Source organism: Ascaphus truei, chromosome 13, assembly GCF_040206685.1.
Source record: "Ascaphus truei isolate aAscTru1 chromosome 13, aAscTru1.hap1, whole genome shotgun sequence".
Lineage (NCBI taxonomy): Eukaryota > Metazoa > Chordata > Amphibia > Anura > Ascaphidae > Ascaphus > Ascaphus truei.
The window spans coordinates 18,122,527-18,194,615 of record NC_134495.1 but is presented as its reverse complement, the minus strand read 5'-3'; the positions used below and the strand labels follow the sequence as shown (position 1 = coordinate 18,194,615).

The window sequence follows — 72,089 nt, the reverse complement described above, 5'->3', positions numbered from 1 at the left end:
GGTTTTCACTAAAAACTTATCTCTCTCTGATTTCTCCATTTCCCCTTTTCCTCTCTCTGACCATCACCTCAACTCATTCTCTCTATCTCGCTTCTCCCCTTCTCCACCTCATCTACCCCCCGGTTCTGCAGAAACCTGCACTCTATTCACTTACTTGACATTGAGTCCACTTTGCGCTCCTCCCTCTCCTCTCTCAGCTCTGCTATAGACCCTGACAACCTGGTCAGGAACTACAACTCTGCCTTGTCCTCCTCTCTTGATCTACATGCCCCGCTTTCTCTCTGCCGCACTCGCCCTTCTAACCCTAGACCCTGGTTAAATTCCCACACGCGCATGCTGCATTCCTCCACTCGTTCCTCTGAACGCCTCTGGAGGAAATCTCATACTCTCGCAGGCTTCCTTCACTACAAAGTTATGCTATCCTGTTTCAACTCTGCCCTCTCGCAAGCTAAACAAGCCTACTTTTCTGCACTAATCAACATGCACAAGTCTAACCCATGCTGACTGTTCTCTGTCTTTGATACTCTACTCAAACCACCCTCAGCTGCCTCTCCTTCCTCCATCTCCGCTCAGGACTTTGCTGACTATTTTAAGGAAAAGGTGGAATCCATACGTCAGAACATCCCCTCTGTCTCTTCCTCCCATCCTACACCTCTTCCTAACTCTCCTCCTGCCTTCCTTGACTCCTTTTCCACTGTCTCAGAGGAGGATGTGTCGCTGTTGATCGCCTCTTCTCCCTCTACCACTTGCCCTCTTGACCCCATTCCCTCCCATCTCCTAAAACCTTTTGCTCCTACTATAATCCCTACGCTCACACACATTTTTAACTCCTCCCTCTGCTCTGGAACCTTTCCATCCTCCTTCAAACATGCAACAGTCATACCATTACTCAAAAACAGCAAGCTTGACCCTACCTGTCTTTCTATCTATCGACCTGTCTCCCTCCTGCCTTTTGCCTCTAAACTCCTTGAACGTCTTTTATTCTCTCGCTTGCTCCATTTTCTCAACACCTATTCCCTCCTCGACCCTCTACAATCTGGCTTCCACACTGCTCACTCCACGGAAACAGCCCTCACTAAAATAACTGACGACCTCCATGCTGCCAAAGACAGAGGTCATTACACCCTGCTGATATTACTCGACCTCTCTGCAGCATTTGACACCGTGGACCACCCTCTTCTCCTTCACATTCTCCATACTCTTGGTATTCGGAACAAAGCTCTATCCTGGATCTCATCCTACCTCTCCCATCGTACTTTCAGTGTCTCTTCTGCTAACACCTCCTCCTCCTCTATTTATATCTCTGTGGGGGTACCCCAGGGCTCTGTCCTGGGACCTCTTCTCTTTTCTCTGTACACACTCTCTCTAGGTGACTGTAGGAGGACATGTGCAGAGGTACACAATGGAGACTGTTGTAAGGTGAAATTATAACAAGGCTTTATTGTGTCTGTCACTTTAAACAGCAAAAAAAATCAACATAAGCGAAATAGTGAGCCAAACAAAAACCCCTATCTCTGCATGTAGCTCAGCTCTCTCTGACTGGGTTGGTGAGCTAAGCTATTTACCAGCCCCAAATCATGGAGACATTTATCAATACACAGACATAGATAATAGTCTTATACAAAAAAGTCTTATCTGTTAGCTGGGCTGCTGTAGGGGAAGCTTCTCTGCTCTCCTGGAACCGCACCCTTGTGTGCACAGAAAATGTCAGGCTCCAAGTTTAGAATCTTGTCCCCTTTGTCTTGTGGTCAGCTTGTCGCTCAAGACATCTGCCCTTCCTTGGTTCAGCCCCGTTGTGGACTAAGGAATCTCTGCTCTGTCTCCAAAGTTCAGCTCAGGTGTGAGCTAAGGAGTCTCACTTCCTGTCTCAAAAGACAGGCTTTTCTAAGCAATCTAATCAGGCAGTGCTAGTTAATTGCCTACCAGCAGTTAACCACCACACTGCTCCATTAGAGGCACATTTGTGAACAGGGATAAGTCCCCTGTTACATACCTCCCCTGTTTGTGGGAAGCTCAGGCTTACCACGGCCAAAGCCCATCCTTCTACTCTCATTCGAGATCTTTCTGTTACTTGAAGGAGAGGGGATGGAGGAAGAGAACCCTCTGTCCTGCTGGGATTGGAGCCCTTTCTCCAGTTTATTTTTATCTCCTCCTGAAGGTGCTTGAGATCAGCACTGCTCAGTCGCTCGAGGAGGACTTTTTCCAAGTAAAGTCTTTTTACAGAGTGCGCGGTCATGAGATTTCCGTTGCGTCGGGCACTCCTCTTTTTGTAGACAAACTGTATGGCAACAGTTGTAGAGCAGTTAGGACTAGCCCTTTGAGTTTTCCGCTCCTGAAGCGGTCTTTCTGCACCACCCCCACACAATGGAGTCGCCAGTTCAGCTTCTTTGGGACTGAGTTGCACCTCCACCTCGCTTTACAGAGAACGTCCTATTTTTTCAGCTTCCTCAGCTAAGGATTCTTCTGGCTTTGATTCTGCACTCCTACCTCTGTTTGTTGCCTGTTGGGCAGCTGTAGGTTTGGCTAGTGCTTTCTTAGGTGGCTCAAACTTCGTAATCTTGTTTTGAAGTTGCGTGGAGTCCCCAACTCTCACTGTACCCTTGTCCTCACGGGCATTAGTTACTGTGGGATACCGGTTGTTGAGCAGAGCCAATACCTTTTTCCGTATTGGAGGAATCTGTAAGTTACTGGTCTGCAGAGTCTCAACTTGTTTGAGTGCGTCTTGCAAATCTCTTCTCAGGGAATTTATCTGCGCACTTTGCTTTCTCTGAGTCTGTATCAGTGTCTCCTTCCTATTCTGGAGCTATGTAATTTTTGTCGTTAAGGTTGCCGCTGCATCTGTTTTCTCCTTGGTGTACTGACTCAAGGGAATGGAACAGTCTCTCTGTCTCTCCAGCTCTTGCTCCAGTTTCTGAGCCTTCTCACGCTCCCTCTCATACAGTCACCTGGTATCGATGCTCCGCCTCCAATGATGCTCTGAAGACATGCAGCGTGGCATTCTTTCCCTTGGCATGTTCTGTCAACTCAGAATTTTCCTTTTTTAATCTTAAATTTTCTCTTTTTTCAGTCTCTGTACTATTCAGGGCCTCCTTGCAGTCCCCCTTCCATTTTTGCACATCTGCTTGGAGGCGAGCTGTCTCCTGGTGTGAGACTTCCATCTCCAGGTTTAGGTTCTGAAGCTCCTTCTGAGAGACTTTGAGATCTAAGTTAAGATGTAGGATAGTTTTCCTTGAAATGTCCAGCTCCTCAGTGAGACTGTGAAGTTCCTTTCTGGAGACTTCCAGTTCTGTGCGGCAGCTGTTGATCTCATGATGTGAGGCATCCAGTGCTCTGCGGAGTGAATGAACCTCCTTCTGAGATACGTCTACCTCTGTCCGGACACTGTTGACCTCCTGTTGTGAGGCATTCAGCTCTATGCGAAGAGTGTGCATCTCTTTCTGGAAGACTGTCATCTGCTTCAGGGCCTCCTCATACTTCCGCTTCAGCTAATCCATCATTTTATCAGATTGGCTCTGCTTTTCATCCATGGCGGTAATAGTAGAGTTTGCAGTATCTAGCTCAGTCTTGAGATCGTCCAATTCTGTCCTGGCCAAAGAGTACATTGTGAGCACATCTTTCTGTAGCTTCATGTTATTTTCCCGTAGCCGATCACAGTCACGCTTGGCAACCTTCAGGGCATCCCCAGGGCTGGTCAAGGGATCGTCACTCACCGGTTCCGGCTCCGCTTCCCTGGGATGGTTGGTTGAGGTTTTTTCACTATTAGCACCGGACAGACACTTCTTTGGGGTACACGACTTCTGCCTTGGGCCCTCTGGATATTCGGTCATCCGTGGGATGACTTCTCCATTTTCTCTAGGCTGCAGGGCATTTCGGACCCCCTTTTCCTCCGCAAGATCTGCAGATGTGTCTGTTCCTTCCACGGTAAGTGAAGAACCGCTTTTCTTTTTCTTTTTTCGCCTTTTTGTTTTGGATGACACCGTCCCCTCAGGGATACTGGGGTCTCCATCTTCATTTGAAATTTTAGCAGCATCACTGGATCCACCTGGCTTTTCTTGCAACTGTAATAGCTGACGGAAATATTCGGTGAGCCACTGCTCTCGCTCTTTCTCCTGCCGATCATATTCGTCAAATAGGGAGCGGTCTTTTCGGTTTGTACCGAGTTCAGGTACCCCCATCATTCTTGGGGTGTTTTGTGGGTGTGACTCGGTTTGGGTTCCCCATAAGAGATGTCTTCCTCCTCATCGGACTGGAAGGGCCACTCTTCTGTGGGGTAGGGTTCATTACAGGAATGCTGTATTTTGTCCTCCATTTTGGGGCTATCAGGTATATTTTCCTTCCTGACCTCAGGAGGCGCTATTGCAGCTGTTGTCACTGTATTTGCTAGAACCCCCAACAGTTCTAGTCCTACAGGTGGGCATATTTTGCTTGTAGAGGTCGTAGCTCTCACAGGCATCTCTGTAGACTTTTTCTTTCCTTTAGTAAGTTTTACAACATTAGCATTTCTGTGCATGCATTCACTCTTATCGTCTGAATAAGGCCTGAAGGGACACTGCTCCGTCTGGTGGGGTTCTTTACACCAGGAACACATTTTCTTCCCTATTTTTACAGAGTCTGTATTTGACTTCAGCTGGGTGGCCGTTTTAAATTCCCAAGGTTCTATTTCTTTAAATACAATGCTTGCTAGCTGCCCATTTTCTGGCTTCACCAAAGGCATTTGCTTTAAACCATTTACTTGCTATGTGCAATCCCTCCACTTCAGCAACAGAATTTGGTTTTCTGCTTGAGTTCAGTCATTTTCAGTCTCATCTTTGGGTATTATGGCATTCACTCTCCCAAGATACATAGGCAGACTTTTTTTTTTTTTACTTGCAGAAAAAAAAAACATTCTTTGCAGTGGAATATTTCTTTCACTCCCGGCAGGGTAACTCAACACTCAGCAATTGGCTTTGGAATACCTTTTACACAGTTCAGAAATCCCTTTTTCCCCTGTAGGGCAATTTTACACTCAGCATTTGTTTGCTAAAAATTCCTCTGCTTCAGCACAGTCTTACATCAATTTTCACACTTTTCTGCATATACTCCATTCACAGCTGGTAGTCCTATGCGGTGTGGCAACCTTTATTTGCAAAATCAGTACCACTCGTGGGTCACCATCTGTATTCACTGCTTCAGCGAAACTTTTGAAAACAAAAAACACCTATCTCTTTTAAGGGCTGACTCACTTCTTGAACCCTGACCATGGCTGGAAGGCAAAACCCCTATTTCAATGACCATATTACACTTTGTGATAGGCAAATAAGGTTTACCTGCTTCAGCAGTCTCTCTCTCTCCTCTTGGGATTGGGGAAAAGAGTCCATCTGTGGTTTGTAGGTTTCAGTGCAGTGTAAGTTTCCTGCCTGGGTGTGTATCCCTTTAATTCTGATCTCTGCTGCAGGTGAATCTTTGTTTTTGTTGCTCAGGTTTGTTTGCAAGACTGTATGCAGGCAAAAGCCCACAAAAAAAAATTCCACAGGCAATCTCCGGCCCTTTAAACTTCAAAGGCCACCTCTCATCCCAAATTTCTGACACTATATGTAGGAGGACATGTGCAGAGGTACACAATGGAGACTGTTGTAAGGTGAAATTATAACAAGGCTTTATTGTGCCTGTCGCTTTAAACAGCAAAAAAATCAACATAAGCGAAATAGTGAGCCAACCAAAAACCCCTATCTCTGTATGTAGCTCAGCTCTCTCTGATTGGGGTTGGTTAGCTAAGCTATTTACCAGCCCCAAATCATGGAGACATTTATCAATACACAGACATAGATAATAGTCTTATACGAAAAAGTCTTATCTGTTAGCTGGGCTGCTTTAGGGGAAGTTTCTCTGCTCTCCTGGAACCGCACCCTTGTGTGCACAGAAAATGTCAAGCTCCAAGTTTAGAATCTTGTCCCCTTTGTATTGTGGTCAGCTTGTCGCTCAAGACATCTGCCCTTCCTTGGTTCAGCCCCGTTGTGGACTAAGGAATCTCTGCTCTGTCTCCAAAGTTCAGCTCAGGTGTGATCTAAGGAGTCTCACTTCCTGTCTCAAAAGACAGGCTTTTCTCAGCAATCTAATCAGGCAGTGTTAATTAATTGCCTACCAGCAGTTAACCACCACTATGCTGGATTAGAGGCACATTTGTGAACAGGGATAAGTCCCCTGTTACAGTGACCTAATAACATCTTTTGGGTTTAATTATCACCTCTATGCTGACGACACACAAATATACTTTTCAACACCTGACCTTACACCTGCTGTACAAACCAAAGTTTCTGAATGTCTCTCTGCTATATCATCCTGGATGGCCCTCCGCCGCCTTAAACTCAACATGGCTAAAACAGAGCTCCTCATACTTACTCCCAAACCTGGCCCTACTATCTCCTTCCACATTACTGATGGAACTACGATCATTCAACCAGTAGCCCAAGCACACTGCCTAGGGGTCACACTCGACTCCTCTCTCACATTTGCCCCTCACATTCAAAACATTTCTAAAACCTGTCGCTTTTTCCTCCACAATATAACAAAGATACGCCCTTTCCTCTGTTGCTCGACTGCTAAAACTCTGACTCAGGCCCTCATTCTCTCCCGTGTTGATTACTCTAACCTCCTGCTGTCCAGCCTTTCTGCCTCTCACCTGTCTCCCCTACAATCTATCCTAAACGCTGCTGCCAGAATCACGCTACTCTTTCCTAGATCTGTCTCAGCATCTCCCCTCATGAAATCCCTCTTCTGGCTTCCGATCAAATCCCGCATCTCACACTCCATTCTTCTCCTCACTTTTAAAGCTTTACACTCTTCTGCCCCTCCTTACATCTCAGCCCTAATTTCTCGTTATGCACCATCCCGACTCTTGCGTTCTTCTCAAGGATGTTTTCTTTCTACCCCCTTTGTATCTAAAGCCCTCTCCTGCCTTAAACCTTTTTCACTGACTGCCCCACACCTCTGGAATGCCCTTCCCCTCAGTACCCGACTAGCACCCTCTCTATTCACCTTTAAGATCCAACTTAAGACACACTTGCTTTAAGAAGCATATGAATAGCACTGTGGATATTCTGAACACATGATACATAAAGCTTGGCCCCCTGCAGACGCACTTACCAGAACTCCCTCCTACTGTCTCTGTACGTTCTCCCTACCTACCAATTAGACTGTAAGCTCCTCGGGGCAGGGACTCCTCTTCCGAAATGTTACTTTTATGTCTGAAGCACTTATTCCCATAATCTGTTATTTATATTATCTGTTATTTATTTGATTACCCCGTGTATTACTACTGTGAAGCGCTATGTACATTAATGGCGCTATATAAATAAAGACATACAATACAATACAATCTAGTCTTGGACTATTTCCCTATAAACAACTGGGGACTTTACTCTGATCGCGGGGTTCTGGGTAGCAGAGCCCGACACTCTGCGTGTGTCATGAACATTTAGATCATTGTGATCAAACTTTATATGTAGTGTCATTTGTCTTTTATTTTTAACATATAAAGATTCTATGTACTAATTTCATTTTTTTGCTTCTTTTCATGCGCTCCTATTTTTGTGTTAGATGTTTATTGTGCCATTTTTTTTCACTTGTGGTGATCTTTTTAGTCACCATTATGCACTATTCTTCCCACAAGACAATTACTCTATTTGCACAACATACATTTTTTTGAAAGGAGGTTCTGGACATTATGTTATCCATTCATACGTTTCACATATAGCTTTTTGTTGTTTCTGAGCATGAGATTATCTTGGACATTGTTCCGGGTTGGACGGCTGGGGCGGGCTCCAACCCCTCGGCCGCGGCAGCCGCCATTTTCTAACCATGTGTATGACACATGAAAGGGGAGTGCATGGAAAATGGTGTGACACATGGAAGGAGGAAAGTGTGTGACACATGGAGATGGGAGGGAGGAAGTGTGTGACACATGGAGGGGAGAGTCTCTGACTGAGGGGAAAGGGGGAGTGTGTGACACATGGAGGCGCGAGTGTGGGATTGAGGGGCAAGGGGGTGTGTGTGACACATGGAGGGGACAGTGTGTGACTGCGGGTAAAGGGGGGGTGTGACACAAAGAGGGGAGAGTGTGTGACTGCGGGGAAAGGGGGTGTGTGACACAAGGAGGGGAGAGTGTGTGACTGAGGTGAAATGTGTGACACATGGAGGGGAGAGTGTGGGACAGAGGGGAAATGGGAAATGTGTGACACATGGAGGGGAGAGTGTGTGACTGAGAGGAAAGGGGGAGACACATGGAGGGGAGAGTGTGGGACAGAGGGGAAAGCGGAAATGTGTGACACATGGAGGGGAGAGTGTGGGACAGAGGGGAAAGGGGTGTGTGACACATGGAGGGGGAGAGTGTGTGACTGAGGGGAAAGGGGGAGTGTGTGACACATGGAGGAGTGTGGGACCGAGGGGAAAAGGGGTGTGTGTGACACATGGAGGAGGTTAAGGGTGAACAAATGTATGACTCATGAATGGGGGGAAATTGTGTGACATGTGGAGATGGGAGGGGGAAGTGTGTAAAACATGGAAGGAGGAAGTGTATGACATTGCAGTGGGATGGGGTACCGTGTATGACAGAATGAGGAGGGGAGTAGGGTGAAAGTGTGTGATACAGGGGTGGAAGAAATGTGTGACACATTGTTGGGGGAGGGGGGAAGTGTGTGACACATGGATGGGGAGAAAAAGTGTTTGACACATGGAGGGGGTAGTGTGTGAGAAATTAATATTTATGATGGGTGTTGAACCTTTGAGTGTAGTTATCCATAGAAGTGTCAAAAATTGTACAGTCATATTGTCATCATCCAATATAACAACTGATTTCTTACCTAACCACACACTGATTGCTGTCACCATTTAACATTACAAAATAGCTACAGGTAACATTGATAGCATTAATAAGTAGGAATACAGAAGTACAATAATACGTGTATTAACAGGTACTGTAGGTGAAAACTACAAATTAACAATAGTGATTTAATGGCCATAAGACTGAATTATATGATTTGCAAACATTTTAAATACAGAAATAATGGAAACATTGCATGTAACAAAAACTGACTACAGTAATAAGTATCAAGGTTTACATGATAGAGCTGTTCTTCAAGATAATGAATCTTTCTATCATTACATAGTGGTATGAGCAGAGGTCTGAATACCTTAAGACAGAATTGCATAAATAAAACCATGTGGTCACTGGCTTCTAACAACCAGTGGTTTGATGTATAGATGTAGCACCACTCAGTGGGGGCTATGCACTAAGCAGCGCACTTTTGCGCCTGATTGGGAATCTTTGACTCGCCTGTTACAAATGGATGCCAAATGCGGGATTCACAAAAAAGTGAAGCGCATTGTGGTCCGTGCGGCCAAAAATATGCCCGATCACGCAAGCTATTTTTCACCCCCTGCTATCGCGCTTCCATTTGTAAAGCGCGATAGCTGTTAGGAAAAAAAGCAGCGTCTCCAAGCACGGCTCTTACAGGCGATCGGACTGTAAAAATATACAATTTAATAATAGTGTACATGTGCAGGGGGTCTCCTGAGCTTAACCGCATTGGTTTCAGCCTCGGGGACCCCTTACTTCATGAGATACAAGCCCCGTTATTGGGTGCCGGTATCCCCTGTGCTTTTAAAGCTCCCACGTGACCGGGGGATTTAAATTCTGCAGGGAGTTTAAAATAAATACACCCCCCTCCCTCCCCCGCCCCCTAACACATACAGTACAATAATGGCCAAAAATACTATTATCCACATATGGATAATAGTGCATTTGGCCATTTAAAATACAACATTAAGCAGCATAAATAAAGTAAATACATCTTGCGCTCACCCCTGCCAAGCTGCCACGATGAAGGCCGTCCTCATCTTCATCACCGTCCATGTCCTCCGTTGCCATAAACAATACAGTACATCTAATGTCCACTAACCCCTTAATCACCTTAGCGGTTAGTAACCACTATAGTAATTAAGGGGTTAATCCACCCTCTACCACTACCCACCCAGGAGGCCTAACAACACTCCCCAGGCAACTACCCCCACCCTTCACCCATTCATTGTTACAGTGGATACATATAATTTGGGCATCATTTACCACTATAGCAACAAATGGTGAAGGAATAAAAAAAATAGGCCCAAATAAAAAACATTACATAGTAAAATAAAACACAGCACATAGCAAAATAAAATACATCACATAGCCAATTAAATAGATAACAAATGCCAATAAAACAATTGAATGGCACAGTGGGTACATCATGGCCATAAAATATGAGCATCATTTAACACTATGCCAGTCAATGGTGAAACTAAACTAAGCAATCACAAACAAGGTCCAATGCAATCAAAACAATGAGAAACTAAAAACAAATAAAGAAGTAAACAGAACTAAATTACCACCAATCAATTAATCCAATCCAAAATGAATAACACAATTAATAATTAAAACACCAAAACCAAACCATGAATAAATAAATGAAAGCTCAAAGTAAACACCATCAGACAAAATCTAACTACCAAAAAGAAGCCACTATTAAAAAGCAAGCACCCCCTGAAATAAACCATTTAAAACCCCACAAAAAAGGACATCTTACTAAATAAAACTAAAACTTAAATTGCCCAAACATTTCTAAACAAAGAAGCAAAATACATTTAAAATACATAAAAACAAGCATTTGCAAAAACAACCATTGCTTGTCCCATGTATGTATGTATATCCATAAAGAGACATACATAAATAAAGTGGCAATGAATAAACATCAAAATAAAATGCAATCACAATAAAAAAAAAACCTGTAAGAGAAAAATAACACACATTCTATGTTTTTCCTTACCTTTACCTTCATCCTTCGATTCCTGGGGACACTGCAAGCTCTCGAACCAATCCACGAACCCAAACAGCAACGGACCAGAGGTAAAAAAAATCCAAAGTCCTATTCTTCTTCCTTTTTCTTCATCTGTAATTTGTAATCCAATTTCGGGGTCTTCGGGGGTCTTATTCTTCGTCTGTGTCTTCTTCCATCTTCCGCAGGCACGCCCTTGTAGTCCTATTGGAGGAGGAGGGCCTCCCTCCTCGGCTTCTTGCCGTCAAATGAGGCTGCATAGGCTTTTATAGGCCTATGATGTCACATTTTCGACAAATTGTTCACACGGCTCTGATTGGCCAGTGAAAACCATGTGCCTTGTATTTTTATTTTTTTTGGTGACGTCATGTAAAGGAAATTAAGCCAGGCGATCAGAATGGCTGTGCTTCCTTTCCCTTTAACAAGACGTCATCAAAAGCAATATGGCTGCCGTCACATGGTATTTGAGCCAATCAGATTGTGGGAACTATATCCCCAATCTGACTGGTTGTTGTAGACAACCTATGTAGCCTCATTTGCTGAGTTCTTCATTCTTTTCTTCTTTCTTTTCTTCTTGGGGCGGATGTTCTCCCGTCAGCTTCTTAAGCTCAAATGAGACGGGACAGGCCTTATATAAGGCCTGTGACATCACATTTGAGTGTCAAATGGTACACCCACAATCCGACAGGCTGGCGTACCATGTGACAGGGATCTTTTTTTTATAAAAGGATGTAACGTCATCTTAAAGGGAGGTACGTCCCATTCTTTAAAAAATGGCTGCCATCACATGGTACTACAACCAAGTTGCGGAACTTTTAGCATAGGAAAATCCTGTACTTTATGTTGCTGAATAAAAGCCAACGTCATTTTCCCCAAAACAAGTCTCCTGTCTTCACCTCGGCATGCATCGCCTAAAGCAGCGGTGCGCAAACTCCCCGCACCTGCCCCCCCTACCTGCTCCCTCCTAGGTCGAGCCCCCCCTCGTGTCTAACGATGCATCAAATGATGCTGCGGGGTCATGTGATGTCACGTGATGTGTCCCGCGCCGTCAATTAATGTCACATCTCCATGGCAACGGGTGTCATTTGATGCCGCGTTGTCATAAAGACGCGTGACCAGAGCCTAGTAAGTACGTTTATAGAGGCCTCACACTCTCATCGCGGGGCCTTTGTAAACGCCGCCCCCCCCCCCCCCCGAAAGTTCTCAGGGCCCCCTCGGGTGAGCGCCCCCCCCAGTTTGCGCACCGCTGGCCTACAGCCAGCCAAGAGCAGATGATAATCCCGTTTCAATAAACATGAACTTAATGTCTGGCCGATAATACAAAAAAAAAAGCGGTATTAGGACTATTTTTGACCGGATCTGATATTTTTAATGCATCTGATACAAAAAAGTGCGATACTTTTGGCTGTGCAATGTTTATGTATTGCACAATAAAAAATAACACACTATTTTGGGACGATTATACCACATTTTTAGGTTAATGCAGTTTAATGTATCTGGGCCGTAGTGTGGTTGGTCCTTATAGTTACTAAGGAATGAATGAAATCATGAATCTTTCTCTTTGTTAGTACAGTAGTTGTCCAAAGGCTATGTCAAATAATTAGCCCCAGGGAGAAAAATATCCCCAAGGTATCCAATTACTAAAAGCTTAACACGGTTTCCATCTGAATTCCCATAAGAGGAGCCCAAAATGTTTGAGAGTATTAAAGAGCAGCAGCAGATAGTTGCCACCTGATTCTGCTTATTCTTCTGCAAAACAGCAGCGATCCACATCCATCATGCAGATAAGCAGCTGTCTCTGGCAAATGAATAGAACCATATTCTAAGTCACATGTGTGTCTACATTTCATTACCGACAGCTAAATAATCTCCTTCTTTCTACAGGACCAGAACATTTCCTTTGCTGCTCTTGATTTTGCTGGAGTTCTTAGCTCAGAGGTATGTTTTCATGATAAGCATTGCTTGACTTTACACAAAGACATCTTAATCCTGTATACTGCACCTCTACCACTGAGACGAAGGTTGTAAGAATTTGGGGCAGACATTTATAACACATGTTTTGTTCTAACATATTTCATAGGAGTCGGAGTAGTGCAGATTTTTAGTACACATTTTTGTATGGGAGAAATGCAGGTTTGTTGCAGGTTCAATAGAGCAATGCTAAGAGATCTTCAAAAGGGTAACATTACAAACGTCAAGACCTCCCATCTATTCTTTATATGTGCTGTCAATCTGAGCTGAACAGAACGTCTGAAGAAGAGACATGCAAGGTCTCCAATGCTCATGTACAACATTTGTGAAGACCAAGAAGTGGGAAACAAGGGAATTCCAATAGAAATCTACCTAAATAGAAGAACAGTCCCGCTACGTTCAGTTTCAATTCAAACATAAGCCAACTTTATTTAAAGGCATAATAAAAATAACTGTACAAAAATCTGAGCAAAGACATAAATGTAAATATATCCCAACTGGTGATTGCAGTAGTAAGGACTAGTACTTTACCAAGAGAGCCCAAGACGCTTGTTCTTACTACAGCAATCACCACTTGGTATTGGTATATTTCCATTTATTTCTTTGCTCGAATTATGTGGTGGAGTTATTTTTATTATGATTTAAAATAAAGTAAGCTTCTGTTTTAACTGAAACTGGAAATGCCAGGACCATTATTCTATTTATTTATCCTCCTGGATCGCTAAGGTGGTGAGCGGCTGGTCCACGTGTGCCCAAGCCATGCAGATTACACTGGTGAGTGCTGTCCACCTCTGCCAACAGAGACAATATAAATCTACCTGAAATATAACAAAAGGAAACACATACGGAGATATAAATATATTTTTAGCACCATCCAGGTTCCCAGTGTTTTGAGCATTTGTTATAGAAAAGTACAGCAATACACACATTAAAGACCATAAACTAGAATCCTTACCCAGAACAGTTTATAATCTGAATATTCCTTTCAGCTCTTGTTCAACCTTGTTTGTATGGGCCAATCCAGATTAAGACCTGAAGAAGACCTAAAACCAAAACTTTCCTGTTAAATACAGAACTCCCCCAAAGACAGAACCTTGCATGCAGCTGTACATCACCTCAAGGTAAAACAATCACACACTTCTGCTTCCATTCCATATTTTCGCTGTTTATATTAAATCATGGAGTGAAATTCTTTCAAATTGGGTCCTGGATGCAGGAAAACAAGAAAAAAAAAACTCCAATGGAGGTGAGTTTGGCAGAAGGGATTGTTGTGTGTGGAGTTTGCATTGGCAGGGTTACCTTGTGGCTCTTAAACTAGTTGTAATTGGAAACATTGACAAGTATAGGGGAACCCTTCCCTTAGAGAGGAATGGGAGACCCAACAGTTTCTCACATCATGCAGTTGACAATACTCCTTTAAGGAAGCCAATGGCTCTAAAATGGAATGCCTGTGAGTTCGAACCATTATATTTCCCCATAACTCTCCACTTTGTCCCATGTTCAAAAAGGGAGATGGAAAACATTAAGTAGCACTTCATGTCTCTTGGCTATCTCACTAAAAGGTGAGTGTCATTCTGTTTAAAGAATAAAAATGATATTTGGACAGAGCACATTATTGAATAATTTTTATTTCTTGCTCCTGCCACTCTTATTGACCATAAACTTTGAAATGGACTAAAACCTAGTAAAATGCATGCTCCTCTAACATTGCTGCTGTTAATAATGGATGTGTGTCTTTGCAGATGAAATGAACCAATATATAATGCGTGTGAATCAGACCAGATTCACAGACTTCATCATTTTGGGGTTGTCTGATTCAGCTGATCTCAAGGCTTTCCTGTTTTGCACCCTCCTTCTAATCTATGCATTGACTCTGGCCGGAAATGTCGCCATCATCTTGGTGTCACGAATGGATCAATGTCTTCACAAACCAATGTACTTCTTTCTGAGCAATCTATCCTTCCTGGACATCTGCTACACCTCGACCACCATGCCCAAAATGTTGCAAACCCTTCTAGTGGCGAGAAAATCCATCTCATTTACTGGTTGTGTAACCCAGATGTATTTCTTCTTGGCCTTTGTGGGTACCGAGTGTGTTCTTCTTGGTATTATGTCCTATGACCGCTTTGTAGCCATATGCAACCCCCTCAGATATTCTGTCATTATGAGCCGTAAGGTTTGCATTAACCTGGCAGCTGTGTCCTGGTTCAGTGGACTTATCAATTCTGTGGTCCATACAGTCTTCACTTTCCGCCTACACTTTTGTGGATCAAACAATATAAATTACTTTTATTGTGATATACCCCCACTCCTCTCCCTCTCCTGTGATGATACATTCATTAATGAAGTTCTGCTGCTGTCCATTGGTGTTTTCATTGGTTGGACACCCTTTGTATGCATTATTGTATCTTACATATATATTATTGTGACTATAATGAAAATTCGATCCACTGAAGGAAGGCAGAAAGCTTTCTCTACTTGCGCCTCCCACCTTACAGTGGTGGTATTGTACTATGGTAGTACCATATTCAATTATGTAAGACCTATTTCTACCTACTCTTTGGGCAAGGATAGGCTTATCTCGGTCTTGTATAGCGTTGTAACTCCAATGTTGAACCCACTGATATACACCTTAAAGAATGAGGATGTAAAAAGGGCCATGGGTAGGCAATTCAGTAATAGACAACTTAGAAGTGGTTTCTTGCAGTAGATGACACTGTTGCTAGAAATATTCATGTGTACAGTTGGCACAAAGTGACCGTGTGCTGTGGGTCCCTCCAGGTGCTTGGGAAGGCCACACTTAAGCAGAAAAAGTGCCATGTTTTGTAATCTTCCAATGGTACCTACATTGGAGACCATTCATTCATGTGATGCTGATACAGAAGTGGGATGTGCAGTGATATATTGAATATTAAAGGGCTTCATGTCTGCCCTTTATTGCTTCTCAGGTACTATATGTCAAATGTCACCCAACAGTGGTAATATTAAATGCTCATATCCAGCACATGATTCTAACAGTGACATGCAGGCTTTACACAAATTGCATCAGCTTTCTTTTCTCTTGTATATAGTTGGCACAAGTCACAATAGGTTTTGTATGCAACTGTATCAGCCTTTATACTGACTAGGCATGTATGCTACTTACAGTAACATCAATTTAGTGCTCAGTCTGAACCTTGATTCAAAGCCCTCTTATTGTAAACCAATGCAGTAAGCTTGCACAATGGTGATATTGTCGAGTCTATTTGGCTCTTTTGGGTGATTTCAGTTTTTATTGCTGTTCTTCCCCTGCTACTTTCAGCAAAGTTAAACTTCTCCTAAAAAAAGTTCTGTGTTGATAAAATAGTTGGCAGTGGAATTATCTCATGTCATCAGTAGGTTATTATATCTGAGAATGTGCTGGGTAATATGTGCTAAATGATGACCCTGTATTTCAGATGTAGAGTCAAAAAGCGTCCCACAGAGGTTAATCACAGGACATATCTCTGTTATTTGGACCGACACTTATTCTGCAAGTAGAAAGGTTTGGTCACCTATGAAAACATGGAAAGAGATAAGAACCATTTTGCCAATGTAACTGTATTCCCATACTATATAAGCTTTGCCTTTCATTGCTGCCCATTATTTCCTACTTTTTCTCTTCTAAGGGCTTCTAAGAAAGTCTTTTATAAAGGTGTCATAATAAAGCCTTTAACAAATGATCCCGTGCTTATTACAGATGTACAGGTGTGATTTGTGCCATTAACCCAAGAGCCCTAAATATTACAGTATATAATGTACTGTACAATAAAAACAAGTATGACCTTTATTTAGTAAGCAGCATAACTCCAAACGATACCTTCTGGCCAGGGCCGCCAACAAAATTATTTTTTTACGAGCCCAGGACCAATTTGAATAATGGGGTCCACACAAATGTGACCACATGATTATACCTCATTTTACTTTGCCTGGTCATGTCTTTGTTCCTCCCTACCCCTCATGCTGTTCTCTCTCCTTATCCCCCTAATGCCTCACACCCGTTGTCATTCCATCTATTCCTCATCTCCATGTTCTTCGCAACTCTCATGTTTTCAATTACTTCCTTTCTGTATTCTCAATTATCTCCCTTTACCCCCAGCATCTCTTCCTCTCTTCTCTTCCCCAGCATGTCTGTCCTCTCCTCTTCCCCAGCATGTCTCTCTCTCCTCTTCCCCAGCATGTATTTCTCCTCTTCCCCAGCATGTCTACAGTATCTCTCTCCTCTTCCCCAGCATGTCTATCTCTCTCCTCTTCCCCAGCATGTCTTTCTCATCTTCCTCAACATGTCTTTCTTCTTTTCCCCAGCATGTCTGTCTCTCTCCTCTTCCCCAGCATGTCTTTCTCATCTTCCTCAGCATGTCTTTCTTCTCTTCCCCAGCATGTCTGTCTCTCTCCTCTTCCCCAGCACGTCTTTCTTATCTTCCTCAGCATGTCTTTCTTCTCTTCCCCACCATGTTTGTCTCTCCTCTTCCCCAGCATGTATTTATCCTGTTCACCAGCATATCTTTCTCTTCTTCACCAGCATGTCTGTCTCTCTCCTCTTCCCCAACATGTCTGTCTCTCTCCTCCCCCCTAGCATGTCTCTCTCCTCTTCCCCAGCATGTCTGCCTCTCTCCCCCCCCCAGCATGTCTTTCTCTCTCCTCTTCCCCAGCATGTCTTTCTCCTCTTCCCCAGTATGTCTTTCTCTCCCCCCCCCCAGCATGCCTGTCTCTCTCTTCATCCCCAGCATGCCTGTCTCTCTCCTTCCCCCTCCAGCATATCTTTCTGTCTCCTCTTTCCCAGCATGTCTGTCTTTCTTCTCTTCCCCAGCATGTCTTTCTCTCTCATTTTCCCCAGCATATCTTTCTCTCTCCTCCCCCCCCTACATGTCTTTCTCTCTCCTTACCCCCAGAATGTATTTCTCTCTCCACTTCCCTAGCATGTCTTTCTTCTCTTCCCCAGCATGTCTGTCTCTCTCCTCTTCCCCAGCACGTCTTTCTTATCTTCCTCAGCATGTCTTTCTTCTCTTCCCCACCATGTTTGTCTCTCCTCTTCCCCAGCATGTATTTATCCTCTTCACCAGCATATCTTTCTCTTCTTCACCAGCATGTCTGTCTCTCTCCTCTTCCCCAACATGTCTGTCTCTCTCCTCCCCCCTAGCATGTCTCTCTCCTCTTCCCCAGCATGTCTGCCTCTCTCCCCCCCCAGCATGTCTTTCTCTCTCCTCTTCCCCAGCATGTCTTTCTCCTCTTCCCCAGTATGTCTTTCTCTCCCCCCCCCAGCATGCCTGTCTCTCTCTTCATCCCCAGCATGCCTGTCTCTCTCCTTCCCCCTCCAGCATATCTTTCTGTCTCCTCTTTCCCAGCATGTCTGTCTTTCTTCTCTTCCCCAGCATGTCTTTCTCTCTCATTTTCCCCAGCATATCTTTCTCTCTCCTCCCCCCCCTACATGTCTTTCTCTCTCCTTACCCCCAGAATGTATTTCTCTCTCCACTTCCCTAGCATGTCTTTCTCTCTCCTTCCCCCCAGCATGTCTTTCTAGCTCCCCTTCCCCAGCATGTCTGTCTCTCTCCTCTTCCCCAGCAAGTCTTTCTCTCTCCTCCTCCCCCCGCATGTTTGTCTCACCCCTCTTCCCCAGCATGTCTTTATATCTCCTTCCCTCCCCCAGCAAGTCTTCCTCTCCTCTCCCCCAGCATGTTTGTATCTCTCCTTCCCTCCCCCTAGCATGTCTTTCGCTCCTCTTCCCCAGCATGTCTGTCTCTCTGCACTTCCCCAGCATGTTTGTCTCTCTTCTCCTCCCCCAGCATGTTTGTCTCTCTCCTCCTCCCCCAACATGTCTGTCTCTCTCCTCTTCCCCAGCATCTGTCTCTCTCCTCTTCCCCAGCATGTCTGTCTCTCTCCTTCCCACCCAGCATGTTTTTCTCTCTCCTTCCCCTCCAACATGTCTGTCTCTCTCCTTCCCCCCAGCATGTCTTTCTCTCTCCTCTTCACCAGCATGTCTGTCTCTCCCCTTCCACCCCAGCATGTCTTTCTCTCTCCTTTACCCCAGCATGTCTTTCTCTCTCCTCTTCCCCACAATGTCTGTCTCTCTCCTCCTACCCCAGCATGTCTGTCTCTCTCCTCATCCCCCAGCATGTCTGTCTCTCTCCTCCTCCCCCAGCATGTCTGTCTCTCTCCTCCTCCCCCAGCATGTCTGTCTCTCTCCTCCTCCCCCAGCATGTCTATCCCTCTCCTCTTCCCCAGCATCTGTCTCTCTCTCCTCTTCCCCCACCATCAACTCTCTCTTCTGCTCCCCCCCCCACCACCCAGCATGTCTCTAAACGCTCCCCCAGCATGTCTCACTTCTCCTCTAGCATGTCTTTATCTCTCCTTTCCCCCAGCATGTATTCCCCCCAGTGTTTCTGTCTCTCTCCTCCTCTGAGTGTAACGAAGAGTTGGGGAGTGCAGGTATCGCCATAAAAATAAAACATAAAAACACTACATAGTGCAATATGCTTCAACTGGGTCTGAATAATTTGGAAGGTTCTGTGGAATGGGAACTCACATTTTCCTAGAACAAATACAGCATTTCCCAAATCTATTGTGGCTGAAATTCAGGATAGGTCACTTGCTGCCTGGATTCACTGCTGGTATATGTGTCTAGGTATTTATTCAGTGTTATGATGATGTAGTGATCTCAATATAAACAGAATACAACCACAGTGCGGACTGTATGGACTAATGTTTTATAAAGGTGTAGGCAAAATACACACTTACGTTACAACATCTAAAACAGGCATGTAAAACTATAGATGTGTAGCCTCCAGGACTCTCACTGCTCCGCCTGGAACCGGCGTCTCCTCATCCTCTGCACTTCCGGTATCGGGAGTCGTCACTTCCGGGGTAGTAAGCTTGTACGGATGGGGATGTGATACGGTCCGGATTCTATGGTTGAGGTGTGACCTCAACAGATGCTTACAGACAACCGTCTCACCTCTCGCCCATATCTCTCTCCTTCCCTCATTCTCTCGCCCATCTCTCTATCATTCTCCCCCCTTTCTCTCTGTCACTCCCCCTCTCTCTCTGTCATTCTCCCCCCCCCTTCTCTGTTATTCTCTTTCTCACTGACACACACACACCAGGGCAGAGCAGAACACACAGTGGCATGTACACACACATCTGGACAGAGCAGAACACACACACACACACACACACACACACACACACACACACACACACACACACACACACACACACACACACACACACAGTGACACACAGTGACACACACACACACACACACACACACACACACACACACACACAGTGACACACAGTGACACACACACAGCCTCACCTCTCTCTGCTCCATGCTCTTTCCTCTTCTACTTGGCCCCACCCCCAGGCTCCTTACACCTTCTCCTGATTGGCTGCACATGGCCTTGACCAGGGTAAATGTACGCTTGCTCACTCTCGAGCGCGGTGATGTCACACGCTGAGCAAGTTGGAGCGATTCCTGGGCGTTTGAAAATGGGCGTTTGCGCACATTGGGCGTGTCGGGGGGCGTGGTCGCCCTCATTGGGCGAACCGCTCACGTGACTCGGCCATCACACGACAAATACAAATTGATTTGTCTCCTCAATCAGCGCTCCTCTGACCTCTCACGTGCGCACGTGCGCTCACAGCTGCTCTCATTGCCTCACACTGACTCAACACGTCGCGCACGAGCACGCAAGTGAGCAAGCCTACACCCTGGATGAGGCCTTACTCAAGTGATCATCACTCATTGGTTCCGCCACCACTTCCCTGGTATATATTGAGGGTTTCTCACTATCAGCACAAGACAGACACTTCATTGGGGTACCCGACTTCTGCCTTGGGCCCTCTGGATATTCTGTCATCCGCGGGATGAATTCTCCATTTCCTTTTCCTCTAGGCTGCAAGGTATTTCGACCCCCTTTTTCCTCCACGGTATCTGCGGACGTGTCCGATCCTTCCATGGTAATTGGAAACCCTCTTTTCTTTTCCCCGCCTTTTTGCTTTGAACGACTCAGTTCCATCAGGAGTACCGGGGTCTCCTATGTTTGAAACGTCAGCAGTTTCATTCACAGCAGCCGCCAGGTTTTTCTTGCAGTTGCATTAGCTGGCAGGAATATCCGGGGTCATAGAGACCTGTTTGTTCGGTGCGTACCGTGTTTAGGTATCTCCACCATCCTGCCTGGGTGTTTTGAGGGTGTGTCTCATTTCGGGCCCCACATAAGAGGGTTTTTACTCACCTTTTCACCCACAATAACCTAAATAATGTGTGGTGAAGACCTACCCAAAGTCTGAAATTGCAAAGCCAGTACAACCAACCTCACACTGATGAGACCCAAAAGGTCGAAACAGTCTGTCTGTGAGTGGGTTTACTGGCTTTGCATCTCATCCAAGGCTATGTTTAAAAGCTGTGTTTAAAACAGCGAGCATTGGTTTAAGGGCTCCAGAGGGGGAGGGGAGGAGGGGGGGGGGGAGAAAGGGGGGAGAGGGAGGGGGGAGAGGGAGGGGGGAGAGGAGGAAGAGGAGGGGGGGAGAGGAATCCATGGGTTTACAAACGTAGCAATCAATGAATACAACAATGTAATGAGTTTCTCAAGAGAAGCTTACAATTCAGTAAAACGTCTTCAATACCAATACTTTTATTTGTCTGTAACAACAACATACCACAGTAGGTAAAACAATAGGGTCCCGCTGAATAACAGAATACACAATCACACGATCGAATGATGTGCTGGGGGTGTCCAAAGATAATCAGTTTCATGCCCGGGTCATATAACATACATCTCTTTCATCCATTGGACCATTTCACTCATCCCACTTAACCTTCAGTAAATACACACATTATTTGTATAATTTTCCACATAATAAAACTTTGGGTTAATGAACTGTATCAAGACAGAAGTGAAGTAATTCTGGGGCAAAAAAAAAAACTGCACAAGATGAATCAAAGAATAAAATCCTATTGATTTCAATTGAATTTTTTTCTTTACATAGTTACATAGTTACATAGTAGATGAGGTTGAAAAAAGACATACGTCCATCAAGTTCAACCTACAGTATGCTAGATTTAGAAGACAGATACTTTATCCTACTGTATATCCATACTTACAGTATATTGATCCAGAGGAAGGCAAAAAGAAAACCCCGGTGACATATCATCCAATGATATCTCATAAAAGGAAAAATAAATTCCTTAAAGACTCCAAGAATTGGCAATCGGATTAATCCCTGGATCAACATCCTTACCATGTATACTTATTTGGTATATCCCTGTATACCTTTCCTTTCTAAAAAGATGTCCAACATTTTTGTTTAACAAATCTATTGTATCTGCCATCACAGTCTCCATGGGTAATGAATTCCACATTTTAACTGCCCTTACTGTAAAGAACCCTTTCCTTGGTTGCTGGTGAAATCTCCTTTCCTCCAACCTTAAGGGATGGTCCAGAGTCCTTAGTACTGCCCTTGGGATGAATAGTTCTTTTGAAAGTGCCTTGTACTGTCCCTGGATATATTTGTATATAGTTACCATATCCCCTCTTAGACGCCTCTTTTCTAATGTAAATACATCTAATTTAGCTAACTTCTCATCATAAGTTAGATTGTCCATCCCCTTTATTAATTTGGTGGCTCTTCTCTGCACTCTCTTTTGTTCCATAATGTCTTTCCTAAGGAGTGGTGCCCAAAATTGTACTCCATATTCAAGGTTTGGTCTTACTAATGCTTTGTAAAGGGGCATAATTATGTTTACTTTCCATCCATCCATTGCCCGTTTAATGCAAGATAAGATCGTGTTTGACTTTGCAGCTACTGCATGATTTTGGTCACTATTGCTAAGCCTGCTGTCTACAAGCACACCTAAATCCTTCTCCATCAAGGATTCCCCCAATTTATCCCCATTTAATTTGTAAGTCGCCTGTTTATTCTTGCTTCCCAAATGCATAACCTTACATTTATCTGTATTAAACCTCATCTGCCATTTACTTGCCCAAGTTTCCAGTCTCTCCAAGTCCTTCTGGAGAGAAATTACATCCTGCTCTGATTCTACTACCTTACACAATTTAGTGTCCTCAGCAAAGATGGAGACTTTGCTCTCGATGCCAACCTCAAGGTCATTAATAAACAAGTTAAAAAGCAGGGGTCCCAGTACCAACCCCTGAGGTACTCCACTCACGTCTTTAGCCCAACTTGAAAATGTATGACAACACTCTGTTGTCTATCCTTCAATCAGTTTTCAATCCAGGTGCATATATTTTTACTGAGTCCAATTTGCTTTGATACATACTGTATGATGGAGTTACAGTATTTTGCTCCAGAATTGCTCCACTTTTGCTGGCATCACAAAATAAAAGTGAACATAAATACCCCTAAAACCATGTATACTGTCTGTCGCAGTAAAGTGTAATTCAGCCAAATGTATTTAATATCTGGGGAGAACAAGAAATTCACTATGTATGTAAGAATGTGTTCCAAAGCACTTTATTCCCTGTAAATGCAATCCCCCCAGTCTAGTGAGCAAGCAATATGAAGTAAAGTGTTTTGTGATCTATGTAAGGAGCACTGCTGATCAGAGCAACAGACCATCCCTGGAGTTTGAGGGAGAACATCTTTGGAGTATGACAGTTTGTGGCCTTCTGTGAGACAGAGTACAGGGCGTGTCGTGGAATCCAACTGGCAGAAGTTGCAGAGTAGCTGCTGTGTGATCAGCACTCTGGGATACCCGGATGAGCAGTGGACAGGGCAAGCCTACTTGACGCACCCCTGCACCTAGTGAGGCTAGAGTCTACTCCCTAGGTCCCCCTTTTGGTATTGTATCTTGTTTTGTGCATCTTTGTTTTGTCTGCTGGCTTGCCAGAATAAACCTAATTTTATTCAACAACTTTGTCCCGACTGGTGCTATTGAACCCGGTGGTTTCGGTGTAAAAGTACTGGTCTCCCGTGATAATACCATAATAACGTCACAGTGCTATGATATTCACGTTAGAAAATACTCACTGTTTAGTCTTGTGCAGAACTAGGTTATTAATTTACACACAATGTCTTCTGCTCCACTGTCACTAACTCTGATGCATCTCTTCCCAATGCCCATGCACAGCTCTCCAACTTCTTCATCCTCACAGCTTATTGATTACTTTCAGGAGACCCCACCCACTGAAGAATGTGAGGCTTCACTTGGGGCCACCAAGCAAGGCATTCAAATATTTGATTGCTAAAATAATCCTTTATATTACCTAACTCATTTGATACAGTAATGCTTTGCCACACACGGGTCTGCTGTACAGTGCAAGAAACAGAGACACTGCCGTCTATGATGCTAAAGAAAACGATGTGACACTTGGAAGCTTCACTAGAGATTGCTGAATGTTAAATGCAGACTGGATCACACAGTGAGCAGTATTAGCTTTTATCATGCAATATTACATGGTCACTTGAACAAATGACCACCAGGGGTCACTAAAGCCCTATGGAGTTGCACTCAAAAGTCTAGATATCAGGAAAATTTAAAATCTATATACATAATGTAGAATAAATGAGTTCTTCAGTATTAGGTGATACCTTTTTTATTGGACTAACAATTTATGTCATAGGACAAGCTTTCGAGAGTTATCCTCTCTTCTTCAGGTCAAGCAATAATTTACATATATATTTAGTCCCAAGCACCTATTAGTATGGAGGGAGTAGTGATCAGACGACGGTAGCAGTCATGTGTAATTAAAATAAAATAATTAAAATGTATTGGTGACCTCAATAACGACGGAAGACGTGAACTAATATATACAGTGCAAGGCTAAAATCCCCAATGGAGAGACGGCAGAGAGTATAGACCAGTAGCTATACGTTTCTCTACTAGGATAAATTATCCTTATACAGGGGATATAGGACACATAACCAGAACATTAATATACACAGTAAGTAAATCAGGTTATATCTAGTTAGACGCACTACATAGGAGACATCCTAAAGCCAATAATTGTGTTGGTATAGAGCCTTATATACTAGAGTAGCAAAGCCATGGGTATTGCCCAAAAGAATGCATCTACGTATAAATCACATATATAATGCAATACCATATAAGTATAGCATCCACTCTCAGTAGAAATGCTGATGATATCAGATGGCGGTACCACAATATATCTATAACATCTAAGCAGATATTGACAGTCTGTAGGGATATATGTCCCCAGCGTGGTATAAACCCTCTTCAGATGTATATATATATAGTGACATATGAATGTAAAATACTGTTGGTATATAGTATCTTAGCCAAGTATATACAGTATTCATAGGATACTGTCATATAGCCTCTAGATATACAATTAGAGGTAGGTGGTTAATGGCTATGCGTAGCTATATATAGGGGGAGAGAAAGCCCTCTGTGTAGAATGATAATAAGACCGTGTCTCTGTGTGTGCCGCCTTGTGTTCCCGACAGGTTGACTCGCCGCCTCTTCTAGTGAGGGTCACTTGTGGCAATATGGCAAGTGTTAAAGAATACATTTTAAATGTGTGACCTAAAGAGTAAAGAATATAAAATATATAGTGTAAATATCCATTAATAGTTTTTTTTTTAAAAAGAGGAAAAATTGAAACCCTCATTCAGACCATGAGGAGTGAGCGCCTTTAGTGTGTGAATCCATCGACATTCACTTTGAAGGAGTTTACGGTCACAATTGCCTTTCCGTGGACCCCAGGGTATGTGTTCAATACCTACAAATTTGAGAACGGTAGTATCTATGTACCTCAGCCACATGTATGGCAACCGATGTATCTAGGTTATTACGTATGGAGCCAAGATGCTCCAGAACTCTAACCTTGAGTTGCCTGTGTGTCTCTCCTATGTATTGTTTGCCATATTGCCACAAGTGACCCTCACTAGAAGAGGCGGCGAGTCAACCTGTCGGGAACACAAGGCGGCACACACAGAGACATGGTCTTATTATCATTCTACACAGAGGGCTTTCTCTCCCCCTATATATAGCTACTCATAGCCATTAACCACCTACCTCTAATTGTATATCTAGAGGCTATATGACAGTATCCTATGAATACTGTATATACTTGGCTAAGATACTATATACCAACAGTATTTTACATTCATATGTCCCTATATATATACATCTGAAGAGGGTTTATACCACGCTGGGGACATATATCCCTACAGACTGTCAATATCTGCTTAGATGTTATAGATATATTATGGTACCACCATCTGATATCATCAGCATTTCTACTGAGAGTGGATGTTATACTTATATGGTATTGCATTATATAAGTGATTTATACAGTACGTAGATGCATTATTTTGGGCAATACTCATGGCTTTGCTACTCTAGTATATAAGGCTCTATACCAACACAATTATTGGCTTTAGGATGTCTCCTATGTAGTGCGTCTAACTAGATATAACCTGATTCACTTTCTGTGTATATTAATGTTCCGGTTATATGTCCTATGTTCCCCCAGTATAAGGATAATTTATCCTAGTAGAGAAACTTATATCTACTGGTCTATACTCTCTGCCGTCTCTCCATTGGGGATTTTAGCCTTGCACTGTATATATTAGTTCACGTCTATCGTCATTTTTGAGGTTACGAATACATTGTTACGTAAAATGAAGTGCCTTTTCTAGGAAAGGACTGGGAAAAGAAGCCTATTTTGGAATAATGTCCTCAAAGCATTCTTCATTTCAGTATTCCGGAGGCTGTAAATAAGGGGGTTTAGAGTAGGGATTATAACAGAATAAAACACAGATGTTTGTTTATCCAGATCCAGGTTACTTTTGGACTTTGGCCGGATGTACATGAAAATGATGGTGCCATAATAAATTAGAACAACAGTGAGGTGTGAAGCACATGTTGAAAATGTCTTCTTCTTACCAGTGGATGATGTGATGCGTAGAATGGTCAGTATGATGTGTACATAGGACATTAGGATAACTGGAATTGTTCCCAGGATGACTACAGATGCCACAAAGGAAAAGAACACCTCGAGGTGATGAATGTCACTACAAGAAAGTTGTATAACAGGAGAAATGTCGCAGAAAAAATGGTTTATGACATGAGATTGACAATAGGGCAACCTGGAGATTAAAATAATCGGAAGGGGAACACTGAGGACACCAGTCATCCAACAGCCCAAGACCATAAGGACACAGCTTTCCCTCCTCATGATAAGCGTATACTTTAAAGGATTACAAATGGCTACATAGCGATCATAAGACATTACTGCAAGGAGAAAACACTCTGTGGTTCCTATTGTTAAGAAAAAATACATCTGAGTCATGCAACCAGCAAAGGAGATGGTCCTTTTCTGAGAGAGGAATATGGCCAACATTTTGGGTAAGGTGACTGTAGTAAAAGAGATGTCCACAAAGGAAAGATTACCAAGGAAGAAGTACATGGGCGTGTGGAGATGATGGTCCATCCTTGTCACTATAATGATTAGGGTGTTTCCAGCCACGTTAAAGATATAAATGATCAGCAAGATGAAAAATGAGAAAACCGGTTCAGCCATAAGGCCAGGGAAACCGAGGATAGTGAATTCCACAAGGCTGGTCCGATTAACCCACTCCATTGTTAATTACTCATTGGGCTTCATTGGTTTGTCAACCTTAACAAAGGCTGGAAGAAGGAGTGTCTTAATCCAATAAACATATAACCTTTTTCCTTTTTGGCTGTAAATAAATTGGAGATTTGACTTGAGTAAAGATGAATATATTAGAGTTCAAAAAGAATGCAATTTTATTTACAAAACAAACATAGAACTGAGGGCCCCCCCTCTAATAGATATAAAAACCTAACCGTACATTTGTTTTGAGGCATTCAACCTTCATTTATCCCCAAGATAAGAATCTTAGACAAATACCTACCTAATGCTAAATTGTCCTATCGAATCATGTAGCTCACAGTTCTAAAGGCCATATGGGATCTGTAGAATTGGAGATATGTTGTAGGTTTTGATATACTGTACTGTACTGTACCTTTTGGTGGACCAGCAAGGATGTCAGTACACATGAAGAGACATGTGAGATCTGTAAACCCCTGAATACTACTGTAACTTAATGCAAGAAAAACTTTCATGTCTGCCCATTATAAGTTATCACAACCTACTAAAACAAATGTAGCATATCTTATCAAACAATGAAAATTGATTTCATACAAAGCTTAGTTCTAATCTTTAGATTATAATAGTGGGGTAATTTTAATTTTATTTTTTCAAAATGAAAATAAGGTGTTTTATCAATTACACACGCAGCTCTATAGATTAACTTTCTCAGATCCAATGATGTTCTGTAATTATTAAGCACCGAACTGTCTGCTGTGGGATCTGTGTGCTGGGGGCAGCAGGATCTGTGTAATGGGGGCAGGGGATCTGTGTATTGGGGGCAGAGGTTCTGTCTGTTGTGGAAGTGGGATCTGTGTGCTGGGGCAGGGGATCTGTGTAGTGTAGGCAGGGGACATGTGTGCTGAGTGCAGGGGTATCTGGGGGCAGCGGGATCTGTGTGCTGGGGACAGGGGATATGTGTTCTGGGCGCAGTGGGTCTGTGTATTGGGGCAGAATATCTGTGTGCTGGGGGCAGGGAATCTGTGTGTTGGCGGTAAGCAATCCATGTGCTGAGGGCAGGGGATCTGTGTGCTGAGTGCAGGGAATCTGTGTGCTGAGTACAGGGGTATCTGGGGACAACGGGATCTGTGTGCTGGGGCAGAGGATCTGTGTGCTGGGAGCAAGGGGATCTGTGTGCTAAGGGCATCGGTCTTTGTGTGCTGGGGCAGGGGGATATGTGTGCTGGGGGCAGAGGATCTGTGTGCTGGGGGCAGTGGATCTGTCTGCGGGGGGAAGGGGCATCTATGTGCTGGGGCAGGGGGACTGTGTGCTGGGGGAAAGGGGATCTTTGTGCTGGGGTAAGGGGATCTGTGTGCTGGGGGCAGGGGATCTGTGTGCTGGGGGTAGGGGGATGCAACAATATTCTGTAATTCTTAAGCATAGAAGGAGACTTACCTGTATCTATTCAGTGAAGAAAAGATGCCTATTCATTCTCAATTTTACATTTTGAGGCATCTTTCTACTGTATATCAACTGAGCTCAGTCAAACATCAAGATATAAACCTATTGGAGATTTCAGAGTTAGAACTTAAACACGGTGCAAGTAAAAATGTATGAATTAATTCAACAAATCAGAACATTTACAATAATATCTTGGTAAATGCTGAGTGTCGTCATCCAGAAGATAATCTGTCAAAATCCGAAGGGGCACATTCTCGTGCAACTGTTCTGGAAAGGATAAAACACACTAAGCAGACACAGCATTGATTTTGCTTCTTATATTTGTCTTTTGCTTTTCCTCGTGGGATATCCTCACCTATCAAGGGGATTGAGAACCACTGAGTAAAGACATTCTCCTCATTGTCAAACATATTCATGTTTATTGATCCTAATCATGTGGTAGCATATTCATTTAACACAGTAACTCCTATTGTACTAGGAACAAAATGAAGATTATAAATAGTTCATGTTCTCCCTTTTGCAAAGTGTCAATTTACTTTATATGTCCACACACACAGGTGTTTGCAAAGTGCAACTTCAGTTGTACAACAGTTTAACACAAATACCTGAAATCAGCTCCAATTATATCTAAGCCAAAGCTAAACATTTTTTGATAGAAATTCAACTTTTTATCCAAATAAAGTCTACATACAGTATACAGCCTTCAGAATCAACACTGATTTTGAATCACCGAAGGAATCAAAGAAGATACTTTGGGCCTCATGCAGAGAGCATCGTTATTTCGAAATTCGCCATTTTTTGTACAATTTCGCGCAGAAACCAGCAGAAAATGGCGAGTTACGAAAAACGTGCCATTTTGTTTTTTCTATTGCTAAAACTCGCCTCGCGGCTGGCGAGAACCTCCATCTCGCTATTTTTACTCTCCGAATGCAGAGAGGTGCGAACGGCATGTAGCGGCTGTTCGCGCCAAGAAAATGGCGCGATTCTCGCATTTTTGCCGCGCCAGGAAAAGATGGCAAGATGGCGCTCGCCGCCTATAGTAAAGGGGAAAAAAAAGGCGCGATTTTGTTTTTACACGTTTCTGAAGCGCGCATCTCGCCAAATTTAAACTCGCCACACGCATCCATGTTAAACATAGCAGAATTCGCACTTTTCTGCATATGGAGAATAAAACTCTCCAAAAAAGCTACTTTTTATGAAATTCGCCAATTTTAAAATTCTATGCTCTCTGCATGAGGCCCATAGTTACATAGTAGATGAGGTTGAAAAAAGACATATGTCCATGAAGTTCAACCTATGCCAAATTTAGACGACAGATACTTTATCCTATATCTGTACTTACAGTATATTGATCCAGAGGAAACCAAACAAAAAAAACAGTGGCATATCATCCAATGATATCTCATAAGGGGAAAAATAAATTCCTTCCTGACTCCAAGAATTGGCAATCAGATTATTCCTTGGATCAACATTTGAGGTGAGATAGAGAAAGGGGAAGAGAGAAAGCAAGAGAGGGGGAGGGAGCGAGCGAGAAAGGGAGTGAGAGTTAGGACATATTAAAGATTCACAATTACAGAATTGTGTTGCCGTGGTTCTAAAAAAATAAAATAGGGGGGTCCAGTTGGTAGAACTTGCCCCGGGCGCAAAAATACCTAGTTCCTCCTCTGCTCGTGGGTAACTTATGTTTGCTGTACAAAGATGGTGTAAATAGTTCCCCTCCCCCTTCCCTCCCCCCCCCATAGTCTTTAAGACTTCCTCTTACTACAAATCTTCCTCTCTTTGTGGTTTTTGAAGATACTGTGACTATAACAGCCATTAATGCGATAAGAGGAAATGACCAGATTAGTTTGGGACTTGAACATTGGTTAAGTAAATTCACTTCTTAACCTCAACTGGTGGAGAGTACTATCTTTGCTTTGTAATGGGACATAACGAGTCTAGGCGCAAAGTTAATCTTTCCTGTCTTGCCTTCAAATACTTTCTGGGCAAGCTACCCTTCTATCTGAACAAGCTCCTCACCCCTACCACATGCAGCACTTATCCTCTGATATCTGACCCCAAAAGACTGTTCATGGTCTCAAAGTTCAACAAAGTATCCTGCCGCTCCTCCTTCTCTTACCGTGCACGTCACAACTGGAACAATCTACTGGAGACTCTCACAGCCGCCACCCGTCTATGTTCTTTCAAAACTGAAGCTGTCTCACATTTTAATCTGGTCTGTAGCTGTTACATACGGCTATAATATATGATCTCCTACTGTGCATGCAATGCCTTGTATATAATGTATAACCCTTTTCACTTAATGTAACTATGTATTTGTCATGGAGACTCCTGTGGCGGGTAGGATCTCGGTGGCCGGCACAGCAGGAGCGTAGAAGGGGTCACAATCAGAGGTCCGAGGCAGGCGGCAGATAGCGAAGTCGGTTAACAAGCAGGGGTCCGAGGCAGGCGGCAGATAGCGAAGTCGGGTAACAAGCAGAGGTCGGCAACGAGGAGACTGGAACAGGACAGGGGTGCAGGAACAGGTCTGGGAGCAGGGACTGAGACGGGGAGCAGGGACTGAGACTAGGGAACAAACAGGGACAAGCCAGATTACAAGCAAGGGCCTTTACTAAGAACAGAATCAATACAGGAACAGATCAGGATCAAAGACAGAGGCATGTGCAATAGGAGTCTGACTCAAAACAAAGGCAAGGGAAACAAACAGGAAGCAGAGCTATAAGACAGAGAGAGGAGCAACAAGAAGACAGACAGACAGACAGACAGAGGAACCCAGAGGAAACCGAAGGCAGCAGCACACCCAGTGGACAAAGAAGAACTATGGATAGGCAGGAGGTCTAGGAGACCCTGACAGTATAACTCTGTGCCCAGGACATACTCGAAAACGAGCGGTAACTCTCAATGTATTACTTCCTGGTAAAACATTTTTTAGAAATAAATAACTTCCCCAGACGTACACCTGGTTGTACTCACTTCTCCATAAATGATCTTTGTTTTGTAATCACAAACTCAGGATTAACTTTGTAGCCTTTGCTGTTCTATATAGGACATAGAAATAGGTTGGCTCCTTCACTTGCAGTTATCAGCTACGGAATGTTTTCTTTTTCATTCCTCCAATAAATGGGTAAATATTAGGCACCACAACTAGTATTTTCTACTTTATGAAGTAAAAAGCAAAAAGCAGACTATCTGGTAACAAAACGGTGTGTGTCAGTGCTCCAGGTGCTCAAGTACTAGGTCCAAAATATGATGATGATCATTGTATGATGGTCAGGAGACACAGACATATGGAGCATATAAATCCACGGTAGAATTATATCAAAGATAAAAGTCAGTGGTGGGTCTGATGGGATTCTCTGTGGTGAAGAACAAATGTTTCCCTGAAGGTCGTGAGTGGTACATCAACTATACCCCTCCCCTCCTCATTGGGATAGTCCTCAGAATAGAAACCATTCAAGTACTCACTTTATCCTCCCCAATAGTGTCTCCTCAAGCGTGCAGCCGGTATGAAGTCCAGAGATATCCAAAAGTTTGTAGTGTAGCGCACAGCAAAACAGAGAGCAGGGTCAAGAGAATAATAAAAAATCAATTTATTAAAGTAACCGTTTAAAAAACGGAGGGTATAACACTCCTACGCGTTTCGTGTGTGATCGCACTTTATCAGGGAGTCCTCCTTGCCACACAAATGTGCCAAATACATGCAACAAGCGAATTAGATACATAAAGTAACTTAACATTGTGGCTAGATAGAGAGCAAACCTTCTGAAAATTGCATCTGTTTGGCATCTTCTTGCTTTCGGTAGAATAGTTATTTTAATTACAAACCTATAGTAGCAGGTGAGTTCAATGGTAATATTATACATTCTTATCCAGAAACTAAAATCAACAGTAGTGGCTATTAAAGTGATGGGAAAAGAAGCTTTATTCTGAGTAATTTCCTCAAAGCATTCTTTATTTCAATGTTCCTGAGGCTGTAAATCAGGGGGTTTAGCATAGGGATTATAACAGAATAAAACACAGATGATTGTTTATCCAGATCCAGGTTACTTTTGGACTTGGGTCGGATGTACATGAAAATGATAGTGCCAAAATAAATAAGAACAGCAGTGAGGTGTGAAGCACATGTGCAAAAAGTCTTCTTCTTACCGGTGGCTGATGAGATATGTAGAATTTTCAGTAAGATGCACACATAGGACATCAGGATGACTGAAAAGAGTCCCAGGATGACAATAGCTGCTCTGAAGAAAATGAGCATCTCTAGGTGATGAATATCACTGCAAGAAAGCTGAATTACAGGTGAAATGTCACAGAAAAAATGGTTGATGACATGAGATTGGCAAAAGGGCAACCTGGAGATTATAGTAACTGGGAGGAGAACACTGAGGAAGCCACAAAGCCAACAGTCCACGACCATAAGAATGCAAAATCCACTTCTCATGATAAGCGTATACTTTAAAGGATTGCAAACGGCAACATAGCGATCATAAGACATTACTGCAAGGAGAAAAGACTCAGTGACTCCAACTGCTAAGAAAATATACATCTGAGTCATGCACCCAGCAATGGAGATGGTCTTTTTCTGAGAGATGAAGATGGCCAACATTTTGGGTAAGGTGACTGTAGTAAAAGAGATGTCCACCAAGGAGAGATTACCAAGGAAGAAGTACATGGGCTTGTGGAGATGAGGGTCCTTCCTGGTTACTATAATGATAAGGGTGTTTCCAACCACGTTGAAGATGTAGATCAGGGCTGCACAACACGCGGCCCGCGGGCCGCATGCGGCCCGCCTGGCCTCTCTGTGTGGCCCTCGATGAGATTTAAAAAAAAAAAAAAAAAACTTTGAAAAAAAAATTTTTTGAAAAAAAAAAAAAACTTTGAAAAAAAAAAAACTTTGAAAAAAAAATGGCGCCAATTCCCTGCGGTCCCGGCGCGCATGCGCTAGGCCCGCTCCGTCCCCCCCCCCTTCCCTGCTCCCAACGCGGGGCGGAAGGGGAAGCAACATGCAGCTCCTCTGCGGGCCCGCTCCCCCCCCTGCTCCCAACGTGGGCCGGAGGGGGAAGCAACACGCAGCTCCTCTGCGTGCCCGCTCCCCTCCCCCTTCCCTGCTCCCAACGCGGGGCGGAAGGGGAAGCAACATGCAGCTCCTCTGCGGGCCCGCTCCCCCCCCCTGCTCCCAACGTGGGCCGGAGGGGGAAGTAATAATTAAATAATTCAGCTCCTCCAGCGGCCTGCTTCTCACCGCTTCCCTCCGCGGCCACCTTCTCGCGTCCCCCACGAGCTCACCTCCCGTGCCCTCCTCCACCCCCTTCCCCCAACCCGCGCCCCCAAGCCCACCTCCCGTCCCAGGCAGCTGCCGCAGGGATATCGGGGGCAGGAGGAGCAAGCGTCCGGCGGCAACCTGCACCCACCCGGGTCAAGGTAAGTCACTGTCACTGTTAGTCACTGTCACCCAAGTCACTGTCACCCAAGTCACTGTCACCCACCCACCCAGTCACTGTCAAGTCACTGACACCCACCCAGTCACTGTCACCTACCCACCCACTGTCACCCACCCACCCAGTCACTCTCAAGTCACTGTCACCCACCCACCCAGTCACTGTCACCCACCCACCCAGTCACTGTCACCCACCCAGTCACTGTCACCCACCCAGTCACTGTCACCCACCCAGTCACTGTCACCCTGTCACCCAGTCACTGTCACCCACCCAGTCACTGTCACCCACCCACCCAGTCACTGTCACCCACCCACCCACTGTCAGTGTCACTGTCACCCACCCACCCAGTCACCCACCCAGTCACTGTCCCACCAACCCAGTCACTGTCCCACCCTGTCACTGTGTCCCACCCTGTCACTCTTCCCACCCAGTCACTGTGTCCCACCCTGTCACCTTCCCACCCAGTCACTGTGTCCCACCCCGTCACTGTCACCCACCCAGTCACTGTCACCCACCCAGTCACTGTCACCCACCCAGTCACTGTCATAGTCACTGTCACCCACCCAGTCACTGTCACCCACCCAGTCACTGTCACCCACCCAGTCACTGTCACCCACCCAGTCACTGTCACCCACCCAGTCACTGTCACCCACCTATCCACCCAGTCACTGTCACCCACCCAATCACTGTCACCCACCCAGTCACTATCACCCACCCACCCAGTCACTGTCAAGTCACTGTCACCCACCCAGTCACTGTCACCCACCCACCCACTGTCACCCACCCACCCAGTCACTGTCACCCAGTCACTGTCAAGTCACTGTCACCCACCCAGTCACTGTCACCTACCTACCCACTGTCACCCACCCAGTCACTGTCACCCAGTCACTGTCAAGTCACTGTCACCCACCCACCCAGTCACTGTCACCCAGTCACTCTCAAGTCACTGTCACCCACCCACCCAGTCACTGTCACCCACCCACCCAGTCACTGTCACCCACCCAGTCACTGTCACCCACCCAGTCAGTGTCACCCACCCAGTCACTGTCACCCACCCACCCACCCAGTCACTGTCACCCACCCACCCACTGTCAGTGTCACTGTCACCCACCCAGTCACCCACCCAGTCACTGTCCCACCCACCCAGTCACTGTCCCACCCACCCAGTCACTGTCCCACCCACCCAGTCACTGTCCCACCCTGTCACTGTGTCCCACCCTGTCACTCTTCCCACCCAGTCACTGTGTCCCACCCAGTCACTGTGTCCCACCCAGTCACTGTCACCCACCCAGTCACTGTCACCCACCCAGTCACTGTCATAGTCACTGTCACCCACCCAGTCACTGTCACCCACCCAGTCACTGTCACCCACCCAGTCACTGTCACCCACCTATCCACCCAGTCACTGTCACCCACCCAGTCACTGTCACCCACCCAGTCACTATCACCAACCCACCCAGTCACTGTCAAGTCACTGTCACCCACCCAGTCACTGTCACCCACCCACCCACTGTCACCCACCCACCCAGTCACTGTCACCCAGTCACTGTCAAGTCACTGTCACCCACCCAGTCACTGTCAAGGTCACTGTCACCCACCCACCCAGTCACTGTCACCCTGTCACCCAGTCACTGTCACCCACCCACCCAGTCACTGTCACCCACCCACCCAGTCACTGTCAGTGTCACTGTCACCCACCCAGTCACTGTGTCCCACCCAGTCACTGTGTCCCACCCAGTCACTCTTCCCACCCAGTCACTGTGTCCCACCCCGTCACTGTCACCCACCCAGTCACTGTCACCCACCCAGTCACTGTCACCCACCCAGTCACTGTCACCCACCCACCCAGTCACTGTCATAGTCACTGTCACCCACCCAGTCACTGTCACCCACCCAGTCACTGTCACCCACCCAGTCACTGTCACCCACCCAGTCACTGTCACCCACCCAGTCACTGTCACCCACCTATCCACCCAGTCACTGTCACCCACCCAGTCACTGTCACCCACCCAGTCACTATCACCCACCCACCCAGTCACTGTCAAGTCACTGTCACCCACCCAGTCACTGTCACCCACCCACCCACCCACTGTCACCCACCCACCCAGTCACTGTCACCCAGTCACTGTCAAGTCACTGTCACCCACCCACCCAGTCACTGTCACCCACCCAGTCACTGTCACCCACCCAGTCACTGTCACCCACCCACCCAGTCACTGTCACCCACCCAGTCACTGTGTCCCACCCAGTCACTGTCACCCAGTCACTGTCACCCACCCAAGGGGGAGAGTGATGTGAGGTGCAAGGGGGGGAGAGTGATGTGAGGTGCAAGGGGGGGGAGAGGGATGTGAGGTGCAAGGGGGGGAGAGGGATGTGAGGTGCAAGGGGGGGAGAGGGATGTGAGGTGCAAGGGGGGGAGAGGGATGTGAGGTGCAAGGGGGGAGAGGGATGTGAGGTGCAAGGGGGGAGAGGGATGTGAGGTTCAGGGGGGGAGAGGGATGTGAGGTTCAGGGGGGGAGAGGGATGTGAGGTTCAAGGGGGAGAGGGATGTGAGGTGCAAGGGGGAGAGGGATGTGAGGTGCAAGGGGGGAGAGGGATGTGAGGTTCAAGGGGGGAGAGGGATGTGAGGTGCAAGGGGGAGAGGGATGTGAGGTGCAAGGGGGGAGAGGGATGTGAGGTGCAAGGGGGGAGAGGGATGTGAGGTTCAGGGGGGGAGAGGGATGTGAGGTGCAAGTGGGGAGAGGGATGTGAGGTGCAAGGGGGGAGAGGGATGTGAGGTGCAAGGGGGGAGAGGGATGTGAGGTGCAAGGGGGGAGAGGGATGTGAGGTGCAAGGGGGCAGAGGGATGTGAGCTGCAGGGGGGAGGGATGTGAGGTGCAAGGGGGCAGAGGGATGTGAGGTGCAAGGGGGCAGAGGGATGTGAGCTGCAGGGGGGAGGGATGTGAGCTGCAGGGGGGAGGGATGTGAGCTGCAGGGGGTGGTGGGATGTGTGTGGGGTGTAGGGGGGTATTGTGTGTTTGATGTGGAGGGGGGTATTGTGTGTTTGATGTGGAGGGGTGTATTGTGTGTGGGTGAGGGGGAGAGATGGGGGTATGAGAGATAGATGGGGAGTATCGCAATGGTTGATAGTGTTGGGTTCTGGGGGAGATATGAGGATGATGATGGGTGCTGGAGGAGAGATGATGATGATGATGATGATGATTTTACCCGTGCGGCCCAATTTATTTTTCCTTGGAGCAGTTCGGCCCTTCGCACTTTACGAGTTGTGCAGGCCTGATGTAGATGATCAGCAAGATGAGGAATGAGAAAACAGGTGCTGTCATAAGCCCAGGGAAACCGAGGATAGTGAATTCCACAACACGGGTCTGATTAACCCACTGCATTGTTATTTACTCATTGGGCTTCATGGATTTTTCAACTTTAACAACAAGTTAGAGGTGGAATATCCAAATTCCTATTAGCTAAGACCTGCTGCCTGTTTGACTGTAAATACATTATAGATTTAAATAGAAGCTTGGACAATACAAAATAACATAGACATGAGTCTAGAAGACCATACACTTTTTATGGATTTCAATCTTCTCTTATGCTAATAGTAGGATTTTATGACAGTTATATATACAGTACCAAAAGCGAATTTAATTAAAAAAAAATAAAAAATATATATATATTGAAATTGCTCAGAAAAATAATGTTTTTGTCATGTATGTAATTAAGCGCTGGAACTTGATTCAGTAAAAAATACACGAGTAACACTTTACTCATGAAAGTGTACCGTTTGTTAGTAAAAAGCAGTGGACAGCTCTCCATCATTCACAGTTCTATAGATTAACCTTCGAACATTCAAGGCTGTATTTTAAAGGTCCAAAGACAATCTATCAATGTATCAACAATGCATATTTACCACCAAAAGGTCTACATAGAAGCATATAATTTCAGGTTCAACAAACACAATTACGGCACAGATTGGAGTTTTAGGAATGAAAGGCACACTAGGTGCAAAGCATATGATGTCCTTCAAAGAAATCAGAATATTTCAAACAATAGCTTGAAAAAGGTTGAGTCCAATCATCCAGAAGAAAATCTGCAGAAATCTGGAGTAGCACTTTATGCTGAAATTGTTCCAAGAGAAGGATGAAACTCACTAAGCAGACATAGCATTCATTTTGCCTATTATATTTGTTCTTTGCTGCCTCTCTTGGGGCCTCCTCACCAAATATTGTGCCAGTGGGATTGAGGTGCACAGTAAACACAGTTTCCACCCTGTAAAATATATTGAGGTTTACTGTTCCAGATCATCTTATCTATTTGTTAAAGCAGCAATACCACTTTCCAACTTTTTATTTTATTTTGTACTATTATTTTTATATGTAAAGCATGTGACAATGTATAATTCTACATCTTTACCTAAGCTAGCAATTATTGGGTGCTACTGTTATAAACCTGTCAAAATGCTGATTGGGTGACTAACATAATAACTGTTTCAGTCAGTGTATCTCAGCAGCTACAATGTATCCTTATATTACTAAGGTAACAATATAACTTATTTTATCTTTATCTGTTCATTCAATGTCTTTATATTTAATGTATAACCCTGTTTAGCTAATGTAATGCAATGTCTTTATATATAATTGTTCTGACCCAGGCTCAGTGTAGGTAATGAGTAGGATCAGGCAGTTTAAACTCATCCCCTTTAATGCACATACAGCCGCGGCCCCTTTTATTTTAACACTTCCCCGATATTTTCCGGTTACTTTTTCCGAATGCCACACACTTCGCCGCGTTCATGCGGCGTTCATGAGGCGTTCATGCCGTATTCATGTCGCAATCATGCCGGCATCACCCGCGCTTGATCTGTTTAATGAGAATGGTTCGGATTTAATTGGTTGCAATTCTTCGCGTATCCGCCAGGTGGCAGATATTCATGAATTGTAATGCGCATGCGCTTCAGTAATGTGTCGACTTGGAGGTGTTTAAAAAATACCACAGTGGTCCTTTGTGAATTGACCTTGGTACTGAAGAAGTTGTACAACATTGTATCTATTTAGACGTTTCATATTAAAAACTAAATGCAAAGTGTCTGGTGTTCTATTCCATTGTCCAGAGAAGTCCAGAGATGAGTACACCACTGCAGTCCGTGTTCAAAAAGCCCAACCTAACGTACACTTATTTAATATGGTCAGCAATTAGTTCAGCAGATGATAAGATGGCCACAGATGGTCAAATGTATCAATATTTTATCGAAAATTATGACTTTTACAAATTTTTACCAGATGCTCATGGGTGGAAGCGTGCAATAAGGAAAAAGTTATGCATCGATGCACGTTTTTTTCGTATTGCTCCTGCACCCAGGATCAATACAGGAGGAGGGTATTGGTGTGTTGCCCCTGAATTTTCCAGTAACTTTGATCATGGAGAGTTCAAAAGGCGAAAGGTCATGGTAAAACCAACCAAGAATCATCAGTCCCAGGCAAGCAATGCGCCAGCACCAGCACCGGCTTCCAATAACGGTCCGACCGTCTGTGAAAACCTGCTGACCGGCAACCCTTGCTATCTGCCCCCGCCTGGATACCTGCAGCCTGAGCAGGATTTCACGTACATATACCAGGAAGCTTGCATGTACCAAAGCGATTTCCAGCTTCATCAGCTGTCAACTACAGGTGTAGCAGGCCCGCTGTCACCTGTCAACTACAGTACATGTATAATCAAGACTACGGGACTGGCAGTGGCTCGGCGCCAACCGAATGGCAAAGTCTATGGTGGGTACAGCTGCCGTATGTAATTATTTTTTTACCATATCAATATCAATGCACAGTAAAGTGATTCTCCTGCTTTGCTTATGGTTATTTAGTTCTTTTAGTCACAATTCGACAAAATGTAGTCCAGCAATATCATTGGCTGAGCAGCTTCTACAGTAGATACTGAACAATTGGTGGACAGCTAGGCGCATGCGCATTGGAACCTTGTTGAAACACATATGCGTCTCATCACATCTAGGCACATGTGTGTATGTGAACAAGAGACGCCCCCCCGAGAAAATAATTGTTGGGACTGACAGAGGGGACTGCGGGGACTGACTGTGGGAACTTCTTTAGGGGACTGACTAGTTTGAACTAACCATTACAGTAATACTTTTATTTTTCTTCCTCAGAAAAGAAACTTTGTCATCAGGCTGAGAACGGCAAATGGAGGGATTTCGATGGATAATATCGCTTTTTGTAATGATGCTTTCACACTGCTGAATCTGAATCAGTGCCATTTTTATTGATTAGGATAGAATAGCTGAGCTTTTTTACATACTTTTTTACATACTGTACTGTATAATAAACCCCAAAAATAAAAAGTATGCATTTATTCTGTACATGTATTACAGTACAGTATGTGTGTTCTGCTGTAATAATAATACAAATACCGATAATGTGTTTTGATGTACTGTAATGTGCATGCCTACAGTATACTGTACAGTACAGTACTGTACAGTATGCCTCATGGAACTGTATACAGTAGTACAGTACATTTTTACAGGTGGGTGCAGTAAGTAAAAAAACATTAATGGTGTCCAGTAAGTACAAACATACAGGTATATTTTAAAAAAGCAGCAATTTATTTTATTGATGGGTGCAGTAAGTAAAAAAACATTAATGATGTCCAAGTACATTAAAAACATTGACAGTATGAATACAATCTACAACAATCAACATTATTTTTATTGGTGGAGTACTGTGAGTAAAAAAACATTAATGGTGTTTGTAACAGGGGACTTATCCCTGTTGAGTAATGTGCCTTTAATCTAGCAGTGTGGTAGTTAATTACTAAACACCACCTGCCTGATTAGATTGCTTACAAAAGCCTGCCTTTGGGACAGGAAGTAACTCCTTAGCTCTGACTGAGAGCTGACCTTTGGAGACAGCACATGTCTTGAGCTCTGCCCAGCATAGCTGATTGCAAGACACCAAATAAGACTTCTAAACCTGGATGCTGATATTTTCTGTGCACGCACGGGTGCGGTTCCAGGAGAGCAGAGAAGCTTACTCTACAGAAACTAACAGATAAGACTTTCATTATTAAGGGACTGCTTATATCTGCTTATTTTCATGCTATATGTTTTGGGGCTGCGAGACATGCTTAACTAATGGAGATGTGAACTAATTGCATAGGATTTCACTAGAAATACTCCCAGGTGAATGGAAGCTTTGTTCACCCCCCTGTGTTTGGATAATTTCCTGATGAAAAGGAACAGGCACAATAAAGCTTATTATAATTTCACATTATAAAGCCTCCTAATTGTGTACCTCTGTGAACGTCCGTCTACATATGGTGTCCGAGGTGGGACAAGAAGTGTCCTTGTAGTTAAAAAGGACCGGAGATTTTTATGTGAAATTTTTTGCAGAGATCAGAGTTAAAGGGACACACCACTGAAACTTACACTGCATTGAAACTTACAAAACCACAGATGGACTCTTTGCCCCAATCCCAAGAGGAAAGAGACTGCTGAAGCAGCTAAAACTTTATTTGCCTATCACAAAGCGTAATATGGTCATTGAAATAGGGGTTTTGCCTTCCAGCCATAGTCAGGGTTCAAGAAGTGAGTCAGCCCTTAAAAGGGATAGGTGTTTGTTGTTTTCAAAAGTGTCACTGAAGCAGTGAATACAGATGGTGACCCACGAGTGGTACTGATTTTGCAAATAAAGGTTGCCACACCGCATAGGGCTACCAGCTGTGAATGGAGTATATGCAGAAAAGTGTGAAAATTGATTCAAGACTGTGCTGAAGCAGGGGAATTTTTAGCAAACAAATGCTGAGTGTAAAATTGCCCTATAAAGGAAAAGGTTTTTCAAAGCCAATTGCTGAGTGTTTAGTCCACTGCAAAGAATGTTTTTTTTTCTGCAAGTAAAAAAGTATGCCTATTATCTTGGGAGCAAAACAGACACCCAAAGTGTGAAGTGTGAATGCCATAATACCCAAAGATAAGACTGAAAATTACTGAACTCGGGCTAAAAAACAAATTCTGTTGCTGAAGCGGAGGTATTTCACCTAGCAAGTAAATGGTGTATAGCAAATAGACTTTTTTTTACCTAGCAACTGCACATTTTGTATACCTGATAAAAGAAAATTAATGCACAGTACTGCTGATATTGAAAAAAAAATTACCCAAGAAAGAAAAGTCTACAGAGATGCCTGTGAGAGCTATGACCTCTACAAGCAAAATATGCCCATCTGTAGGACTACCACAATTGGGGGTTCTAGCAAAGACAGTGGCAACAGCTGCAATAGCGCCTCCTGAGGTCAGGAAGAAAATTACATCTGATAGCCTAAAAATGGAGGACAAGATGCAGCGTTCCTATAATGAACCCTACCCCACGGAAGAGTGGCCCTTCCAGTCCAATAAAGAGGAAGACATCTCTTACGGATAACCTGAACCGAATCACACCCACAAAACACCCCAAGAATGGTGGGGGTGCCTGAACTCGGCACGAGCAGAAAAGACCGCTCCCTTTGATGACGAATATGATCAGCAGGAGACAGAGCGGGAGCAGTGGATCACCAAATATTTCTGTCAGCTAAAGCAGCTGCAAGAAAAGCCTGGCATATATAATGAAGCTGCTAAAATTTCAAATGAAGATGGAGACCCCAATATCCCTGAAGGGACGGTGTCATCCAAATCAAAAAGGCGGAAAAAGAAAAGCAGTTCTTCACTTTCCGTGGAAGGAACAGACACGTCCGCAGATCCTGTGGAGGAAAAGGGGGACCGAGTTGCCCTGCAGCCTAGAGAAAATGGAGAATTCGTCCCGCGGGTAACCGAATATCCAAAGGGCCCAAGGCAGAAGTCGTGTACCCCAAAGAAGTGTCTGTCCGGTGCCAACAGTGAGGAACTCTCGGCCAACCATCCCAGGGAAGTGGAGTCGGAGCCAGTGAGTGACGATCCCTTGACCAGCCCTGAGATGCACTGCAAGCTGCCAGGCATGACTGTGATCTACTCTGTGAAGAATTGGAAAGGGAGAGAAAAAATAATGCTGAGCTACAGAAGACTGTGCTCGCAATTTACTCTGCGGCCAAGACCGAATTGGAGGATCTCAAGACTGAGCTAGGTACTGCAAAGGCTACTATTTCCACCATGGAGGAAAAGCAGAGCCAATCTGATAAAATGGTGGCTACGCTAAAGCGGAAGTATGAGGAGGCACTGAAGCAGATGACAGTCTTCCAGCAAGAGGTTCACACTCTTCGCATAGAGCTGAATGCCTCACAACAGGAGGTCAACAGTGTCCGGATAGAGGTGGACGTATCTCAGAAAGAGGTTCAGATACTCCGCAGAGCACTGGATGCCTCACATCATGAGACCAACAGCTGCCGCACAGACCTGGAAGTTTCCAGAAAGGAACTACACAGTCTCACTGAGGAGCTGGACATTGCTAAAGAAACTATTGGTAATCTTGAAACAGATCTCAAAGTCTCTCAGAAGGAGCTTCAGACCCTCAACCTAGAGAAGGAAGTCTCACACCATTGAGATTGTAATTCTCAAAGCAGATGTGCGTAAATGGAAGGAGGACTGCAAAGAGGCCCTGAACAATACAGAGACTGAAAAAGGAGAAAGTTCAAGATTAAAAAGAGAAAACTTAAAATTGAAAGAAGAAAATTTTCAGTTAACAGAAGAAGTCAAGGAAAAGTTTGACGCAGAGCACCGACTGAAGAACCAACTGCAAGGTCTGCGTACACACCTCCAGTATGCTGAGGAGAAGCAGCAAACGCTACAGGAAGAAAAACTCCAGGCTGCTAAAGAGGTACAAGCGCTGCAGGAACGTCTGAATACCCAGTACGTCCCCACAGAGCAGTATGAGGATCTAAAGGCCACGCTGCATGTCTTCAGAGCATCGTTGGAAGCGGAGCTTCGATACCAGGTGACTCTGTATGAAAGGGAGCGTGAGAAGGCTCAGAAATTGGAGCAAGAGCTGGAGAGACAGAGAGACTGTTCCATTCCCTTGAGTCAGTACACCAAGGAGAAAACAGACGCAGCGGCAACCTTGCCGACAAAAATTACAGAGCTCCAGAATATGAAGGAGACTCTGATACAGATTCCTCCAATACGGAAAAAGGTATTGGCTCTGCCCAAGCACCAGTATCCCACAGTAACTAAGGCCCGTAAGTACAAGGGTACAGTGAGAGTTGGGGACTCCACGCAACTTCAAAACAAAATTACGAAGTTTGAGCCACCAAAGAAAGCACTAGCCAAACCTACAGCTGCCCAACAGGCAACAAACAGAGGTAGGAGTGCAGAATCAAAGCCAGAAGAAACCTTAGCTGAAGAAGCTGAACTGGCGACTCCGTGGTGTGGAGAAGCTGCAGAAAGACCACTTCAAGAGCAGAAAACTCTAAGGGCTAGTCCTAACTGCTCTACAACTGTTGCCATACACTTTGTCTACAAAAAGAGGAGTGCCCGACGCAACAGAAATCTCAAGACCGCGCACGCGATAAAAAGACTTTACGTGGAAAAAGTCCTCCTCGAGCGACTGAGGAGTGCTGATATCAATCATCTTCGGGAGGAGACAAAAATAAACTGGAGAAAGGGCTCCAATCCCAGCGGGACAGAAGGTTCTCTTCCTCCATCCACTCTCATTCAAGTCACAGAAAGATCTCGAATGAGAGTGGAAGGATGAGCTTTGGCCGTGGTAAGCCCGAGCTTCCCACAAACAGGGGAGGTATGTAACAGGGGACTTATCCCTGTTGAGTAATGTGCCTTTAATCTAGCAGTGTGGTAGTTAATTACTAAACACCACCTGCCTGATTAGATTGCTTACAAAAGCCTGCCTTTGACACAGGAAGTGACTCCTTAGCTCTGACTGAGAGCTGACCTTTGGAGACAGCACATGTCTTGAGCTCTGCCCAGCATAGCTGATTGCAAGACACCAAATAAGACTTCTAAACCTGGATGCTGATATTTTCTGTGCACGCACGGGTGCAGTTCCAGGAGAGCAGAGAAGCTTACTCTACAGAAACTAACAGATAAGACTTTCATTATTAAGAGACTGCTTATATCTGCTTATTTTCATGCTATACAGTATGTTTTGGGGCTGCGAGACATGCTTAACTAATGGAGATGTGAACTAATTGCATAGGATTTCACTAGAAATACTCCCAAGTGAATGGAAGCTTTGTTCCCCCCCCTGTGTTTGGATAATTTCCTGATGAAAAGGAACAGGCACAATAAAGCCTATTATAATTTCACATTATAAAGCCTCCTAATTGTGTACCTTTGTGAACGTCCGTCTACAGTGTCCAAGTACAGTAAAAACATTGACAGTATGAATACAATCTACAACAATCAACATTATTTTTATTGGTGGAGTACTGTAAGTAAAAAAACATTTCCGGTGTACTGTAATTAAAAACATATTAGAATACAATTTAAAACAATGAACAAGTCAGAAATTAATCAACATTTTAACAGACGACCAATCACGAAGCGAATTCGATCCCCAGCAGATTGTTCTTCCAGTGCCGATGCCTTGTATGCCGCAAAATGCCATTAATGGAGTCTCGCACGATTTTCATTAAAGGATCGGTAATTGTAAAATAGCGCTGCAATTCCTCCACAATAGTCTTTCTTACATTTTCAGGAAGAGCCTTTTTGTCGCGATTCCCTTCGTAGTTTACATTGTGGGCCCATCCGCAGTACACCGGGTAGGGCACGTGGTGCTTGAAAATTAACATGGCATGCCTCTGGGGTATACCAGCACTTGTAAACATATACTTCTCCCTGAGTGGCTGGGGCAGCTCGCGCAGGATGATGTCGGGCACCGTCTCAATGCAAGCGTATGTGGGTTGGATTCTGGGAGCGGGTGTTCTTCTTGGAGCGGGTGTGCTTGTGACGGCAGGCAAGGGTGGGTTGTCTGGTAGGATGCTTTCCTCCTGTCTTGGTTGCCTTGTCAGTGTTGTCTCCTGGCGTGGTCTTGACGGGGTTGTCATGTCATCCTCGTCAACGGCATACATGAACACATATTCTTCTGATGGAGGTGGTGCGCTTGGTGATGGCAGGTTGAAGGTCCCATTCATCCCATCCATGCCACCTCCTGCTCCGGCGTCCGAGATACAGGGGCATGAACTCCAAGCAAATTATGTATCCCCGCTATGTCAGTCTCTATCTTCTCCATCCATTGATCCATATTCTCCATCCGTTGATCCATCTTCTCCATCCGTTGATCCATCTTCTCCATCCGTTGATCCATATTTAGCATGGTCTCTAAAAGAAGATCTATCTTTCCCAGCATAGAGTTCCCAGGGATATCGACACTTAACCCATTCAGCATGCGGTCTAACGAGCTGGATCTTGTGCATGGGGTGCTGTGGACATCTGGGTGGATGGGTGCATAAGAGGATGAGATGGGGGTTCCCTGGAGATGAGCAGCAGCGTCGTCGAGGAGTGATGGAGGAGGTGTCCTGTGTATTTCCGGGAGAGAAACACCAGAGTCGTTGAAGAGTGATGGAGAAGGTGCCCTGTGGATTTCCGGGAGACAAGCGACAGAGTCGTCGAGGAGTGATGGAGAAGGTGTCCTCTGGGTTTCCGGGAGAGAAGCGGCAGCGGCGGCGAGGGCTGATGGAGAAGGTGTCCTCTGGGTTTCCGGGAGAGAAGCGGCAGCGGCGGCGAGGGCTGATGGAGAAGGTGTCCTCTGTCTTTCCGGGAGAGAAGCAGCAGCGGCGACGAGGGCTGATGGAGAAGGTGACCATTAGTTTTGCTTTGAGTGTACATCACCGAATTTCTTCTTGACATAATAAGGCTTCTTTAAAGCCTTACCTGTAGTCTTTGGTGTCGTCAGAAGGTTTTCTTTATTAGCCTTAGCCTTTCGCTTTGGGCTTTAATTGGAAACGGCTGCCGCTTTTCGCTTTTTCTGCATGACAGACATGGCAGAGGCGAGTGGGTTCCTGCATCCGTAGAATCGGGGTTGATCCATGGAAGCACAATGCATTATCTGGACAAGGGCAAGTTCAGATACAGATCATCGAGTGGGAGTCTATGCAATGTGTGTCACCTTTTATGCATGGCAACGAGGTGCAGGTGATAAAAGTGGGCGTACTCTAATGTGACTCATTAAAGTATAAATACACCATCCATTTTGTGGATTCACTGAACATTGAATACACATCGACTAAACATCGAATATACATTCTGGTGCTTGTATTTCTTTCTACACACAGCGATGCCTGTTAAAAAGATTTCTAAAGATCTCAGCATGAGAATAAAGGAGCTGTACACGAGAGGACAATGAATTGCGGATATTCAACGCTGGCTAAGTACTTCTGGCCTCGTTGTACCGGCAGCAACTGTGAGCTATCATGCCCACGGTAAGACCAAAAAAGTCAAGAGGACACCAACGGTAACTACCGCGTAAGTACTGTATACTGTAAAGTAATTGTCACTCACTTCATTATTACTCATTATGACTCACGCACTCACAACCCCCCATTTCAGTACACAGTACACTCTTTGACAAAGTCCCATAAGGACGAAACGCATCAGAGGATCCTCCTCGTGTGGTTTTACCTGGGCTTGTATGCCTGAATAAAGTTATTTTTTGCTGCACCCTGCCTCCAGCCTTCTTTCACAGCAGTGCTCGTCCGATTCTCCTTCTACTCTGCTTCAACGTGGGACCGAGGCACGCAACGGCACAGGGGCCATCCAAACCTCCAGCAAGGGAAACACAGCGGAATTCAGCCACAGAAGAAGAAAGAAGTGAGTACACTACCCTTCTAGTTGGGACTATGGGAGGTTGATTTTAGCCCACCCACTGTGGGACCGCCGGGTAGAGCCACATACTCACCGGACAGGTTAGACGGCTCTCTCTCCCCCCATCTCATGTACTGTGGTTGCTGTGCTTTGGCTGTCCCTCTTATATAGTATGGACTTTGAATATCACTGATGTCAGTATTAAGGATGATAGATACCCTGTGCCAAGTGTTTTTACAAGCAAAGATATGCATAAATGAATGATTGCACTGGATTGATATAGAGCATCCAATTAAGGGAGTTTCCCTTACCCACTTCATTTCCGTACACAGTTTACTCACATTATGACACACACACACACATAAAGTACCGTTGTATACTGTATTTATATAACTCTATTCTATACAGTATCTATCTATTATTATTGTTATTGCTGTATATTTATATAACTCTATTCTATACAGTATCTACTGTATCTATTATTATTGTTATCGCTGTATATTTATATAACTCTATTCTATACAGTATCTACTGTATCTTTTATTATTGTTATCGCTGTATATTTAAATAACTCTATTCTATACAGTATCTATCTATTATTATTGTTATCGCTGTATATTTATACAGTACAACTATTATATTAAAGTAATATATATATATTTGGCCATACTGTAGGCCTGAGCATAAATTATTTACTGTACTGTACCTGTACTTGTGGCCTACTGTAATGTATTGTTGTTTTTCCTTTAAACTGTATGGAGACGACTGTTCTGGTTGACCGAATAAGTGAAGAGAATGATGAGAAGAGTGCCTTAAGGGTCAAAGACACTCTGCAGAATAATCACAATCTAACCATATCAGAGACCAGCATTAAGAAGATGAGACGCAGAATTGGATGGAAATATGGACGTGTGACGTTAGTACTGTACAGTACAGGAGGTGAAAAGTGTGGTTTAATAAACTGTACTGTACCTATAAAATTATTCCTTGTCATTACAGAGCGTACCCTATGATAAGGGACGTCAACAAGATAAATAGAGTGGTCCAGGCACTTTTGCATCTTTACTGACGAGTATACTGTATCTCTGGAGAGATTTGCCACCTTTGCATTCCACAAAAGACGCATATCTATGAAGCCGCGTCCAAAACACCCAGTGAAGATGCATGTGTGGGGTGCCATCTCTAGTCGTGGACCAGGATGCATCGTCATCTTTGATAGTACAGTATAATAATGCAAAAAGTCACATGCTGTAGCCTTAAGCACTGTACTGTACTACTGTAGTGTGCATTATTTTGAGCACTTTTCTTTTCTTGTTACAGGAATCATGAATAAAGCTTTTTTCCAAGAGCAAATAGTGAATGAGATTGTGGAATACATCACACGTGAATTCCCAGATGGTCACCGTTTCTACCAGGACAACGATCCGAAGCACACCGCGTCAACTGCGCATATTCTTGCCTGCGGTATCAACTGGGTGAAGACGCCAGCAGAGTAAGTACGGTAACTGTGTCTCATTTTTTCCCACTGTTTACTGTGTATCTCTTTAACTAATTCTCCTTTTTTCCCCCTAAAATGACAGATCGCCAGACTTCAATCCTATCGAAATGGTCTGGCATCAGCTGAAGGACCATATCCGAAAAGTGGTGAAACCCTCAAAAAGGGATGAGTTGGCGAATGGCATAATGAGTTTTTGGAACAATGTGCTCACCGGGGAACGATGTAATAAATATATCGACCATATTGCGACTGTTTTGCCCATTGTGATAGAGCGTAATGGGCAAGCATCAGGAAGGTAGTATGGTACAGTACTGTACTGTAGTATGGTAAGTACAGGCACACCAAGTACAGTATGATATAGGCAAGGATGGCACAGATTGTTTTACAGTATACAGCATGCACTTTACTGCACTAATTTTTAATTTTCAGAGAGAGCTGCACTACCAATCTTGTTACAAATTATTTTACAGTACAGTAGTTCCAGTATACAGTAGTGTGACAGTAGTAACTGCATACAGTAGTCCAATATGGAGTAGTTTTATAGTACACAATGCAATTATATGCACTTAACTGTACTAATTTTTTCTTTCCTTTTCAGAGACAGCTGGCTGCACTACAAAAGGACGGGTGGGGGGAGGAGGGGTATCATGTGTAAATTGTGTGAACTGTGTGTATAGTGTATCTACTGTACAGTCATGATTTACACAAAACCCCCCTCTCTCAATGAACTACAGAATGCAATGTGGCCATGACGAACAAGAGAAAGACTAAAAATTTGTAGTACTGTTTTTATTATTATAAATGTGCATTATTCATGATTATTTGTATTTTTCATTCTTCCATGATAATGCACCAGCCCTCAAATTTCAACTGACAGAAGAACTACAGTACACCACTGTATGTGTACAAAGAAGACAAACACTGAAAATGATTATTTGTATTTTTTATTCCTGATAAAATAAAATAAATATTTCATTACATTCACGATAATCATAATCTCATTTTTTAAAATTCAATGTGAATGTGTGTGGGGGGGATTCTTCAAGAAGGCTTACATTTTTATTCATCGGTTACATTTTTATTCATTGGCAAATCAGATTAACATACTCAATTCGAGAAGGGTTTATTACAAGTGCGCATGCGTTACCGTAAACAAAGCCTCAAAGGATTGGGGGGGGGGGGGTGGATGGATGAGACATCATAATGGATTAGCATAATGGATTAGCCAAGCATTTGCAAATGAATGGTTTGCGAGAGGTGTCGATATGAAATTGAAATCCTTGAGCCTTGTGTGTGACTTGAACTTCCACACGAATGCGAAGTTATACACGCAGGCGCATTAATCATCAACTAGGTCCCTTCCCAAAGAGGATTACATGCAGGCGCAGAGATGTGACACCAGGCTTGGCTCGGGACGATTAAAAGCACAAAGCCAAGCATTTGCAAATGAATGGTTTGCGAGAGGTGCCGATAAGAAGTTGAAATCCTTGAGCCTTGTGTGTGTCTGCGGGGGGCAGGGGGGTAAAGCTGCATGAAGGATTAGCTGTACTGTAGTTCAAAGACATATTTCCAACAGGTCATCATAATGTTTTGATCCCAACACTCCCAAATCAATAAAAATCACATAAAGCATGTGAATGACTAGTGTCGCATTAAAAAGCTACAGTACCAATAGAATATCAGAATAACAAGAATTTTTATGCAGGAACATGTCTGGAAACGAAACAAAAAAAACAACCACAAAAAAATATATACATTTTTTTCAGACTTGAACTTCCACATGAATGGGAAGTTATACACGCATGCGCATTAATCATCAACTAGGTCCCTTCCCAAAGAGGATTACACGCAGGTGCAGAGATGTGACACCAGGCTCGGGACGATTAAAATTACAAAGCCAAGCATTTGAAAATGAATGGTTTGCGAGAGGTGTCGATAAGAAGTTGAAATCCTTGAGAATTGTGTGTGTCTGCGGTGGGAGGGTGGGAGGGGGTAATGCTGCATGAAGGATTAGCTGTACTGTAGTTCAAAGACATATTTCCAACTGGTCATTATAATGTTTTGATCCCCACACCGCCAAATCAATAAAAATCACATAAAGCATGTGAATGACCGGTGTCGCATTAAAAAGTTACAGTACCGATAGAATAGCAGAATAACAAGAATTTTTATGCAGGCACACATGTCTGGAAACAAAACAAAAATAACAAAAAATATATATATATTTTTCCAGACTTGAACTTCCACATGTCTCTCCTGGTTAACACACAAACTTTTGGCAGTCCTGTGTCTTATATAGACTCAGAGAACAGACTCACCTCTGTGTCACTAGTAGTGGACACAGAGCATGTTGTCACTTCCCTTGTGTACATATGACACCTCACCAGGTTGTGAGGGCAAACCTCCATGATTGTTGCTGGCAACCCTGCATACTTACCAGGTTTACTGCCAGCGTGCGAAAGAGCTGTATACCATTTTTATACATGGCTACATATATATAGCTACTCATAGCCATTAACCATCTACCTCTAATTGTATATCTAGAGGTATATGACAGTATCCTATGAATACTGGTGAAAAAAGTAGATTACTTCCGAGGTTCACAGCACCTTCACTCAGCCAGTCGTATGAATGTAAAAAACTTTATTAGCAACCAGCAATGTACAACAGCATGATCACTCTGACGCGTTTCGTCCAAGCCAGGACTTTTTCAAAAAGCTGTTGTACATTGCTGGTTGCTAATAAAGTTTTTTACATTCATACGACTGGCTGAGTGAAGGTGCTGTGAACTTCGGAAGTAATCTACTTTTTTCACCTGTGACGTCATATCCGGTTGGAGCACGCAGACGCCAGCAAGCGGAATCCTAGTATACAGAGCCTCCGGATCAAGCTTGCAGCCACAAACAGGAACGGCTTTTAAGGGACCTCCACGCGGTACACAGGGGAGACAGGTGAGGTTATATTGGTAGCCGGGCCGTGATTTACTTGGGGGCGCCCCCTTGTGAGGTGTCCCCTTGTACCTCTAACCGGTTTTCCAGTACCCTACTCCCCTTGTTAGTATCGGAGATACCCTATTATTGCCTTATTACCTGCATCACCTTTATACAGGCGTCAAACCTTCTTTCCTAGACACACTCCATAGTGCCTGGCTAGTGGCCTCGATAACTGGGGTTTCCCTATTTTTCCTATGAATACTGTACTACTTGACTAAAATACTATATACCAACAGTATTTTACATTCATATGTCACTATATATATACATTTGAAGAGAGTTTATTCCACGCTGGGGACATATATCCCTACAGACTGTCAATATCTGCTTAGATGTTATAGATATATAATGGTACCACCATCTGATATCATCAGCATTTCAACTGAGAGTGGATGCTATACTTATATGGTATTGAATTATATATGTGATTTATACGTAGATGCATTCTTTTGGGCAATACTCATGGCTTTGCTACTCTAGTATATAAGGCTCTATACCAAAACAATTATTGGCTTTAGGATGTCTCCTATGTAGTGTGTCTAACTAGATATAACCTGATCCACTTTCTGTATATATTAATGTTCTAGTTATATGTCCTATGTTCCCCCTGTATAAGGATAATTTATCCTAGTTGAGAGACTTATATCTTCTGGTCAATACTCTCTGCCGTCTCTCCATTGGGGATTTTAGCCTTGCACTGTATATATTAATGTGTGAAGGGATGGGGGAGCACAGCGTAAGGAATGGTGGAGTATGATTGTGTTATCTCCCTATGATGTTCAGTGGCGTCCTGACACCCTTAGAGTGTCCTCAGAAGGAGGTTTGTGCTCCTAAGAGGTGGGTTAAGACTTAGGTGGGTGAACCGAGTCTATGGATGTAACATGTATGAAAAATGAATCAATAAAATGAAAACTTACACGGCCTTGTGTAAGTTGTATCCCATCAAGGTTTCTTTTGCAGTCTTATCTTCCTTCTGGATGATCCTTCCTGTTTCGTTATGGTCTTCTCTTTCTGTCCCTTCTTCTTGCTGTGGTCTTGATGTTTGTCGTTGGACGAATCCTCACACTGGTTCTCCTCTCATATGGGTGTAAACATAGGTGAGAAACTAGTTAGACACATACGCATACAAATATCAATTCGAAGGGGGGCAATGAGGCAGTATCATCAGGTGTATCGGTATAAGATGATTATTATTCACTCACACGGCCTAATGTGAGTGCTGACTTATACTGGTATCTTGCAAGCACCCGTGCAGTTCACAGGTCTACAGTTCAAAGGTCCCTTACAGGACAAAGACAGAGGGATGGTAAGGGGAGGATGTGTCAATAAATCAAAATACTCACACGGGCCAGTGTGAGTACACACTGATAATGGTATCTTGGAGGCTCCAAAGGGTGATGGAAAGGCCCCTAGGGGCTAGGTCCCGATAGTGAGGCACTGATAGGACACTAAGCACAGGGGTAATGAATTTTATTTGAGACAAACTAGCATACACTAGTGAACAGGTACATATATAATGAAATAAAAATTAAAAATTGAAACCGAGGAGCATCTAATGCTTCTGGGGGGATTAAAAAAGGGGCAGCTAGGGGAAGCAGACGGTGGTTAGTGGATGAAAGTCTCTGTACTCCGCGTCCGGATAGAGGGATTCCACAGCACCTCCGGTTCCTCTCAGATTGCTGCAGGCTATGGTTCCAAGTAGAAGAGCTCTTCTACTTGGAACCATAGCCTGCAGCAATCTGAGAGGAACCGGAGGTGCTGTGGAATCCCTCTATCCGGACGCGGAGTACAGAGACTTTCATCCACTAACCACCGTCTGCTTCCCCTAGCTGCCCCTTTTTTAATCCCCCCAGAAGCATTAGATGCTCCTCGGTTTCAATTTTTAATTTTTATTTCATTATATATGTACCTGTTCACTAGTGTATGCTAGTTTGTCTCAAATAAAATTCATTACCCCTGTGCTTAGTGTCCTATCAGTGCCTCACTATCGGGACCTAGCCCCTAGGGGCCTTTCCATCACCCTTTGGAGCCTCCAAGATACCATTATCAGTGTGTACTCACACTGGCCCGTGTGAGTATTTTGATTTATTGACACATCCTCCCCTTACCATCCCTCTGTCTTTGTCCTGTAAGGGACCTTTGAACTGTAGACCTGTGAACTGCACGGGTGCTTGCAAGATACCAGTATAAGTCAGCACTCACATTAGGCCGTGTGAGTGAATAATAATCATCTTATACCGATACACCTGATGATACTGCCTCATTGCCCCCCTTCGAATTGATATTTGTATGCGTATGTGTCTAACTACTTTCTCACCTATGTTTACACCCATATGAGAGGAGAACCAGTGTGAGGATTCGTCCAACGACAAACATCAAGACCACAGCAAGAAGAAGGGACAGAAAGAGAAGACCATAACGAAACAGGAAGGATCATCCAGAAGGAAGATAAGACTGCAAAAGAAACCTTGATGGGATACAACTTACACAAGGCCGTGTAAGTTTTCATTTTATTGATTAATTTTTCATACATGTTACATCCATAGACTCGGTTCACCCACCTAAGTCTTAACCCACCTCTTAGGAGCACAAACCTCCTTCTGAGGACACTCTAAGGGTGTCAGGACGCCACTGAACATCATAGGGAGATAACACAATCATACTCCACCATTCCTTACGCTGTGCTCCCCCATCCCTTCACACATTCCATACACCAAGGGTTTTGGATAGACCCTAGTGGGGTAGTTTGAGTCACAGTAGGACATCACCATCAAAGCTGTTACAATACACACCAACCATTTAAGACATTTAAGATATCCTAATCCTACACCAACCACGGTCAGAGTCAGCGCCCGGGAAATACACCACAACTGTATATATTAGTTCACGTCTATCGTCATTTTTGAGGTTACGAATACATTTTTACGTACTGTACCTTTCTAGGAAAGGATTGGGAAAAGAAGCCTACTTTGGAATAATGTCCTCAAAGCATTCTTCATTTCAGTATTCCGGAGGCTGTAAATAAGGGGGTTTAGAGTAGGGATTATAACAGAATAAAACACAGATGTTTGTTTATCCAGATCCAGGTTACTTTTGGACTTTGGCCGGATGTACATGAAAATGATGGTGCCATAATAAATTAGAACAACAGTGAGGTGTGAAGCACATGTTGAAAATGTCTTCTTCTTACCAGTGGATGATGTGATGCGTAGAATGGTCAGTATAATGTGTACATAGGACATTAGGATAACTGGAATTGTTCCCAGGATGACTACAGATGCCACAAAGGAAAAGAACACCTCAAGGTGATGAATGTCACTACAAGAAAGTTGTATCACAGGAGAAATGTCACAGAAAAAATGGTTTATGACATGAGATTGGCAATAGGGCAACCTGGAGATTAAAATAATCGGAAAGGGAACACTGAGGACACCAGTCATCCAACAGCCCAAGACCATAAGGACACAGCTTTCCCTCCTCATGATAAGCGTATACTTTAAAGGATTACAAATGGCAACATAGCGATCATAAGACATTACTGCAAGGAGGAAAGACTCTGTGATTCCTATTGTTAAGAAAAAATACATCTGAGTCATGCAACCAGCAAAGGAGATGGTCCTTTTTTGAGAGAGGTACATGGCCAACATTTTGGGTAAGGTGACTGTAGTAAAAGAGATGTCCACAAAGGAAAGATTACCAAGGAAGAAGTACATGGGCGTGTGGAGATGAGGGTCCATCCTTGTCACTATAATGATTAGGGTGTTTCCAGCCACGTTGAAGATGTAAATGATCAGCAAGATGAAGAATGAGAAAACCGGTTCAGCCATAAGCCCAGGGAAACCGAGGATAGTGAATTCCACAAGGCTGGTCCGATTAACCCACTGCATTGTTAGTTACTCATTGGGCTTCATTGGTTTGTCAACCTTAAGAAAGGCTGGAAGAAGGAGTGTCTTAATCCAATCAACATATAACCTTTTTCCTTTTTGGCTGTAAATAAATTGGAGATTTGACTTGAGTAAAGATGAATATATTAGTGTTCAAAAAGAATGCAATTTTATTTACAAAACAAACATAGAACTGAGGGGTCCCTCTAATAGATATAAAAACCTAACTGTAATTTTGTTTTGAGGCATTCAACCTTCATTTATCCCCAAGATTAGAATCTTAGACAAATACATACCTAATGCTAAATTGTCCTATCGAATCATGTAGCTCACAGTTCTAAAGGCCATATGGGTTCTGTAGAATTGGAGATATGTTGTAGGTTTTGATATACTGTACTGTACTGTACCTTTTGATGGATCAGCAAGGCTGTCAGTACACATGAAGAGACGTGAGATCTGTAAACCCCTGAATACTACAGTACTGTAACTTAATGCAAGAAAAACTTACATGTCTGCCCATTAAAAGTTATCACAACCTACTAAAACAAATGTAGCATATCTTATCAAACAATGAAAATTGATTTCATACAAAGCTTAGTTCTAATCTTTTGATTATAATAGTGGGGTAATTTTTTCAAAATGAGAATAAGGTGTTTTATTACTTATACATGTAGCTCTATAGATTAACTTTCTCAGATCCAATGATGTTCTGTAATTATCAAGCCCAGAACTGTCTGCTGTGGGATATGTGTGCTGGGGGCAGGGGATCTGTGTTCTGGGGGCAGGGGATCTGTGTATTGGGGCAGAAGATCTGTGTGCTGAGGACAGGGAATCTGTGTGTTGGCAGAAGGCGATCCGCATGCTGGAGGCAGGGTATCTGTGTGCTGAGTGCAGGGGTATCTGGGGGCAGCGGGATCTGTGTGCTGGAGGCAGGGGATTTGTGTTCGGGGAGCAGGGGGTTCTGTGTGCTAAGGGCATAGGTCTTTGTGTGCTGGGGCAGGGGATCTGTATGCTGGGGACAGGGGATCTGTGTTCTGGGAGCAGGGATCTGTGTATTGGGGCAGAATATCTGTGTGCTGGGGGCAGGGAATCTGTGTGTTGGCGGTAAGCAATCCATGTGCTGAGGGCAGAGGATCTGTGTGCTGAGTGCAGAGGTATCTGGGGGCAGCGGGATCTGTGTGCTGGGGGCAGGGGATCTGTGTGCTGGGGAAGTGGATCTGTCTGCGGTGGGAAGGGGCATCTGTGTGCTGGGGGCAGGGGATCTATGTGCTGTGGGCAGGGGGATCTGTGTGCTGGGGCAGGGGTTCTGTGTGCTGGGGGCAGGGGAACTGTGTGCTGGGGGAAAGGGTATCTGTGTGCTTGGGGCAGGGGAACTGTGTGCTGGGGGAAAGGGGATCTGTGTGCTAAGGGCATCGGTCTTTGTGTGCTGCGGCAGGGGGATATATGTGCTGGGGGCAGGGGATCTGTGTGCTGGGGCAGTGGATCTGTCTGCGGCGGGAAGGGGCATCTGTGTGCTGGGGGCAGGGGATCTATGTGCTGGGGGCAGGGGGATCTGTGTGCTGGGGCAGGGGGATCTGTGTGCTGGGGGCAGGGGAACTGTGTGCTGGGGGAAAGGGGAACTGTGTGCAAGGGGGGAAAGGGGATCTGTGTGCTGGGGGCAGGGGAACTGTGTGCTGGGGGAAAGGGGATCTGTGTGCTGGGGGCAGGGGATCTGTGTGTTTGGGGGAAGGGGATACAAGAATATTCTGTAATTCTTAAGCATAGAAGGAGACTTACCTGTATCTATTCAGTGAAGAAAAGATGCCTATTCATTCTCAATTTTACATTTTGAGGCATCTTTCTACTGTATATCAACTGAGCTCAGTCAAACATCAAGATATAAACCTATTAGAGATTTCAGAGTTAGAACTTAAGCACGGTGCAAGTAAAAATGTATGAATTAATTCAACAAATCAGAACATTTACAATAATATCTTGGTAAATGCTGAGTGCCGTCATCCAGAAGATAATCTGTCAAAATCCGAAGGGGCACATTCTCGTGCAACTGTTCTGGAAAGGATAAAACACACTAAGCAGACACAGCATTGATTTTGCTTCTTATATTTGTCTTTTGCTTTTCCTCGTGGGATATCCTCACCTATCAAGGGGATTGAGAACCGCTGAGTAAAGACATTCTCCTCATTGTCAAACATATTCATGTTTATTGATCCTAATCATGTGGTAGCATATTCATTTAACACAGTAACTCCTATTGTACTAGGAACAAAATGAAGATTATAAATAGTTAATGTTCTCCCTTTTGCAAAGTGTCAATTTACTTTATATGTCCACACACACAGGTGTTTGCAAAGTGCAACTTCAGTTGTACAACAGTTTAACACAAATACCTGAAATCAGCTCCAATTATATCTAAGCCAAAGCTAAACATTTTTTGATAGAAATTCAACTTTTTATCCAAATAAAGTCTACATACAGTATACAGCCTTCAGAATCAACACTGATTTTGAATCACCGAAGGAATCAAAGAAGATACATAGTTACATAGTAGATGAGGTTGAAAAAAGACATATGTCCATGAAGTTCAACCTATGCCAAATTTAGACGACAGATACTTTATCCTATATCCGTACTTACAGTATATTGATCCAGAGGAAACCAAACAAAAAAAACAGTGGCATATCATCCAATGATATCTCATAAGGGGAAAAATAAATTCCTTCCTGACTCCAAGAATTGGCAATCAGATTATTCCTTGGATCAACATTTGAGGTGAGATACACTACCGACACACTTTATTAAAGTGTGGCCGGTACCGCAAGCCGGGATATTTCCCGGCTTGCTTGTGGCTGCCCCTCGGCGTGCCGCGCGTCATAGACGCGCGGTCACGCGTCATAGACGCGCGGTCACGCGTCTTCGGGAGCCTGCGCCCCCTGCACGCGCGTCCAGGGCTCCCCGAGGGAGCCCTGGTGTCCCGCGATCTGCGGGATGGCGGCAGGGGGTTCCGGGGGACCCGGCGGACCCGGTAGCGGTAGGGAGAGCGCCCCGATCGGAGGGCGCTCTTCCGCTGCTTCGGCGCGCGCCCGTCACACTCGGGCGCGCCAGGCTACTGCTGCGGCCAAGAACGGGCAAATGCTCGAATAAACTTGGCCGCAGCAGTAGAGAAAGGGGAAGAGAGAAAGCGAGAGCGGGAGAGGGAGAGAGAGAGAAAGGGAGTGAGAGATAGGATATATTAAAGATTCACAATTACATAAGTGTGTTACCGTGGTTCTAAAAAAATAAAATAGGGGGGTCCAGTTGGTAGAACTTGCCCCGGGCGCAAAAATACCTAGTTCCTCCTCTGCTCGTGGGTAACTTATGTTTGCTGTACAAAGATGGTGTAAAAAGTTTCTCCCCCCCCCTAGTCTTTAAGACTTCCTCTTACTACATATCTTCCTCTCTTTGTGGCTTTGGAAGTTACTGTGACCATAACAGCCATTAATGCGATAAGAGGAAATGACCAAACTAGTTTGGGACTGGAACATTGGTTAAATAAATTCACTTCTTAACGTCAACTGGAGTACTATCTTTGCTTTGTAATGGGACATAACGAGTCTAGGCGCAAAGTTAATATTTCCTGTCTTGCCCTCAAATACTTTCTGGGCAAGCTACCCTTCTATCTGAACAAGCTCCTCACCCCTACCACATGCAGCACTTATCCTCTGAGATCTAACCCCAAAAGACTGTTCATGGTCTCAAAGTTCAACAAAGTATCCTGCCGCTCCTCCTTCTCTTACCGTGCACGTCACAACTGGAACAATCTACTGGAGACTCTCACAGCCGCCACCCGTCTATGTTCTTTCAAAACTGAAGCTGTCTCACATTTTAATCTGGTCTGTAGCGGTTACATATGCCTATAATATATGATCTCCTACTGTGCATGCAATGCCTTGTATATAATGTATAACCCTTTTCACTTAATGTAACTATGTATTTGTCACGGGAGACTCCTGTGGCGAGTAGGATCTCGGTGGCCGGAACAGCAGGAGCGTAGTAAGGGTCATAATCAGAGGTCCGAGGCAGGCGGCAGATGGCGAAGTCGGTTAACAAGCAGGGGTCCGAGGCAGGCGGCAGATAGCGAAGTTGGGTAACAAGCAGAGGTCGGCAACAAGGAGACTGGAACAGGACAGGGGTGCAGGAACAGGTCTGGGAGCAGGGACAGAGACCGGGGAGCAGGGACTGAGACTATGGAACAAACAGGGACAAGCCAGATTACCAGCAAGGGCCTTTACTAAGAACAGAATCAATACAGGAACAGATCAGGATCAAAGACAGAGGCATGTGCAATAGGAGTCTGACTCAAAACAAAGGCAAGGGAAACAAACAGGAAGCAGAGCTATAAGACAGAGAGAAGAGCAACAAGAAGACAGACAGACAGACAGAGGAACCCAGAGGAAACAGAAGGCAGCAGCACACCCAGTGGACAAAGAAGAACTATGGTTAGGCAGGAGGTCTAGGAGACCCTGACAGTATTTGTGACCATGTATTGGTCATCATAACTCTGTGCCCAGGACATACTTGAAAACGAGCGGTAACTCTCAATGTATTACTTCCTGGTAAAACATTTTTTATAAATAAATAACTTCCCCAGACGTGCACCTGGTTGTACTCACTTCTCCATAAATGATCTCTGTTTTGTAATCACAAACTCAGGATTAACTTTGTAGCCCTTGCAGTTCTATATAGGACATAGAAATAGGTTGGCTCCTTCACTTGCGGTTATCAGCTACGGAATGATTTATTTTTCATTCCTCCAATAAATGGGTAAATATTAGGCACCACAACTAGTATTCTCTACTTTATGAAGTGGCATAGCAAAAAGCAGACTATCCGGTAACAAAAGGGTGTGTGTGTCAGTGCTCCAGGTGCTCAAGTACTAGGTCTAAAATATGATGATGATCATTGTATGATGGTCAGGAGACACAGACATATGGGGCATATAAATCCACGGTAGAATTATATCAAAGATAAAAGTCAGTGGTGGGTCTGATGAGATTCTCTGTGGTGAAGAACAAATGTTTCCCTGAAGGTGGTGAGTGGTACATAAACTGTACCCCTGCCCTCCTCATTGGGATAGTCCTCAGAATAGAAATCATTCAAGTACTCACTTTATCCTCCCCAATAGTGTCTCCTCAAGAGTGCAGCTGGTATGAAGTCCAGAGATATCCAAAAGTTTGTAGTGTAGCGCACAGCAAAACAGAGAGCAGGGTCAAGAGAATAAAAAAAAAATCAATTTATTAAAGTAACCGTTTAAAAAACGGAGAGTATAACACTCCTACGCGTTTCGTGTGTGATAGCACTTTATCAGGGAGTCCTCCTTGCCACACAAATGTGCCAAATACATGCAACAAGCGAATTAGATACATAAAGTAACTTAACATTGTGGCTAGATAGAGAGCAACCCTTCTGAAACTTGCATCTGTTTGGCATCTTCTTGCTTTCGGTAGAATAGTTATTTTAATTACAAACCTATAGTAGCAGGTGAGTTCAATGGTAATATTATACATTCTTATCCAGAAACTAAAATCAACAGTAGTGGCTATTAAAGTGATGGGAAAAGAAGCTTTATTCTGAGTAATTTCCTCAAAGCATTCTTTATTTCAATGTTCCTGAAGCTGTAAATCAGGGGGTTTAGCATAGGGATTATAACAGAATAAAACACAGATGTTTGTTTATCCAGATCCAGGTTACTTTTGGACTTGGGTCGGATGTACATGAAAATGATAGTGCCAAAATAAATAAGAACAGCAGTGAGGTGTGAAGCACATGTGCAAAAAGTCTTCTTCTTACCGGTGGCTGATGAGATATGTAGAATTTTCAGTAAGATGCACACATAGGACATCAGGATGACTGAAAATGGTCCCAGGATGACAATAGCTGCTGTGAAGAAAATGAGCATCTCAAGGTGATGAATATCACTGCAAGAAAGCTGAATTACAGGTGAAATGTCACAGAAAAAATGGTTGATGACATGAGATTGGCAAAAGGGCAACCTGGAGATTATAGTAACTGGGAGGAGAACACTGAGGAAGCCACAAAGCCAACAGCCCAAGACCATAAGAATGCAGAGTCCACTCCTCATGATAAGCGTATACTTTAAAGGATTGCAAACGGCAACATAGCGATCATAAGACATTACTGCAAGGAGAAAAGACTCAGTGACTCCAACTGCTAAGAAAATATACATCTGAGTCATGCACCCAGCAAAGGAGATGGTCTTTTTCTGAGAGATGAAGATGGCCAACATTTTGGGTAAAGTGACTGTAGTAAAAGAGATGTCCACAAAAGAGAGATTACCAAGGAAGAAGTACATGGGCTTGTGGAGATGAGGGTCCATCCTGGTTACTATAATGATAAGAGTGTTTCCAACCACGTTGAAGATGTAGATGATCAGCAAGATGAGGAATGAGAAAACAGGTGCTGTCATAAGCCCAGGGAAACCGAGGATAGTGAATTCCACAACACGGGTCTGATTAACCCACTGCATTGTTATTTACTCATTGGGCTTCATGGATTTTTCAACTTTAACAACAAGTTAGAGGTGGAATATCCAAATTCCTATTAGCTAAGACCTGCTGCCTGTTTGACTGTAAATACATTATAGATTTAAATAGAAGCTTGGACAATACAAAATAACATAGACATGAGTCTAGAAGACCATACACTTTTTATGGATTTCAATCTTCTCTTATGCTAATTGTAGGATTTTATGACAGTTATATATACAGTACCAAAAGCGAATTTAATTTTAAAAAAATAAAAAATATATATATTGAAATTGATCAGAAAAATAATGTTTTTGTCATGTATGTAATTAAGCGCTGGAACTTGATTCAGTAAAAAATACACGAGTAACACTTTACTCATGAAAGTATACCGTTTGTTAGTAAAAAGCAGTGGACAGCTCTCCATCATTCACAGTTCTATAGATTAACCTTCGAACATTCAAGGCTGAATTTTAAAGGTCCAAAGACAATCCATCAATGTATCAACAATGCATATTTACCACCAAGAGGTCTACATAGAAGCATATAATTTCAGGTTCAACAAACACAATTACGGCACAGATTGGAGTTTTAGGAATGAAAGGCACACTAGGTGCAAAGCATATGATGTCCTTCAAAGAAATCAGAATATTTCAAACAATAGCTTGAAAAAGGTTGAGTCCAATCATCCAGAAGAAAATCTGCAGAAATCTGGAGTAGCACTTTATGCTGAAATTGTTCCAAGAGAAGGATGAAACTCACTAAGCAGACATAGCATTCATTTTGCCTATTATATTTGTTCTTTGCTGCCTCTCTTGGGGCCTCCTCACCAAATATTGTACCAGTGGGATTGAGGTGCACAGTAAACACAGTTTCCACCCTGTAAAATATATTGAGGTTTACTGTTCCAGATCATCTTATCTATTTGTTAAAGCAGCAATACCACTTTCCAACTTTTTATTTTATTTTGTACTATTATTTTTATATGTAAAGCATGTGACAATGTATAATTCTACATCTTTACCTAAGCTAGCAATTATTGGGCGCTCCTGTTATAAACCTGTCAAAATGCTGATTGGGTGACTAACATAATAACGGTTTCAGTCAGTGTATCTCAGCAGCTACAATGTATCCTTATATTACTAAGGTAACAATATAACTTATTTTATCTTTATCTGTTCATTCAATGTCTTTATATTTAATGTATAACCCTGTTTAGCTAATGTAATGCAATGTCTTTATATATAATTGTTCTGACCCAGGCTCAGTGTAGGTAATGAGTAGGATCAGGCAGTTTAAACTCATCCCCTTAAATGCACATACAGCCGCTGCCCCTTTTATTTTAACACTTCCCCGATATTTTCCGGTGACTTTTTCCGAATGCCACACACTTCGCCGCGTTCATGCGGCGTTCATGAGGCGTTCGTGCCGTATTCATGTCGCATTTTTCACCAGATGCTCATGGGTGGAAGCGTGCAATAAGGAAAAAGTTATGTATCGATCCATGTTTTTTTCGTATTGCTCCTGCACCCGGAGTTACAGGAGGAGGGTATTGGTGTGTTGCCCCTGAATTTTCCAGTATCTTTGATCATGGAGAGTTCAAAAGGCGAAAGGTCATGGTAAAACCAACTAAGAATCGTCAGTCCCAGGCAAGCAATGCGCTAGCGCCAGCACCGGATTCCAATAACGGTCCGACGTCTGTGAAAACCTGCTGACCGGCAACCCTTGCTATCTGCCCCCGCCTGGATACCTGCAGCCTGAGCAGGATTTCACGCACAGATACCAGGAAGCTTGCATGTACCAAAGCGATTTCCAGCTTCATCAGCTGTCAACTACAGGTCTAGCAGGCCCGCTGTCACCTGTCAACTACAGTACATGTATAATCAAGACTACGGGACTGGCAGTGGCTCGGCGCCAACCGAATGGCAAAGTCTATGGTGGGTACAGCTGCCGTATGTAATTTTTTTTTACCATATCAATATCAATGCACAGTAAAGCGATTCTCCTGTAATCAATCGCTTTGCTTATGGTTATTTAGTTCTTTTAGTCACAATTCGCCAAAATGTAGTCCAGCAATATCATTGGCTGAGCAGCTTCTACATTAGATACTGAACAATTGGTGGACAGCTATGCACATGCGCATTGGAACCTTGTTGAAACGCATATGCGTCTCATCACATCTAGGCGCATGCGTGTATGTGAACAAGAGACGCCCCCCGAGAATATAATTGTTGGGACTGACCGAGGGGACTGTGGGGACTGACTGTGGGAACTTCTTTAGGGGACTGACTAGTTTGAACTAACCATTACAGTAATACTTTTATTTTTCTTCCTCAGAAAAGAAACTTTGTCATCAGGCTAAGAACGGCAAATGGAGGGATTTCGATGGATAATATCGCTTTTTGTAATGATGCTTGCACACTGCTGAATCTGAATCAGTGCCATTTTTATTGATTAGGATAGAATAGCTGAGCTTTTTTACATACTTTTTTACATACTGTACTGTATAATAAACCCCAAAAATAAAAAGTATGCATTTATTCTGTACATGTATTACAGTACAGTATATGTGTTCTACTGTAATAATAATACTGTCACGGTAGCTTATGACAAGATATAATGAACACCAAATATCTGGATTGAACTGAACGAGGCTTAGATATAATAAAATATAATTTATTCCTTAAAAAAGGTGAACACAGCAACATAGTACAATTAACAGGCAAGAAGGTAATACTTACTTAGGGTTGGGGGATGGAGAAGTATCAGCTAGCAATTCTCCAGCAATCCAGTGACATTCAAGATGGTATCAGAAGAAGAACTAAAAACTGTAGGGTTGACACAATTTATATACCTGTGTAACCCTATTCTTAACATTGAATACAGACTATTGGTGAACAATTATTTGTATCCAATCCCTAACGTGGAGACACAGATTAACCCATGCCCCCCAGCTAATTAGCCCATATGTACTGGGACTCTATGGGTAGCCCCATAATTAAATCAAGGGCAACGATCAGGCTACCAAATGAAGTATCTGGTAGGATCTGCATTGTTTGTAGGTGTAGACATAACACTTACAAACCACTCCAGTTTGATGATTCTCCGCCCTCAGGTAGCAATTAGACTGGCAGAGTCTGTTGATTAATACTTAGTCTCTAGACATTGGGTCGCCCCTCTGACCATCTGCTTCCCTTTGTGCAAAGGAATCTCTGCAGGATTTTATCCCTGCCTTGGGAAACAACATTAAAGGTGAAACATGGGAACATACATTTTCAAGGTATAACAAGGTGCAAACCACATCCCTGGATCGCAGTCCAGTTAACCCCTTGTCTCTCTGGTGAGGTCAGGGGATGGCCATATGGGGTGCAACCCCTTTAATACTGGGCCACCCCCTTTCTCCCTCTACAAATACAAATACCGATAATGTGTTTTGATGTACTGTAATGCGCATGCCTACAGTATACTGTACAGTACAGTACTGTACAGTATGCCTCATGGAACTGTATACAGTAGTACACTACATTTTTACAGGTGGGTGCAGTAAGTAAAAAAACATTAATGGTGTCCAGTAAATACAAACATACAGGTATATTTTAAAAAAAAGCAGCAATTTATTTTATTGGTGGGTGCAGTCAGTAAAAAAACATTAATGATGTCTAAGTACATTAAAAACATTGACAGTATGAATACAATCTACAACAATCAACATTATTTTTATTGGTGGAGTACTGTAAGTAAAAAAACATTTACGGTGTACTGTAATTAAAAACATATTAGAATACAATTTAAAACAATGAACAAGTCAGAAATGAATCAACATTTTAACAGACGACCAATCACGAAGCGAATTCAATCCCCAGCAGATTGTCCTTCCAGTGTCGATGCCTTGTATGCCGCAAAATGCCCTTAATGGAGTCTCGCACGATTTTCATTAAAGGATTGGTAATTGTAAAATAGCGCTGCAATTCCTCCACAATAGTCTTTCTTAAATTTTCAGGAAGAGCCATTTTGTTGCGATTCCCTTCGTAGTTTACATTGTGGGCCCATCCGCAGTACACCGGGTAGGGCACGTGGTGCTTGAAAATGAACATGGCATGCCTCTGGGGTATACCAGCACTTGTAAACCTATACTTCTCCCTGAGTGGCTGGGGCAGCTCGCGCAGGATGATGTCGGGCACCATCTCAATGCAACCGTATGTGGGTTGGATTCTGGGAGCGGGTGTTCTTCTGGGAGCGGGTGTGCTTGTGACGGCGGGCGAGGGTAGGTTGTCTGGTAGGATGCTTTCCTCCTGTCTTGGTTGCCTTGACAGTGTTGTCTCCTGGCGTGGTCTTGACGGGGTTGTCATGTCATCCTCGTCAACGGCATACATGAACACATATTCTTCTGATGGAGGTGGTGCGCTTGGTGATGGAAGGTTGAACGTCCCATTCATCCCATCCATGCCACCTCCTGCTCCGGCGTCCGAGATACAGGGGCATGAACTCCAAGCAAATTATGTATCCCCGCTATGTCAGTCTCTATCTTCTCCATCCATTGATCCATCTTCTCCATCCGTTGATCCATCTTCTCCATCTGTTGATCCATCTTCTCCATCTGTTGATCCATATTTAGCATGGTCTCTAAAAGAAGATCTACAGTATCTTTCCCAGCATAGAGTTCCCAGGGATATCGACACTTAACCCATTCAGCATGCGGTCTAACGATCTGGATCTTGTGCATGGGGTGCTGTGGACATCTGGGTGGATGGGTGCATAAGAGGATGAGATGGGGGTTCCCTGGAGATGAGCGGCAGCGTCGTCGAGGAGTGATGGAGGAGGTGTCCTATGTATTTCCGGGAGAGAAGCAACAGAGTCGTCGAAGAGTGATGGAGAAGGTGCCCTGTGGATTTCCGGGAGAGAAGCGACAGAGTCGTCGAGGAGTGATGGAGAAGGTGTCCTCTGGGTTTCCGAGAGAGAAGCGGCAGCGGCGGCGAGTGCTGATGGAGAAGGTGTCCTCTGTCTTTCCGGGAGAGAAGCGGCAGCGGCAACGAGGGCTGATGGAGAAGGTGACCATTAGTTTTGCTTTGAGTGTACATCACCGAATTTCTTCTTGACATACAGTAATAAGGCTTCTTTAAAGCCTTACCTGTATTTGGAGTCGTCAGAAGGTTTTTTTTATTAGCCTTAGCCTTTCCCTTTGGCCTTGGCTTGGAAACGGCTGCCGCCTTTCGCTTTTTCTGCATGACAGGCACGGCAGAGTCGAGTGGGTTCCTGCATCCGTAGAATCGGGGTTGATCCATGGAAGCAGATGGCACAATGCAGTATCTGGACAAGGGCATGTTCAGATACAGATCATCGAGTGGGAGGCAATGCAACGTGTATCACCTTTTATGCATGGCGACGAGGTGCAGGTGATAAAAGTGGGCGTACTCTAATTTGACTCATTAAAGTATAAATACACCATCCATTTTGTGGATTCACTGAACATTGAATACACATCGACTAAACATCGAATATACATTCTGGTGCTTGTATTTCTTTCTACACGCAGTGATGCCTGTTAAAAAGATTTCTAAGGATCTCAGCATGAGAATAAAGGAGATGTACACGAGAGGACAATGAATTGCGGATATTCAACACTGGCTATGTACTTCTGGCCTCGTTGTACCAGCAGCAACTGTGAGCTATCATGCCCACGGTAAGACCAAAAAAGTCAAGAGGACACCAACGGTAACTACCGCGTAAGTACTGTATACTGTAAAGTAATTGTCACTCACTTCATTATTACTCATTATGACTCACGAACTCACAACCCCCCATTTCAGTACACAGTTTACTCACATTAGGACACGCACACACACATAAAGTACCACTGTATACTGTATTTATATAACTCTATTCTATACAGTATCTATCTATTATTATTGTTATCGCTGTATATTTATATAACTCTTTTCTATACAGTATCCACTGTATCTATTATTATTGTTATCGCTGTATATTTATATAACTCTATTCTATACAGTATCTATCTATTATTATTGTTATCGCTGTATATTTATACAGTATAACTATTATATTAAAGTAATATATATTTGGCCATACTGTAGGCCTGAGCATAAATTATTTACTGTACTGTACCTGTACTTGTGGCCTACTGTAACATATTGTTGTTTTTCCTTTAAACTGTAGGGAGACGACTGTTCTGGTTGACCGAATAAGTGAAGAGAATGATGAGAAGAGGGCCTTAAGGGTCAAAGACACTGCAGAAAAATCACAATCTAACCGTATCAGAGACCAGCATTAAGAAGATGAGACGCTGAATTGGATGGAAATATGGACGTGTGAGGTTAGTACTGGACAGTACAAGAGGTGAAAAGTGGGTTTAATAAACTGTACTGTACCTATAAAATTATTCCTTGTCATTACAGAGCGTACCCTATGATAAGGGACGTCAATAAGATAAAGAGAGTGGTCCAGGCACAGGCATGGATCGACAGTGGCGAAACTTTTCAGGATTGCATTTTACTGACGAGTCTACTGTATCTTTGGAGAGATTTGCCACCTTTGCATTCCACAAAAGACGCATATCTATGAAGCCGCGTCCAAAACACCCAGTGAAGATGCATGTGTGGGGTGCCATCTCTAGCCGTAGACCAGGATGCATCGTCATCTTTGATAGTACAGTATAATAATGCACAAAGTCACATGCTGTAGCCTTAAGCACTGTACTGTACTACTGTAGTGTGCATTATTTTGAGCACTTTTCTTTTCTTGTTACAGGAATCATGAATAAAGCTTTTTTCCAAGAGCAAATAGTGAATGAGATTGTGGAATACATCACACATGAATTCCCAGATGGTCACCGTTTCTACCAGGACAACGATCCGAAGCACACCGCGTCAACTGCGCATATTCTTGCCTGCGGTATCAACTGGGTGAATATGCCAGCGGAGTAAGTACGGTAACTGTGTCTCATTTTTTCCCACTGTTTACTGTGTATCTCTTTAACTAATTCACATTTTTTCACCCTCCAATGACAGATCGCAGACTTCAATCCTATCGAAATGGTCTGGCATCAGCTGAAGGACCATATCCGAAAAGTGGCGAAACCCTCAAAAAAGGATGAGTTGGCGAATGGCATAATGAGTTTTTGGAACGATGTGCTCACCGTGGAACGATGTAATAAATATATCGACCATATTGCGACTGTGTTGCCCATTGTGATAGAGTGTAATGGGCAAGCATCAGGAAGGTAGTATGGTACTGTACTGTACTGTAGTATGGTAAATACAGGCACACCAAGTACAGTATGATACAGGTAAGTATGCCACAGATTGTTTTACAGTATACAGCATGAACTTTATGGCACTAATTTTTAATTTTCAGAGAGAGCTGCACTACCAATCTTGTTACAAAGTATTTTACAGTACAGTAGTTCCAGTATACAGTAGTGTGACAGTAGTAACTGCATACAGTAGTCCAATGTGGAGTAGTTATACTGTACACAATGCAATTATATGCACAACTGCACTAATCTTTTCTTTCCTTTTCAGAGACAGCTGGCTGCACTACAAAAGGACTGGTGGGGGGAGGAGGGGTATCATGTGTAAATTGTGTGAACTGTGTGTATAGTGTATCTACTGTACAGTCATTATTTACACAAAACCCCCCTCTCTCAATGAACTACAGAATGCAATGTGGCCATGACGAACAAGAAAAAGACTAAAAATGTGTAGTACTGTTTTTATTATTATAAATGTGCATTATTCATGATTATTTGTATTTTTCATTCTTCTATGATAATGCACCGGCCCTCAAATTTCAACTGACAGAAGAACTACAGTACACTACTGTACGTGTACAAACAAGATAAACACTGAAAATGATTATTTGTATTTTTTATTCCTGATAAAATAAATATTTCATTACATTCATGATCATAATCTAATTTTTTTTAAATTCGCTGTGAATGTGTGTGGGGGGGGGGGATTCTTCAAGAACGCTTAAATTTTTATTCATTGGTTACATTTTTATTCATTGGCAAATCAGATTATTCAATTCGAGAAGGGTTTATCACAAGTGTGCATGCGTTACCGTAAACAAAGCCTCAAAGGGTTGGGGGGGTGGGGGGGATGGATGAGTCATCATAATGGATTAGCATAATGGATTAGCCAAGCATTTGCAAATGAATGGTTTGCGAGAGATGTCGATAAGAAGTTGAAATCCTTGAGCCTTGTGTGTGACTTGAACTTCCACACGAATGTGAAGTTATACAAGCATGAGCATTAATCATCAACTAGGTCTCTTCCCAAAGAGGATTACACGCAGGCGCAGAGATGTGACACCAGGCTCGGCTCGGGACGATTAAAAGCACGAAGCCAAGCATTTGCAAATGAATGGTTTGCGAGAGGTGTCGATAAGAAGTTGAAATCCTTGAGCCTTGTGTGTGTCTGCGGGGGAGGGGGGTAAAGCTGTATGAAGGATTAGCGGTACTGTAGTTCAAAGACATATTTCCAACAGGTCATCATAATGTTTTGATCCCTACACCCCCAAATCGATAAAAATCACATAAAGCATGTGAATGACTAGTGTCGCATTAAAAAGCTACAGTAGCGATAGAATATCAGAATAACAAGAATTTTTATGCAGGAACATGTCTGGAAACGAAACAAAAAAAACAACAACAAAAAAATATATATATTTTTTTCAGACTTGAACTTCCACATGAATGTGAAGTTATACACGCATGCGCATTAATCATCAACTAGGTCCCTTCCCAAAGAGCATTACACGCAGGCGCAGAGATGTGACACCAGGCTCGGCTCAGGACGATTAAAAGTACAAAGCCAAGCATTTGAAAATGAATGGTTTGCAAGAGGTGTCGATAAGAAGCTGAAAACCTTGAGCCTTGTGTTTGTCTGCGGGGAGGGAGGGGGAGGGGGTAATGCTGCATGAAGGATTAGCTGTACTGTAGTTCAAAGACATATTTCCAACAGGTCATTATAATCTTTTGATCCCACACCCCCAAATCAATAAAAATCACATAAAGCATGTGAATGACTAGTGTCGCATTAAAAAGCTACAGTACCGATAGAATATCAGAATAACAAGAATTTTTATGCAGGCACACATGTCTGGAAACAAAACAAAAACAACAACAAAAATATATATTTTTTTCCAGACTTGAACTTCCACATGAATGTGAAGTTAAACACGCATGCA

General features: G+C 43.7%; 5 protein-coding genes across 5 annotated transcripts; 1 reads left to right on the top strand and 4 right to left on the bottom strand.

Annotated features, from left to right (window-relative positions):
- The first annotated feature begins 13,812 nt into the window (after positions 1-13,812).
- LOC142464565 (olfactory receptor 5V1-like) lies at positions 13,813-16,550 on the top strand. Its single transcript, XM_075567935.1, has 3 exons — positions 13,813-13,939; positions 14,561-15,479; positions 16,472-16,550. Exons 2-3 carry the CDS (start codon positions 14,566-14,568, stop codon positions 16,548-16,550), a joined length of 993 nt encoding a protein of 330 aa, XP_075424050.1. The 5' UTR covers positions 13,813-13,939; positions 14,561-14,565.
- Positions 16,551-26,455: 9,905 nt separating this feature from the next.
- LOC142464564 (olfactory receptor 6M1-like) lies at positions 26,456-27,403 on the bottom strand. Its single transcript, XM_075567933.1, has one exon. It carries the CDS (start codon positions 27,401-27,403, stop codon positions 26,456-26,458), a length of 948 nt encoding a protein of 315 aa, XP_075424048.1.
- A 5,329-nt stretch (positions 27,404-32,732) lies between these two features.
- Positions 32,733-55,138, bottom strand: LOC142464563 (olfactory receptor 8D1-like). The gene is made up of 2 exons (XM_075567932.1): positions 55,072-55,138; positions 32,733-33,640 (listed from the first exon to the last, which is right to left on the bottom strand). Exons 1-2 carry the CDS (start codon positions 55,136-55,138, stop codon positions 32,733-32,735), a joined length of 975 nt encoding a protein of 324 aa, XP_075424047.1.
- Positions 55,139-55,416: 278 nt separating this feature from the next.
- LOC142464562 (olfactory receptor 6M1-like) lies at positions 55,417-56,498 on the bottom strand. Its single transcript, XM_075567931.1, has one exon. The coding sequence runs from the start codon at positions 56,362-56,364 to the stop codon at positions 55,417-55,419; it is 948 nt and encodes a 315-aa protein (XP_075424046.1). The 5' UTR covers positions 56,365-56,498.
- A 5,441-nt stretch (positions 56,499-61,939) lies between these two features.
- LOC142464561 (olfactory receptor 6M1-like) lies at positions 61,940-62,884 on the bottom strand. The gene has a single exon (XM_075567930.1). It carries the CDS (start codon positions 62,882-62,884, stop codon positions 61,940-61,942), a length of 945 nt encoding a protein of 314 aa, XP_075424045.1.
- Positions 62,885-72,089: the final 9,205 nt, after the last annotated feature.

Coding starts and splice junctions, on each gene's coding strand:
- LOC142464564 (XM_075567933.1), bottom strand. CDS start 27,403: ATGGAGTGGGTTAATCGGACCAGCCTTGTGGAATTCACTATCCTCGGT.
- LOC142464565 (XM_075567935.1), top strand. CDS start 14,566: ATGAACCAATATATAATGCGTGTGAATCAGACCAGATTCACAGACTTC. Junction 15,480..16,471: donor GAGGATGTAAAAAGGGCCAT/GGGTAGGCAATT, acceptor TCTAAGGGCTTC/TAAGAAAGTCTTTTATAAAG.
- LOC142464563 (XM_075567932.1), bottom strand. CDS start 55,138: ATGATTGTGTTATCTCCCTATGATGTTCAGTGGCGTCCTGACACCCTT. Junction 33,641..55,071: donor TAGAGTGTCCTCAGAAGGAG/GTTTGTGCTCCT, acceptor AATCTCATCGAG/GGCCACACAGAGAGGCCAGG.
- LOC142464561 (XM_075567930.1), bottom strand. CDS start 62,884: ATGCAGTGGGTTAATCAGACCCGTGTTGTGGAATTCACTATCCTCGGT.
- LOC142464562 (XM_075567931.1), bottom strand. CDS start 56,364: ATGCAGTGGGTTAATCGGACCAGCCTTGTGGAATTCACTATCCTCGGT.